Here is a 72,089-nt window from a genome sequence, read left to right on the forward strand (position 1 = left end):
TAAGTCCTGGTTTCATCATTACTTTTCTTAGTTTGATCAAAACTCTTCCTTTTTCCAGATCTTAATATACATTTTTTTATATGATGAGATTGAGGATTATATTAGTCAGGACTCTTTTAGAAGCAAATGTTAGAAATTCAAGTCAAAGTACACTGAGAAAATAAATTTATTGGTGCTTTGAACTGAAAAGTCCAAAGTTACAACTAGCTCCAGCTATGGCTGGATGTTGGGGCTGGAATTATGTTGTCAGGCTCTGTTCCTCTACATCCTGTGAAGCCCTACTTTCCTCATAGGGTTGGTTTTATTTATTTATTTTTACTTTAGACTTTTCTCTTTTCCTCTAACAATTTCTAGAGGAAGATAGTTTTCTTTACTACTAATAATTACAATAAAAGAATGGAATCTCTTTGGTCTGACTTGGTTCATATATTCTGCCTTAAATTAGTCACAATTTATTAGTTTATTTAGCATATTTACTAATTATTTTTTGAGCTTTACAATTGGATCGATACTATGGTCCTAGACATCTGTGATTCATCATGGAAAAAATATAAAAATATATAAATCCTTGCCTCCACTGAGCGGGACAGTTAGGCGATACTGATAAATGATACACTAATAAATGAACAAATACATAATTTTCTTCTACTCATGGTGTTTTAAAGAAAAATAAAGCAGGACAAAGGAATAGCACGTGATAAGGGCTTTTTTTTAATCTTAATAAATTTATTGGAGTATAGTTGACTTACAATGTTGTGCTAATCTCAGGTATATAACTAAGTGAATCTGTTATACATATTTCTATTCTTTTTCAGATGCTTTTCCCATATAAGTTATTACAGAATATTGAAGTAGTTTTCTCTGTGATGTATAGTAGATCCTTGTTAGTTATCTATTTTATATATAGTAGTGTATAGTAGGATGACTTTTTTTTATGTTACATATTTGTGGCAACATGGTTGGAACTAGGGCCTATTTTCTGTGTGGTGACCAGATAAGTCTTCTCTGATACAGTGATATTTGTGATTCTTCTGGGAGAAAAGTGATGCTGGGAGAAAACAATAAATTCTTAAAGTTTACTTATAGTGTCACAGGAATAGAGAAGAGACCAGAGTGGTTGGAGCAGCATGATTTAGGAGGAAAGTGATAAGGTGTGAGGGTAGGAGGGTAGTGTCAGGTTTAGAAGTAAGTTGGGAATTCTAGAAAATTGTGAACAGCAGAGAGACAGAAAATTATCTAACGTATGTCTTCACAGACTGCTCCTGTTACTATTTGGAGAAGAGATTGTGGGATATAGGACTGGAAGCAGCAGGGGATCATCTAGGAGTTTTTTCCATTGGTCTTGATAGGAGATGACTGTTATCTGGACTGCAGTAGCTGGTGGAGAGAAATGCTCAGATTCAGGATGACTTTTTTTTTTTTTTTTTTTTTTGTCTTTTTAGGGCAGCACCCATGGCATATGGAAGTTCCCAGGCTAGGGGTCGAATAGGAGCAGTAGCTGCCAGCCTACACCACAGCCTCAGCAACATGGGTTCCTAGCAGAGTTTGCAACCTACACCGCAGCTCATGGCAGCAGTGGATCCTTAACTCACTGAGCATGGCCAGAGATCGAATCTGAGTCCTCATGGATACTGGTTGGGAATTTGGTACCACTGAGCCACATGGGACATCCCAGGATGACTTTTGAAAGTAGCGTTGACACGGTTCACTAACAGATTAAAAATCTTCCTTCAAGAGAAAGACTAAGAATCATAAGAAAGGAAGAATTAATCAGACTCTCCAGTCTTCCTAGAAGATGTAGTGTAGATATAAAATTGGATATGCATGTCTAAGGCATTCTTGACTATATTCCCTATATTCTATAATATTCATAATGATATTTACAGCTCTGTCATGAATATGGAATATATTGATGTTCCTATCCAGTTGGAAATGGGTGGTAGGGTAGGCCATGTGAACCACACATACTGTAGGATGTTTCTCTGAGATGAAACATCATGTTGTTACTGGAAGGGAGAGTGAATGCTGGACCAAAAAAAAAAAAAAATCACAGAATATGTCTAGTATAAAAAGATGTTTACTATAAAATTTTCTTAAACTCTAGAGTTTGTATCTTATCTTCCTGCTGATTTTCAGTTGTTTTAATCTTTTTTATTTTTTTGTCTTTTTTTAGGGCTGCTTCCAAGGCATATGAAGGTTCCCAGGTTAAGGATCTAATCGGAGCTGTAGCCACCAGCCTAGCCACAGCCACAGCCACGCAGGATCCAAGCCGAGTCTGCAAACCACACCACAGCTCACAGCAATGCTGGATCCTTAACCCACTGAGAGGGGCCAGGGATTGAACCCACAACCTCAAGGTTCCTAGTAGGATTTGTTTCTGCTGTGCCACAATGGGAACTCCAGTTGTTTTAATCTTTACAGATAGTGAAGCACCTACCCAAATTCCTTAATTTGAAATTCAACTCTTTGCATGTGCCTCATCTTCATTATACCTTTTTTTTCCATCTTTGTTTCAAGTATGCTGGAAACATAAATTACACACTCCTAAATTACACATTTTGTCCCTTGCACTGCTCAACCCCCAGACCTTTGCCCACTCTACTGGAAATGCCTTTCTTTCTTTTCTCCACCTGGTAGATTCTTGACAATCCCTTAATGTGTCCCTTTCTATCAGCTTTCTCCAACTCTCTAAGGCTCCTGCCTCTGGGCTCCCCTTGCACTTTAATATCCATAGTTTCACTTTTTATCTTTTTAAATTACTTAATGAGTTTTATTAATTTATAGGTGTACAACAATCATCACAACCAGATTTTATAGCACTTCCATCCCAAACCCTCAGTGCATCCCCCCAGCCCCCATCAATTGTTTCCCTTTTATTACAACACCATCACAATATGCACATACATTAGTTTCTGAAGAATATATATTTCAAACTGACATTCCTGAATTACTGTGAAAGGACCAACTTTTACTAGAATTTCAAATATAATTATTTACCAATTTACACTTGTAAATGAGGGTGAGAACCTCTTTTTTCTCATCCAAGCCAAATCTTGTTGTATTTAGATTTTAAGGTTTTTACCAGTCTGAAGAATATGAAATTAATCATTTTTCCTGATTATTAGTGGTCATTCAAGGTTCTTCTCAAAAACCTGATTGGCATCCTATTTGATTTATTTTTATTTTTATTTTTTATTTTTTTCACTTCTGTTTTTGAGGCCCCTATGTGTAGCCTTCTGGCCTATACACTGCACAGCCTCGAGGGGGCATCATTCATGTAAACTGAGGTGAGGATGGTACCAGTCTGGGTTTTTTCAAATGTGGCCCTGAGGCAAAGACTGTGTTCTACACACCTCTCTATACCAGTTCTGTTTGGATTGGGATTTGGCACAAAGTAACCAAAGTAACAAAATAACCATTAAATAAGTGCTGAATTGATTAATGATAGTTTCATTGAACATGTCAGGAAAATTGCTTTGCTTCCAACATCTTATGAAGTAAAATATGTAGTGATGTGGCTACATCTAGACATTACTTTTATTGTAACTACATTTTCTGTTTCACTCCTTTTTTTAAAGGCACATTATCAGAAAATATTCTTGTCTATATGAAGTATTATGATAACCTGGTTCCTTAATTCCGTAACATGGGACTCTGAATGCTGAGTCTTATCTATTATTCTGGAAGGCAGACACTGAGGTAGGTTAATACAGGAAATCAGAGAAAGATTCTACCCAGTCCTCTGTGCACTTGAAATTGTTCAGATAAAGGCTTTCATCTTCCCAAAATAATTATGCATGAAAACCATCATCCTTTACATTTGTTCAGTGCGTCTCATTTAAAGACATTCATGTATATCATGTCATTTGACTTCCACTAAAATCCAACAAGTTAAGTTGGACACATTTTATTACTGAGATTAAGAGACATTTGGAAGTTGGTCGAGATGATGCAACTAAAGAGGCAGGCAAAATCTGATTTTCATAGGCAGCAGTGTGTCCATCTGTGAAACTAAATGTCCCAACCTTACTTGTTGCTGTACGCGACCGTGGAATCATCATTTTATCTAATAAGACTTAAAAATAGAAATCAGCTAAGGATTGTTTTGTTTTATAACTTTTTATGGTATTTTAAAATACACTATTTGCTACAAATGAAAGAATATGAATGTAATCTCTGTAACGTTTAAAGAATAATAATTATAGAACAAATACCTGTGAACCCACTCACTACCAAATCCAACAACATCCATATGAATGTAAGTTCTTTACCCAGCCTACCACGTTCTTCTTCAAGAATTAACATTTACTGAATTTTGTGCTTATCATTTCTGGTTTTCTTTTCCCATACTTTTATTGCTTATGTACAATGCCTTAATACATTATTTAGTTTTATTGGTTTTGAGTCTTACAAAAAATGACATGCTCAGTGTGTTCCTCTGGGACTTTCTTTTTTCATTCAAATTCTGTTTCTGAAAAAGATACTTCATTTTATGTATAGCCATAATCTATCCATTTTTACTGCCATAAGATATTACGTTGTGTGAATACAACCACAATTTAGTTACCATCCCCCACCAATGGGCATTAGAAAAGAGTCCAATTTTTTGACTATTATAATTACTACAGTTGTTATTCTTATACATGTCTCCTTGTACATATATAAAAGTTTCTGCAGTAGTCCATTTGTGTATGAATTTGGATGTTTAAATTTACAGCGTAGTGCAATATTTCAAAGTTTGCTGGGCCAGTTGAGAGACCCATCACCACTGATCCACATTCTCTTCAACACTTGTATTATCCGACTTCTTAAATGTTGACAATCTAGGGTATATGATTTGCATTGACATTAATTTTATTAATAATCTTTTATTATTAAGATTTTACTTCTGTGAAATGCCTGCAAATGATTTTTGCTTTTTTTTATGTTGGGTTGTATTTTTTAGTTGATTTATTGAGATTATTTTTATTTTCTGGATATTAAATCTTTATTACACACCTAATGGTTATCTCTTCCCAATCACAGATTGTCTTTTTATGTTCCTATCATGTTTTTCATTTTCATGTAGTTATATATATATGTATATATATATATATACCCTTTTTAATAAATATGATTTGCTTTTTTGTCTTATTTAATAATAAAAAATTCTGTGATTCATGGTAAAGAATCCATTCTTCCTATTTTTTCCTTCTGAAATGTTTTAAGTTTTGGTTTTCGTCTTCAAGTTCTTGACCCATATGGAATTGACATTCATATATGGTAGGAGTTTAAGGTTATTCCTCCCCCCCACATGGATAACTGATTTCCCCACAACATGTATTGAAGCATCCTTCATTTCTTCACTGATCTACAATACTGTCATATCTTATATCATAGTTTTATATATGCTCAGGCTGTTTTGGACAGTTCATTCCACTGTTCCCATCCCACTGTTTAGTTAGTTTTTCCTTCCACTGGGGGTTTCAGAGAAAGTTGTGATTTTACTTTATGAGCTATTACTTTCTCCTTTTTCATCTTTGTATATTGAAAAACATAATAAGGATGAAGGTAGAGTAGCATTCCTTTTTTTTTTTTTTGTCTTTTTGCCTTTTTTCTAGGGCTGCTCCTGTGGCATATGGAGGTTCCCAGGCTAGGGGTCGAATTGGAGCTGTAGCTGCCAGCCTTTGGCACAGCCACAGCAACACCAGACCTGAGCCGCACCTGCGACCTACACCACAGCTCATGGCGACGCCGGATCCTTAACCCCCTGAGCAAGGGCAGGGATCGAACCCACAACCTCATGGTTCCTAGTTGGATTCGTTAACCACTGCGCCACGACGGGAACTCCTACAGTAGCATTCTTGAAGCCATAAAGTAGCTATGAGAATGGGAGCCACACACTAAGAATGATAAAGTACTAAGATAGAATATACCTGGTTATTGACTATATTATAGTTTCCTCATGCCGTCTTTAGATTACCTACCTTTGAATGGCTTGTTATATGGGACAAACAAAATTCTATTTGGTTAATTCTTTGATACTTTTACTTTATGAGCTATTACGAAATTCATGAGGTATACTATTTACATCCCTCTTCAAATAAGAATCTGCCATAGTAGGTACATCCTGCCTACAGATTTCAGCTGCAATGCCATTGGGATCTATTTGAGCCCTCTAGTTGAAGCCATACTCTTGCTGGACAGCTCCAGATACCAAGTGCAGCCAGGGTTCTAGAGCCTGGCTATTTCTGCCCAGTGCAGGACTCTTTATGGACATCCTTTAAACCTCAGATCCCCATGGGCTGACTCTAAGGTTTTCTAAGAGCTGTGCAGCAGTTTGATGCTTTTCCTATAGGATTTTCCTCCCTTTCCTCTCTCCTTTCACTAGTGTTAGTCAAGGTTGTGTTGACTGCCTATAACTAATGGATCAAATCTGGAACACCTCCCGCTTTTTTGGTATAGTCTATAAACAATGAATAGTTTTTGCATTTTAGAGAGTTGTAAAAAAAAAAAAAAAAAGAATATGTGACAGAGACTATATGAATCCCATGAAACCTAAAATATTTCCTACCTGGCCCTTTACAAAAAAGTTTGCAAACCCCTAGTAAAGCCTTTCCTGTCTACTTCTGCTTTCTTTACCATTTCTCCTCCAGAAGAATTAGCATTCCACCTCTAACTCTTGACATCCTGCTTCCCAGAATACTTAAATTGATGCATTCGATCTCTGTTATTTCTTTAAATTACTAAAATATAATCATTAAAAAGTAGATCTAGAAAAAGGCAGAATCAGGACCAAAACTCAGAGCACGCCTCTAACTCTAACACGCCAGACTTCTTTGAGGATGCACATGAAAATACTGGATGAACAATTTGGAAGAAAATAAAAAAATCAATAATGGGTAAAATATATTTTGTTTCTACTTTTACTGACTTTTAACTTAGTGATTACAGTTATCAACTTAAATATCCAAAGACTGGGGTATATTTTCAACTTGATAAGCCATAAGAAACTAATGTTTGTTTGTTTTCTTCTTTTGAAAATCCTTTGTTCATTCTGGATTTCCACATTCTGCCTTTTCCTGCTGCCTAATGGTCATCTATACTTGGATGTGCAATAGGCATTGTAAACTTAACATGTCCAAAATAAAACTTCTGACTTTCTCTTCCAAACCTACCCTCCTGCAGTCTTTCCTCTCTGGTTTTTGGCAGCTCCATCCTATCAGTTGCTCAGGCCAAAAATCTGAGCATCATCTTTGACCCTTCTTTTAATCTGACATCTCACATCCAATCAGCAAAACTGGCTGGTTCCACTTTAAAACGTTACCCAGATTATAGCCACTTCTTGCAACCCACTGCTGTCACCAAGTCATCTCTTTCCAGGCTTATTGGTAGTAAACTTCTACCTGAACTCACTACTTTTCTGCTTGACTTCTTATATCCTATTCATTTGTAACACAACATTAAAAAAAAAATTTTAGATCCTGTGTCTTCTCCGGTAAAAACCTAATACTACCCTTTCCCTTTACTGAAATCATACATGAAGTCCTTGCAATGGTCCATTATGCCCTATACAGTTCAGATTCCCCTTCCCTTCATGCTTCATCTCCTATTGCTCTCCTCCTAGCTTTTAGCATTCCAGCTACACCTGCCTCCTCACTCTTTCTTGAACATTTTATACATATTCTACTTTAGAGCATTTAGACCTGCTTTTTCTGGATTGACCTTTCCCCTAGATAATTTGATTTACTTCTTCATCTCTTCATATTTTTTCCTAAAATATCAACTTTCATTGGGAATTTCCATGACCTTATTTTAAACCATTACCTTCCCCTAACTTTCCCAGTCTTTACCTACTTTAGTCTTTATCTATATGGCTTATCACCATTTAATATACTATATATTTAGGAGTTCCTGCTGTGGCACAGCGGGCTAAGAATCTGAGTGCAGTGGCTTAGGTCACTGCAGAGGTGCAGGTTTGATCCGAGCCTGGCTCCATGGGTTAAATTATCAAGCATTGCCACAGCTGCAGCTGCGGTATAGGTTGCAACTGCATCTCTGATTCAGTCCCTAGCCGTGGAATCTCCATGTGCCATGGGTATGGCCATAAAATATGTATATATGTATATATAATTTTATTTTGTTGTCTATATTCCCCATGTAGAATGTAAGTTCTTGGAGTGAAGGATTTTGTCTATTTTATTGTTGCTACATTGCACAAATCCAGAGGCAGCATTTCCTTTGTGGCAGAAAATACTTGGCAAATATTAGCTTCTAAAAATATTATCTGAATGAATGAATGAATATTACTAAGCCTGCATGGTAACAGTATATTGCTATGTACTTGAGTAGAAATCAAAATTATTTTTATTATGTGATAACACATAAAAAGCATAAAATAACAATTCCAAAACTTATCTTTGGGAAAGAAAAGATGGCTAGAGAAGGTCACATAAAATCATTAATAGTTTTGTTTTTGAGTAATATGGCTATTACAGTCCTTATTATATATTATCAATCAATACTGTAGTAAAAAATAATCATCAAAATAAAGTCCTTTGTCCTTGCTGTGTTAGAGGTCATTTTTCCTTCTTGTATTCCACTCTCATCTCCAAGGAAATATTCTCTGCTACCCCTGACTCTTGTTTCAAATGTTTGCTTGTTTCAGATCTCTTAAAGGTTGTTAGATTTTTTATGGTTAAGCAGCAGCAATGGACAGCCGGGGAAAGTATGCCATTAGTGGAAACAGGAAACATATTGGAAAAAGTGAATACAAAGAAAAAAGTCTCCTTTGGGAGAATAAAGTGTTCTAGTCCAGGTCATCTCAGTTAAGAAATACTTGTCCAATTTTCAAAATTTAGTTTTCTGTAATTGGTTAGTGTATTTGTGTGTGTGTATGTGTGTGTGTGTGTGTATGTGTGTGGTGGGTGTGCATTTTATCTTTTTTCTTTTTTGGGAGAAGAGAGAATCAAAGTGATAAATCACAGAAATTATGAAATAAATAAAATCACAGAAATGTTATTCAATTAAAAAAATGTAGCAAGATTATACTTTGGCTAAGGACTTTCCTGAAATTTTCATATCACAAAGGAAAATGATTCAGTGATTATAACACTATAATCACTTATCCTCTTGAGCTAATGCTATTTGTTAAACAGAAGGCAGTTCTTTAAAATAGAATTTGCTTTGTAATAATGACTATTATTGGGGGTTATTTAAAAATATTAGAAAATGACAAGAAAAAATGTTATTTACCAAGTAAATATGACAGTAGCTTCTGAAGACCACCTTTCTTTAACTCCTTCCCCTCTTCTCATCAAAACAAACAAACAAAAACCCTAGAACCATAGCATTAGAGAAAGAGTAAAAAACAACACTGAGGCTGTGTCATAGGCCGGAGGCTATAGCTCTGATTAGACCCCTAGCCTGAGAATCTCCATATGCCGCAGGTGCGGCCCTAGAAAAAGACAACACCACCAACAACACAACAATATTGTGTGAGTAGTTCCCATGGTGGCTCAACTGAAATGAATCTGAATAATATCCATAGGATGTGGGTTCGATCCCTGGCTTCTCTCAGTGGGTTAAGGATCCAGCATTGCTGTGAGCTGTGGTGTAGGTCACAGATGGGGCTCGGATCTGGTGTTGCTGCGGCTGTGGCGTAGGCTGACATCTATAGTTCCGATTAGACCCTTGGCCTGGGAACCTCCATATGCCACGGTGTGGCTCTAAAAAGACAACAAACAAACAAACAAACAAAAGACAACCCTACACATTGTGGAGTTTCTATCATGGCTCAGTGGTAATGAACCCAACTATTACCATGAGGATGCTACTTCAATCCCTGGTCTTGCTCAGTGGTTTAAAGGATCTGGCATTGCTGTGGCTGTGTAGACCTGTAGCTGCAGCTCCAATTCAACACTTATCCTGGCAAACCCCATATGCCCTGGGGGTGGCCTTAAAAAGACAAAAAAAGAAAAAAAATTCTGCTCTATGAAGTGCTCTAATGTGTGTTTATTCAGAAGAATTTTTGAGCAGCTTGATCCTGAGTGTTCCATAGCTTAGTGGTTTGCAAGTCAGAAAGTGCCTTGTAAGCCCCTGGGAAACTTATATCTGACACCCTCCTCTCAGATATTCTGATTCCCCTAATGTGGGTTTAAGTCCTAGGAACTGGGAAATTTCAAAATCCTCCAGTGTTTATACCTTCCATGTAGTTATGGATAAGAACTACCGCATGGGGCCAAGTTCTTTCTTTTACAAATGAAAAAACAGTGGGTGGAGATCTCCATAGCTCACCTTGGCTGATCAGTGGCAGAGCTAGTGCCAGATTTCAAGTTCACTTTTCTTCCCACTTAACACTCTTCACCCTGCTAGGGCCCAGTATAGGTCTTATAAATTCTTTACATCCTTTAGCCTTGTCTGCATTTAATGGTACTAGGCCTAAAGCAAGTGGTCCATAAATATTAACTTAATAAATTTGTATCTCCTAATTGCTGATCCTGGCCACATGTAGAAAAATCTGTCAATGGAAGATAAGCATACAACATACCAAGAGGTCTTTTTTATATGTTGTTTGGGATTCGGTTGGCTAAAATTTTGTTGAGAATTTTTGTGTCTATATTCATCAAAGATATTGGCCCATAGTTTTCTTTTTTGGTGGTATCTTTGTCTGGTTTTGGAATTAGGGTGATGGTGGTGTCATGGAATGTCTTTGGGAGTGTTCCTTCTTCTTCAATTTTTGGAAACATTTAAGGAGAATGGGTATAAGTTCCTTTTCGTATGTTTGGTAGAATTCGCCTGTGAAGCCATCCGGTCCTGGACTTTTATTTGTAGGGAGTGTTTTGTTTTTGTTTTGTTTTTTTTGCCTTTTTTGTCTTTTCTAGGGCCACACTCATGGCGTATGGAGGTTCCCAGGCTAGGGGTCCAATCGGAGCTGTAGTCTCTGGCCTACGCCAGAGCCACAGCAACGCAGGATCTGAGCCGCATATGCAACCTACACCACAGCTCACGGCAATGCCAGATCCTTAACCCACTGAGTGAGGCCAGGGATCAAACCCACAACCTCATGGTTCTGAGTCAGATTCATTAACCACTGAGCCACAACGGAAACTCCCAGGAGTGTTTTTATGACATATTCATTTTCATTTCTAGTGATTGGTCTGCTCAGTTGATCTATTTCTTCTTGATTCAGTTTTGGTAGGCTGTAAGTCTCTAGAAAGTTGTCTATTTCTTTTAGCTTGCCAAATTTGTTAGCATACAATTGTTCATGGTATTCTCTTATGGTTTTTTGTATTTGCGCAGTATCCATTGTGATTTCTCCTTTTTCATTTCTTATTTTGTTTATTTTGGTTTTTTCTCTCCTTTTCTTGGTTTGCCTGGCCAGAGGTGTGTCAATTTTGTTTACCTTTCCAAAGAACCAGAACTTGGAGTTCCCGTCGTGGCGCAGTGGTTAACGAATCCAACTAGGAACCATGAGGTTGCATGTTCGATTCCTGGCCTTGCTCAGTGGGTTAAGGATCTGGCATTGCCATAAGCTGTGGTGTAGGTTGCAGACACGGCTTGGATCCTGCATTGCTGTGGCTCTGGTGTAGGCTGGCGGCTACAGCTCTGATTGGACCCCTAGCCTGGGAACCTCCATATGCTGCAGGAGTGGCCCAAGAAATGGCAAAAAGAAACAAAACAAAACAAAACAAAAAACAAAAACAACTTGGTTTTATTGATTTTTTCATCTCTATTTTATTGATTTTTCTCTCTGATCTTTATGATTTCCTCCTTTCTGCTGACTTTTGGTTTTGTTTGTTCTACTTTTTCTAATTCATTTAGATGGTGAGTTAAGTTGTCGATTTGAGATTTTTCTTCTTTGTTGAGGAAGGCCTTAATCACTATCTAGTACACGGCGCAAATGAAACTTTCCACAGAAAAGAAAATCATGGATGTGGAGACTGTGGTTGCCAAGGGGAAGGGGGAGGGAGTAGGATGGACTGGGAATTTGGGGTTAATAGATGCAAACTATTGCCTTTGCAATGGATAAGCAATGAATCCTGCTGTATAGCACTGGGAACTATATCTAGTCACATGATGTAGCTTGATAATGTGAGAAAAAAGAATGTATATATGTATGTGTGACTGGGTCACCTTGCTGTACAGTAGAAAATTGACAGAACACTGTAAACCAGCTATAATGGAAAAAAAATAAAAATCATTAGAAAAAAAATACCATGAGGTCTGCAGAGTTTCAGAGCACTGAGAACATTTCTCATTGTGTTTTAAAACTCAGCAAATTGTCCCCACATAGCCTAGAACCTGTAGTCACTTCTGTCAGTTTCCATGGTACCAGCGAATTGTAGAGATTTTAGGGCTGGCTGGGGGGTTCCTGGATTACGTCTGGGGTCAGGAAGGAGGAGACTGCAGAAATCTTACACCTCAGCCACACAGAAGAAGGGAAAAAATCCACTCCCAGATTTTACTGGAATTAACAACAGGCTTAAAACATGGGGATATGGGAATGGTATGGAGATTTCCCTGGAGCTGGGCAAAGGTCCACATTGAAAGTACTAATCTATGAGGAGGAGAAAGGACTTGGTTTGCAGGACAATGGCATCTAGGTAGGAGGAGTTCACATGGAGGGGGGTGTCTACCTGGTATAATTGACAATCCAGGTTTTCTCTTTGTTCTTGTCAGAAACATCTAGGAATTTTATTTCCTCTCAAACTTCATGGAGCTGGATCCCTTTCCAGAGATTTAAATTCTATAGAGTGTGGGCGATTCTGATACATCTACTTAAAGAGCACTCAAATCAAACTGACAATAATCTTAGTCTCTTACCCTTAAGGCTCATGTCTGGGACTCTGCTGTAGGCCTGCAATTCTTTGTTTACAAAGCAAGCCTGTCTCTTTAATATGGAAATTGCATGGGGAGAGATGTTTTCCAGATAACGAACAAATGCATTTCTTCACTTGCTTTCCTAGGAAGTAGTTTCGATCATAATCATTTCAAAATCAATAATGGATTCCTAGGTCTCCTTCTCTCTTCCGGCTTGTGAGGAGCACAACCACCTCAGCTTTTGCAATGATTTACAGTTGGCTGTTTTATCATTTGGTCATTTGTTGTAGCATGTCCTCTTTCTGGGGATGAGGAAAAGGAAGTCACTTCTCCTGACCTTCTCTCCTGTCACCACCCTTGGAGAGAAAAGAGGGCATTCCAGTGGGTGGCGTCACTCAAGTATTTGACAGATGGCCCAGAGGCACCACAGCTCTTTCCCAGGGACACTTAGTGAGTCAGATCCTATCCCAATCTTGAAATAAATGATTAACAAAACAAAAGATTTATTTTATATTAAAAAAACACAATTTATTGAAAAAGAGTAATGCTTTATACAAATTCCTATTACAAAACCCCCAAAACATCTATTTGTTTGTTTCCAGGTAAGGTAGCAGAGTACAAAAATATCAAAATCGGATAAATTCTGTTAACAATTTTGTTGGCCACCTTGGATGGTAGATTTCTTTTTTGAGTCTAGCCACTAGTAACCACATGTATTTTTGCCCATCATTAGGATCTATGTAGGTAGCAGAGACTCTTTAAATTATACATTCCAGGGGCATAGACTTCAGGTTTGGAAGATACACTGAAATTGACTGGGTTCAAATCCTAAAATGCATCCCTTTGGATGACTTCCTCTACATGCTTTCACTGTGAATTCCATCCCCAAACTACCTAGTCTAGCAGTGACAGCTGCCAGCTAATAGCAACACCTCTGATGACACCACTTAACAGATATTCATTCACCTTGTCTACCCTCACAAGGTAATACAATTCAACAAATCTTCCATTCTTTGCTTTACCAACACTTACACTTCTATTTAACCCATTACATCTGCAAGCTTGTCCTAGGTCAAGTCTGCATTCCTGAAAGGAGAAAAGCTTAGCCACAAAAAGCATCAGACCATACTGACTGAAGAAGACTAAGACTGCTCTAGAAACATTTTCAGTTAGTTAGCTGAATCTCACTTGAGTGTCTCTTCACTTGAGAGGCTGGTTAAGGCAAGAAAGCCATTTCTTAAGTGTTCTCTCTTTTCAGTCGTTTGAAAAATAATCCACAACCTAGGCACTTAAATTCCTTAATTCTTTCCCCTCGTACAATATTTTTCACCTTACAAAACCGTATTAACCTGTATCCCTTCTCATTGGATCCCCACAACAGCCCTGTGAGGTAGGCAGGTCAGGAATTACAATCCTCTTTTTATAAATGAAGCAATCTAGGGCAACCACGTGCCTTGCCCAAACTGACACAGTAATTGATAGCACCAAGGCTCAAATCAGACCCTGAAGTCAACACCCTTTCTGTGACATCATCTTGCTCAAGTGAAGGAGCGTTTTCCACAGAATGGAAAGCTCTGAGCAATTGTTAAAATGGAACAGAGCACCAACAACGTGGTGGCCACAGCTGTAAGGAAGGAAGTGGGCCTGTGGAGAAAGGAAGGTGCTGAATGATGTGAAGGCCTGTGTGTAGTTTGGTTCAACGACTTCTTAATAGACAATTTAGCAAATAAAAACACGACTTAGGCATATTTCATGTTCAAAGAATGAGCATAATATCAACTAATTAATACTTACACCACTCTACCAGCTGGTTAAGTATCATTATCTCAATTTGACAGATGGGAGAAGAGGAGAAAAATGAAGTGACTTGCTTACGGCTACAGAGAGAATATTTGTCATCAGATTATCTGCAGAAAGCCTAGCACTTCATTCAGACAAACAGGCCACCCCTTTCTGGGAAGAGGTAAACTATATGACAAAACAACACAGTTGAGGAAGGGAGGAAGAAAACAGGTTATTTGGGAGGATATACAACTGTGAAAAGTAGCTCAAAAAAATCTAATCAATAGAATTGTGTTACAACACCTGAAAGCAGCACACAGCTCCTCAATGGGACAAATATTTTCAAAGCAAACAAGCACATTAGAGGTCAGAGTACAGGGAGCATGTGGGGGGAAGGTCAACAGGAATGTATCATCTGCTCACACAGAAAGATCTGCTGCCCAAACTCTAATTTGTTAAGTCTTACTGACTTTAGGAATTAACCTGTATGCATATAAAATGTGTTATCAGACTCAAGAGTTAAGCCTAACCTCACAAAAAAACAAATAAATGCATGAAGAAGGACTGACTGATGACAAAGCAAGTGCTGTAAGAGCATAGTAACAAAAAAATAATATGACATAAGCATATGTGAAGAACTGAAATAATTCATATTTGGTAACGTAGGTCAGGTCTTCTGTGAAAGACACTAAAAGCTGACGAAGGAGGTAAATGATATTTGACCCATTATATATGTGTAGATAAAAATGAAGAGAAAAATACCAAATAAACTACTTATTTAATCAACAGAATTAAATATATTTTTTTTTCTTTTTTAGGTATATTTTAAGTATGCTTATGCCAACATAAAGAGAATAAGAGCTTTTACTAATTTTTTATAGAAAAAACATGTATATGTACATATCTATATATATTTAAGGACCGCCCTCTCCCCACATTCGAGATGATTACTCAGTGGGAAGCAGTAATACACATGAAAATGGCTTCCCTCCTGTATTGAGGAAAGGAGATAAAATAAGACCATGTCATTTTTAGCAATGGGTATTTTAAAAAATAATGTTTTTTTTGGTTATACCACAGTTCAGACTCTAACAGTCAAAAGTCGAAGATCTCAGTGTCAATGACAGTATTTCAATGTCCATTTTCTGGTTGTTCCCACACGGTTTTGTCCTTTTGATTCTGTGTCACACGTAGTCTTTCCCACTGGAAGGCGAAGGTTTTGGATAGGGCCTTGGTGTTGGGTAAGATGTTGTTTTTCGGGGACAGGAGCAGCAAAGTAGGGCACCTCCCAGAAGGCAGAGAGAAGCAGCAGCCCAGCCAGTGAAGAGAGCCTGACCAAATTCATATCTAAAGAGACAAGACAATGCATTTGCTTAATCAATGAACCATGGGAAACTTTTTAAATAAAATTAAGGAACAAAATCACTATCATACTCACTATATTTTTTCCCCCACAATCCCCTTAAATTTTGTCAAGTACTTTAAAGCTTGTGAACATGTACACATGAGAATGTTTACACTGCAGTTGTTGAGAATTTGCAATAGTAGTTCAGGCAATGTGGTCCTCAGAACCGGGTTAGTTACACAAATGTTTCCAAAGAATTTTCCATGTGTAGGAAACTTGTAAAGCATGTTTGCCTACTTTTAGAAGTTGGGTTTGGGCCCTGGTTTGTTCCTGGGCTAGAACTTAATGTGTCAGGCTATCATCAAGTAGCAACCACAGTCCATAAACTGCTAGAGTGTGATGGAGACTATTTGAATTTTCAATAGTTAATCCCTGGTACCTATAAACACTGAAATCTGAAATGTATGGTTTTGTGACAAAGACTCCTAAAAAGCCCAGAAATCATTCTAGATTAAGTTGACCCAGGTGGATGTATTAAGTTATACTCCTGGGACAAGATCTGTGGCTGAGGGTGGGCAGTAAGGATGGAGAGGAGTGGATTTAGTTATAAGGCCTGGGTTTGCATCATCTCAACTCTCAACTGCTGAATGGTGGGCTAGTAACTGCACCTCTCAACCTCAGCTTTTCTTAAAGTAGGACAATACCATCTGCCTCACCTTCAGGATCCTGTAAGACAATATAAATGAGTGTACAGAGCCTAGCCATTCATAAAGCGCTTTCATATCTACTACTGGTAACATTTTAGCCTACTGCCCTTCAGCAGCTTGTCTCTACATGGTAGATCTTACTGGGTGGGTTCCAACACAATCATTGCACTATGTGTCCTCCTATACGTGGGTGATTATATAAAAAGCAGCACACCTTATCTCTCCACCACTGGGATTTTTCCTCCATTCATCTTAGAACTCAACAAACAATAATTACATCTTAACAGCCTGGCTCTGAAGGTAGTTATTAGGCTTTAAAGATGTGAACACAGTGAGACAAAGAGCCTTGTCTTTGATCAAAGAGTGTCATTACCTGAGAGCCAAGTGTCAGCCCTTTAACTTGCACAACTGGCAACATTAAGAAGGACAGCCTTTGTAAAGTTGTTTTTATGGTTGTGATGAAACACAAAATTTCAAAATGGTAACTTTTTTTTTTTATAAATAAACTGTTTTTTTCCTAAATAAGATTAAACTGTTAGGATGAAATATTATTTATTTATTTATTTATTAACTTTTTTAGGGCTGCACCTGTGGCATATGGAAGTTCCCGGGCTAGGGGTCAAATTGGAGCTACAACTGCTGGGCTACACCACAGCCACAGCAACATGGGATCCTAGTGGAGTCTGCAACCCACACCACAGCTCATCAATGCTGGGTCCTTAACCCACCGAGTGGGGCCAGGGATCAAACCTGCATCCTCATGGATACTAGTTGGGTTCATTACTGCTGAGCCACAATGGGAACTTCTATTTATTTATTTATTTTTGGCCATGCTCATGGCATGGGGAAGTTCCCAGGCCAGGGGTCAAATCCATGCAATAGCAATGACTTGAACCAAGGTAGTGACAATGTTGGATCCTTAACCCACTAGGTCACCACGGAATAGCAGGAATGAAGTATTATTTGTTAACCTTTAAATTAGTACTATTTTTTTGATCAGCCATAAACTGTGTAATAATAGTAATTACACAAGTTTCAGATAATCACGATTAAGTGTAAATATCAGCATATACTGCAAAAATGAAATTTCAAATATATTAGTATCTATATTAATATCTTAAGAAGTTAAAATACAAAAAAAGGTCTTGCATACATTTGGAAAGTACACAGTTTGGAACCTTTCTACTTTGAGGTTTGTTTTGTCATCTATATAGGCTGTTTTTTTTTTTTCTTTTTTTGCCATTTCTTGGGCTGCTCCCCTGGCATATGGAGGTTCCCAGGCTAGGGGTTGAATCGGAGCTGTAGCTGCTGGCTTACGCCAGAGCCACAGCAACGCGGGATCAGAGCTGCATCTGCAACCTACACCACAGCTCACGGCAACGCTAGATCCTTAACCCACTGAGCAAGGCCAGGGATCGAACCCGCAACCTCATGGTTCCTAGTTGGATTCGTTAACCACTGAGCCATGACAGGAACTCCTATATAGGCTGTTATATTTTCAAGTTTGACAGAAAGTTCCATAAAATTCTGCATAGCAAATCAGGGAAGCTGTAGCACTAACTGGACTTTGCAGAACACAAAAAAAGGGTATTTTCTCAGAGAAAAAACTATTTAACACATGGATAGGATTACCTGGCATTGACTGGGGTCATGGGGTCATAGAATTCTTGAACAATTCTGTTACCATACCATGCTGTGGCAACTAAGATAGCCAGACCTACAGAAATTCGAAACAAAACACTGTTAATCACTATGGAACACTGAGCATAAATATAGTTCATTTATAAGTATTTTACAAGAATGAAATCTCACCAGTAATGCTAGACTTTTTTTTTTTTTAAGGCTGCGCCTGCGCCATATGAAGATTCCCAGGCCAGGGGTCAAATCAGACATGTAGTCGCCGGTCTACACCACAGCCACAATGCCAGATCCGAGCCGATTCTGCAACCTATACCACAGCTTACAGTGACACCAGATTCTTAACCCACTGATCAAGGCCAGGGATTTGAACCTGCAACCTCCTGGTTACCAGTATGATTCATTTCACTGTATCACAGTGGGAACTCCTAGACTTTTTTAATTTAGTCCATTTTAATTCAGATGACTTTAGGGAGATTAGAGGTTCAGATATAATTTATTCTAAGTATTCTCTAAAGGCAGACAAAAATATTAGGTTGGAGTTAGGCATAATTTATACTGTTCATGTTGTCATTCACTTATAGTTCAAGGTCATGGGCATAAATGACACTCCTGGAAACAGTTCAGCAGATTCATGTCATTTAAGATCTCTTTCAAATTTATGATTTTACATCAGTGTACTAAACTACTTTTGATAAAGCCAAAGTTGTTAGCATTATGTCTAGTTGCTTACACAAGGGAAGATGAACACCCTTCTACATTCCTCTTGACCAAAACTCAAAATTTACATTTCTGAATGATCAAAATGAAAGGAAAGAGCTGGATAGCAGGGACGAGCAGGACCTGTCTCAGAATGGACCATCCTATTGCCCCACTGGCCGGATATATCAGGCATTGCCTTGAGATTGCTGAGATGCCACATCAGATCAACACATGCAGCACACTCTCTCAATTTCTCATGCCTTTTGCATTTCAGTAATGCCAGAGAAACTTCTTAGCAAAACAATCCACTCTGTCTTTTACAATATCTCAAAAATTCTCTTATCCAAAGAAATTCAATGACTTCTTTTTATAGTCATTCTAAAAATTCATCAATTTAGACTCATTAAACATTTCTATGCTATCTCTCTTACCCCTTCCTCCCATTAAAAAAAAAAAAAAAAGTGGTCCCATTTAATTGCCCCTGATACTTGAGAGAAAACACTACTGCTTTTGGCTGCTCAAGGAGAACATGAGAATGCTCTGGAACTTGCAACTCACACTCCCTAGGAAGTCCCTGAAACTATGGATGGATGGAGTGATGGATGGGAGTTACCAGAAGGCAAAAGAGTTCTACGCAATAAGTTGATTCATAGCCTTTGATGTAAAATAAAACTATTGGGAATAAAATGCTATCTGTGCTTTTTCTGACAGGAGTAATTTGAATAAACTTTAATCAAATCTTTAGCAAAGGCACAGGCACTCTTCCTTCATTATTGATGAAATTTGCATACTTTTATTGAAGAGAAAATGAGAAAAAATATCTAATTCTAGTTTTTTCTAGTGGTAGATTATAATCATTGTTGTCATTTTCAAATACAATAGACTACTATACACAGTATATAGAGTGGTCTATTTCAAAACGATAGACAACTACTTACATAATCTATAATAGTCTATTGTTTTATATACACACAATTTTATACACACACACTATCTTATTTAAGATAAATCATACTTTAAGGCTTTATAAATGAATTGTCCATGTCTTCTTCTTGCTCTCATTTTCTCAAAACTCACACATCTAATTCCTTAATCAACATTTAAATAAAGCAATAAATACATATTTCTTTTTTTTTAGGACCACACTTGTGGCATGTGGAAGTTCCAAGGCTAGGGGGTCAAATTGGATCTGCAGGTGCCAGCCCACACCACAGCCTCTCCGCTGTGAGCATAGATCTCAAATTTTCATGTAAAAGCCAGCTGGACTTAAGGTTTCTATGTCTTCAGATTTTAAAGGAAATAAATTCAAACAATGCAAGGGCAACAAGTCCAACATAACCTAAGGAAACCAAAAACTAGATCTTGTTTGTTTGTTTTGTTTTTTTCATTTTGTTTTGTTTTTTAGAGAGGTACCCGTGGCATATGGAAGTTCCCAGGCTAGGGACTGAATTGGAACTTCAGCTGCCAGTTAGGCACCACAGCCACAGCAACACCAGATCCAAGACACATCTTCAACCTAAAGTGCAGGATCCCCAACCCACTGAACAAGGCCAGGGATCGAACCCACATCCACATGGATACTAGTCAGATTCATTTCTGCCTGTGCCACAATGGGAATCCCCAGAAACTAGGTGTTAATCCATGCCATCTGGAGTTTAATAAGATCTAAAGGAGACAGAGCCTCTCTTACCTGAAATAAGAAAGATCACTCCCCCAATGACAGCCATCCGCATCTTCTGCACCTCATCATCTTCCATGCACTTCATACACTTCATGCCAACAGTGGCCACAAAGATGGCTATTAGTCCCAGCAGGATGCCAATTACCATCAAGGCACGGGTTGCTTGCAAAGTGCCTGGAGGAAAACATGTTAGAACATGTAAAAATCATGCCTAGATCAAAAGAGAAAAGTGATAGAAGACCAAGTATATTTCAACACCACATGGAAGAAAGAAAATATAATTAGGAGTCAGGAGGCCCCAGCGCTAGTAATGTTTCTGCAGATAAACAATACAGTTTCTCCCCTAGAAAAACAAACACCTAGTGACTGATGAGTAAGAATCCCTCCAGCTCTAACATTTTATATTTTCAACATTAAATTCGAAATCCTCTGAAAAAATAATTAATGATCTGGTTGAATAAGCTTAGCATAACTAATACATTTTCAGTCCTTACTAGTGGAGCATTTAGAGTATTTTATTTCTGAAATAACAGTCATGTGTTATCCCTAATGTTAAACCATTTATAATTAAAATGGTTTACAATATATTCTGGTAATAGTCAATAACTTTATGCTCTAGTCTTCAAGCTGCAGAAAATCTGGGTGAGTGGATTTGGAAGATAAGAAATGAATTTCTCAGGAGTTCCCATTGTGGCTCAGCAGAAACAAATCTGACTAGCATCCATGAAGACAATCCCTGGCCTTGCTCAGTGGGTTAAGGATCCAGCATTACCATGAGCTGTGGTGTAGGTTGCAGATGCAGCTCTGATCTGGCGTTGCTGTGGCTGTGGTGTGGGCCAGCAGCTATAGCTCTGATCTGACCCCTAGCCTGGAAAACTCCATGTGCTACAGGTGTGGCCCTAAAAAGGCAAAAAAGAAAGAAATGAATTTCTCATAGATTATCATGGCTGGATAAGCAGCATTTTTGTATTTCCAGTGAAAGGTGTAGGGTGGGGGTTAGGAATACCATTTTCTTAGAACAAAACAAAATAACCTTTGAGATGCTATTTTGAAATACAACAGGTTTGTATTCATTTTTAAAACTATTTAAACTGCCATGCAGTAAAGTAGCAGACAATAATTCAATGTAGTATTTCTCAGAATTCCATTAATCTCCTAAGGTCCTGTTGTTGTCATTAGTGCACCAAGTCATACTCAGTTACATACAGTGAGATATAAGAGATTTATGCCCATACATTTCTTAAAGAATAAAAACCAGATACTATCACTCTGGCATGAAAGGGACGTTCAAAGAAAAAATTAGCTGAAACCATGCTAGCTGGATGAGTTTGATTAATTCTAGATTTATTTCCTCCTTCAAATAAAGATCATCATCTTTTTGATGGTGTTAACATGAGACAAATATTTTTGCAAATATAAGTGTAATTTACATGTAACAAACCCTGCTATCTTGGGTAAGCTACTTATTATTCTTAGGGTCCATGTTTCTATTATGCAAAGTATAAATGATGGTATCTCTTATCAGGAAGTTGGAACAATTGACTTCTTGCTGACCTTCAAAAGTGGCTGACAGGATGGAAAGATTTTGTATCTCACTATCTAATTTAGACCTGGACTCAGTGTCAATATTTTTCGTGGTTGAGAACTTAGGCTACAAATCACAGTTAACACTAAAGATTTCTAAAACATCATTCTATTTTAACTTATTAATATTTACACCTTTGCCATTACCAGGCAATCTAGGATAAAAATCATAAAACTCTTTCTGAGAAGTATCGAAGGTATTTTTTTTTAATTGTATTTGAGAGATATTTGGGAATGCAAAATAAATTTTACTTAATTTAATGAAGAAATAAACCCCAGGCCCTCCCATGCTCCCCTATGAGGTCCACTTCCCCACAAACGTGTGTGGGCAAGGGGGCACCTTACCCACAGATTTATTGTGAGATTCCAGGGCGGTATAAGAACTCCTGCATCAAAACACATGTTTCATGGACCATGGGTTTACCAGGAACTAGAGCTGCTTATGAGAGTATTGTGAAACTTCTTCCTTGGAATCACAAACCACACTGTAGCATGAAGCAGAAAGTACCAAGGACTCCACAGTTATGGCACGTCCTTCCTCCTGATTTACCAACAGTTTTTACCAAGACGATCACTGCTTAGAAGGAAAATGAAAAATAAAGTAACTAAGCTCTTGTACATAACAAAGATTTCAGATAGGATCCTAACTTCTTTCTACTCCAAAAGAAAGCATTTCAGGCAAAGGAACCCTGGAAGAGGAGATGGTGAAAGTCATAAAGATGATCCACATGCCTGGAGGACAGGGTGACCGCCTGTTCATTTGCCTGAGACTCTCTTGGCTTAAAACTACAAGACCTGGAGTTCCCGTTGTGGCTCAGAAGTTAACGAACCCTACTAGTATCCATGAGGTTGCGGGTTCGATCTCTGGCCTTGCTCAGTGGGTTAAGGATCTGGCACTGCAGTGAGCTGTCGTGAGGGTCTGGCATTACTGTGGCTGTGGTGTAGGCCAGCAGCTACAGCTCCGATTCAGCCCTTATCCTGGGAACCTCCATATGCCATGAGTGTGGCCCTAAAAAGACAAAAAAAAAAAAAAAAGAAAAAACCCACACAAAAAACTACAAGACCTGCCTTCTGAGAAGGTCCTCAATCCTGGACAAACTGGGATAGCTGGTCACTACCAGGCAGGAGGCATTTACCATACAGGACTTCGCAAGCTAGGTTAAGGGGTTTGGAGTTTATGCTAAGTGTAATCAGAAGTCACTGAAGAGTTTAAGGACAGGTGACAGGATTTTTACCCTCTGCTTTCCAATGATAGTGCTTCAAGTACGTACAGCCTCTTACATCTCTCAACCACTTTCTACTTTCCATAAAGCCCAGTTTTCCAACCTTTTATTCACCCCTTTGGCTGCATTTTCTGATATTTAAGTCTTCCACTTTGTTTGAATTGTAGGGCCCCAAACCAGGCCCAGCTTCTGTAATAATCATTCTGATATGTACTTCATGTAAAAACAGCAGGCCACAAGCCCAGCAGGTTTGAGCACTTGGATCACAAAGTATGCTTTAGGAAGAGTCGGCTGGGCCCCCATCTCCTGTGTCAGGCTTGTGTAAAACCACCCAGGCAAGCGAGCACACGGAACAGCCCCTCCAGGGCTCCACCTGCACTTGCCTGGAATGATCTCATCTTTACTTTCTTCATCCCGAGGTTTGCCCCCCTTTCAGTTCTCAAAGAAAAGGCATTTAATCCATGCCCCATCTTACTCTTTCCACTACTTTTCCAAAATTTCTAAGGGAGAGGGAACAGATATTTCTTTTTGTTTGCTGCAAACCCTAGTATGCATTATTTCTTTATAGAATAATGTAGCTCTTGCATAATGTGCAAACAATGGAGAAAATGGAAAAAAAAAAAGCTATACTTAGGAATCATGTAAATCACATAGAGCAAGGGGATCATGTTTCATTCTTAAAAATCTGATAAAGCAGTAGTGTTATTTTGTAAAGCAATATGCTTTTCACTTATGTCCTGACATCCACTGGTTTATGAAATGTCTTTGGATTTTACAATGCTAGATGGGCATCAAACACAAAATTACATCTTGCATTATTGGAGACATTTGGATGGATTTTAACTATTATGATATGTGGTAGCGGAGGAGAATGAAAAAATACAAAAAAAGGGGTGAGAATCATAACAACATGAAAAGTCAGTTGGGTATACATAATGGTGGATTGCAAATCAAAATAAGCAAGTGTTGTGTTACAGGTTATGAGGGTTTTCTATGTGGATAAAATCTAAAGTGTCATGTTACAAGTTATGAGGGTTTTCTGTGTGGATAAAATCTAAAGTGTTGTGTTACAAGTTATGAGGGGTTTCTATGTGGTTTTAAGCTGGAACCAGATCCTTCAAGTTAACGTCTTACGGAAGCCTTTTAAGTCAAAGATCTAAATTATGGAATTGTGAGGCCCTTGAGGACTTGGGCCAAATATTTGTTCGTATTACTATATAAAGCATTAAGAACAGTATCTCTATTTAACATATCTTCATCCTTTAAAATTTAAGTTTGAACACATCTTTATCCTTTAAAAATTCTTTTATGATAGGTAAAAATACTCATTTGCTAAGCTTCATCTTTGAAATAATTCTGAGAAACACCTTCCTGGAAAGCCTATGAATACCAAAACCTTGGTACAGAGAGCCAGATCTAGTTTAGCTCATTAAAACTACAAACTCATTTAGGGAGAAAAAAATTAATACTTTTTGTTTAACCCCATATACTTTTTAAATGTTCTAAAATTTAAAATTATGCATCTAATGAGCTTCCAAGATGAAGCTTTTCTTGGTTGGAACACTTTGACTGGCAGAGCAGAGAAGGTGCAAAATGTTTGAAAACTATAAAATGTTTGAGACCAGAATGTGTAAACAACAAGGTCCTACTGTACAGCACAGGGAACTATATCCAACTGCCTGGGAGAGACCATGATGGAAAATAATATTTAAAAAAAAAAAAAGTATATGGAGTTCCCGTCGTGGCTCAGTGATTAACGAATCCGACTAGGAACCATGAGGTTGTGGGTTCGATTCCTGGCCTCACTAAGTGGATTAAGGATCTGGCATTGCCGCGAGCTGTGGTGTAGGTTGCAGACGTGGCTCAGATCCCACGTTTCTGTGGCTGTGGTGTAGGCTGGTGGCTGCAGCTCCTATTTGACCCCTCGCCCGGGAATCTCCATATGCCGCGGGAGTGGTCCAAGAAATGGCAAAAAGACAAAAAAAAAAAAAAAAAAAAGTATATACATGTATGACTAAGTCACTTTGCTATAGAGCAGAAATTGGCACAACATTGGAAATCAACTATGCTTTAATTTTAAAAAAGTATATTTTAGACCAGAGAGATATGTTATGCCTTGAACTATTAACTCTGAGTTGGTCTGCTTGGATTAAATCCAGAAGCAAATATGTTCCTTTCTGGTCCATTAAATTAGCAGATACCTCTGCAATATTATTATCACTGACTAGAGTTGTCTGTGGAGAAAATGGTTAGCAAACATTCAAAAAGTTACACTATTGTTTCTCATCATTATTCAGCAGTATGTGGAGAAGGCAGTCTTTTAATTATACTTAGCTAGACTGATAATCTTGAGATTAAAGACTCCCTAAGGAGTTCTTACCACTTGCAACCTGAAAGTATAATTTGAAAACACACTTACAAAGATCTCTACTTATGAGACAAAAATGAATTAGAAGTTACTGATCTACTACAGTGAAGTTAATCACCATAAGCGCCGAAAGACAAGCAGAGGCAAGTCAGTGGAATTTTTTTTTTTCCTGAGGCATTTCTAAAGTCTTACTACACAAGCAGCAGAATCTCCTTTAAATACCTGGCATTGTTCATGCCACTTACTAGCCATATTACTTACTATATTATTACCCCATGTACTATATATCATAAGTAAAGTCGATCTTAATTATTATATCTGTATCCTCACATGGTCCCTCTTTGCATCAGTAGTTGCTTAGTAAGTATTGGGCAGATAAAGAAACTGACCACTAGGAAAAAAAACCCTCTCTTCTCCTCTGCAATTAAATGAGCTCATCAGAGAAGGTCACAGAACTATATTCCCATGACTTCTTCACTTATTAAATCTTCCACTTTTTACTCAAGTTCAAAGTTTCTCAAAAGTTCTCCTTGGTAGCATTTCCATTTTATTGCTGGATAAACTGGGGGCCACTGGGTGTGACCTCAGGACTCCAGCACAGTCAATATCTGTGGTCTGGGATAAGGCAAGACTCACTACTTTTCAGGATACCCTGAGCAGTCTTGCTCTCTTCTTTTGTTTCTTAGATTGTCTCATGATTAAATGTATATTTTTATGTCACCTCTGTGCCATTGACTCATCACCTCAATCAAGGAAAACCTGAACTCTATCACTTGCTTGTCTCCTTTCCATTACTGAAATTAGTAACAAAGAATGTTGGTGATAGAAGGAATCAATGGCACTTTATCAATCATCTTGGCTGCATCCCTAGCATACAAGATAGGGCCTGGCTCATGTTTGGTGAATGAATGAATGAGTCACGAGTTCATCTGCCCATACCTCCCACTCTGCCCTATTTTACATGTGGGGAAACCACAGCCCAGAGAGATTGAGTGGCTCACTATCATAGCCATGGCGAGTTTGCGCAAAACCAGAATAAGAATTGGGAACTCAATGGGAGTTCCCATTGTGGCACGGTGGAAATGGATCCGACTAGTTAACCATGAGGTTGCGGGTTCCATCCCTGACTTTGCTCAGTGGGTTAAGGATCCGGCATTGCCGTGAACTGTGGTGTAGGTGGCAGACACGGCTCAGATCCAGTGTTGCTGTGGCTGTGGTGTAGGCCAGCAGCTGTAGCTCTGATTTGACCCCTAGCCTGGGAACTTCCATATGCCAGGGGTGTGGCCCTAAAAAGCAAAAAAAAAAAAAAAAAAAAAAAAAAGCAGAAACAAAACCCCAAAGATTTGGGAACTCAAGCCCAGGTATGGGTTTTGACTTTCATTATTCAAGAATCAGAATTAATTCCTGAAACAGATTTGAACACCCATGGCCCCTTGAACACCCTTGGTTCAGCAGGCATAATGCAGTCTAGGAAAGTATAAGCAGGTGCCCTCCTCTCTGCCTATGCTTCAAAGACTGTCCAAGTCAGTGATTTCGTTCTTTGATTGAGCCTGACATCATGGTGAGAGTGCTGGGAAACTTCACCAACGACCAATACTCATTAAAGCACACCTACACACATGTGGATTCATGCAAAGCAAGTTGAACAGGCTAGAGGAGGTTATAAACAAATTACAAAATCCCAAGGCTAGATGAGACTTAGAGAGAGTCTAGCCTAACCTCCCATTTGTCTGAGGCTTGGATTTTCCCTATAACATTCCTTCAAAATGCTTATTTATTCCTCCACTTACACACCTCCCACTACGCAACCTCCTGGGGCAACCCAGTCTTTGGAAAGCTCTAGCTATTAAAGTCAAGCCAGAAGAAGCAATTAACTAAGCACATGAAATAGGCACTAGCTTGCCAAAAGTTTGAGAATTGGATCAAAACAAGGCAGGACGTACAGTTTAATCAAGAAAAGTCTACTGCAATTTGATCTGGCACTCTTTTTCTTTTTCTTTTTTTTGTATATTACAGCTATCAGTCATCAGTGTCAATAAACATCACATACTTGGATGGAAGTGAGATCATCTCAGCCATAGTAAAACCACAGTCCGCAGTGTAAGATTTGTTTCTCCAGGAAGTTCCTCACTTACATTTTCATATACTGCTTTGCAAGATCCACCTCAGAAAGTCCTGCTGTATCTTATTTCCAACACTGGCTGAAGCACACTGTATCCCTTTAGACACTGTCATGTGCTTTTTATAGCTGACTCTGGTTAGAGCAGGGGAGCAAGAGCTTTTAACACATCCAGTGCTATAATCTTGATAAATCCTCAATCTGGGCCCTCAGTTGCCAAGTGGGCTCACTAGCAAAGAGAACATGAAACAATTTCAAGAAATGTCTAGCGAAGCTTTTCACCTAAAAGCACGTCGTGGAATGCAACTTTTACAAGGAACGCTACTTATATGTACAGATAATCCTGTTCAACTAACTCTAGATGTCACGGGACTGTACCAAAACCAGCCAATGAGTCACCTCCTCAGGTCTCTACACCAGGTGGGCGTGAGCTCTACCGTCCAGGTGTAGAAACAGAGATAGGTCGGTTCTCTGGGCTCCAACCAAAGGCATCTAGTGAATCACTGGCAGGTAGGGGAGGGTACCTGTGAGTCAAGACTCCCTCTTCTGGGAGTCAGTTTTGAGAAAAAGGTCTTGGCCCCACCTTGGATAAACTCTGGCTTTAACCAAAACAAAAAGAGGAATTTGATCTGGAGTTTAAAGATATTCATGTGGAAGAAATCTCCAAAATGTATATGGGGGGTGATATTGTTTAGTTCCACAGCTTTAAAAATTGTAACAGCTACATTAACTAGAAATAAATGACAATAAAAAGTGTCAATAAATGACAATAAAACAATACTTTATCACGTGTAGGGATGACCTGTTTTGAATATTTACAACATGGATTAATTGGATTTTTTCTGATAATTTACAGAAGTTAAAAGGAAACCTATTTCAACATGTGACAATGAACTATTTTGATTAGAGGAACCAGAGACTGAAATTGCCCTTAGAAACATCTCCACCTGTCAGTTTCTCAAAATGCCACCCCCAAATGCCTGACACAATTCCTTACATGTATTTATCTCTCCATGGGGGAGAGTCAATGACTATACAAAGGAGTACACCTAATATACTCCTTATATTTGGCCTAAAGAAATCCTAATATGGGAAATTTGAAAAGCCGAAATAACAACACTAAAAAGCTCCATGTGTACACTGACTAACCAAATTCCACAGGTACTCAAGGGGCTTAAACGGATTTGGAACAGATTTAACACCTCTGAAGTACATAGCTTTTCACAAAACCATATTCAGGAGATAGACAAAGCAACTGAAGTAAACCTGGGCCATGATAACAGCGCTTCCAGGTATCACACAAAGGGGACAGGCTTGCTTATCTAGGCAAAGGCTAAGGAAGCTTTTCTTCCAGTTAGTTTCAAGGCATGGAAGACACCAGGTTCAGGAAAACTAATGTTATATCTCAAGGAAGACACTCCAGCCATGAATTGTTACTATCAAAGTTAAGTAGGGATTTCATGAGTTTCTGACAGGGCTCTCAAAAACTTTTGTTTGAAAAAAATAATAAAAGGAAAAAAAAGCCATCTTGTCACCCATCTCTCTCACATCCTTAGGACTATTTTTCTCTACATAATGCATTTCAACTTGATAGAAGTAAGAAGTCAACATCTGCTACACAGCAACTCCTTTGTGGAAGACAGAAACTTAAAGAGGACCTGGCCTCTGTCTCCTGACACCTGCACTCATCAGCTGGGTCTCCTTTGAGGCATTTGTCTTTAGCGCCTCAATTTTTTATTTTTATTTTTTGCCTTTTAGGGCCACACCTGCAGCACATGGAAGTTCCCAGGCTGAGAGTCAAATCTAAGCTGCAGCTGCTGGCCTACACCACAGCCACAGGCAATGCCGGATCCTTAACCCACTGAGCAAGGTCAGGGATCCAACTCGAATCCTCATGGATAACAACTGGGTTCAGTATCGAAGAGCCACGATGGGAACGCCTAGTGCCTCGTTCTTGCCTTCATATTAGTAGAAGGGAGGTTGTTTAGAACTTTTCTTTCTCATCCTCCTTTTTCCATAGGCCACCAATCTTCACTTCCTAAATTAACACTACACCTCTGCCTCCTCTGAAGACCCCTGGCTTGAAAGCTAAACCCTTCTGGAGAATCTTAAAAGACTTCTTCAAAGATTCATGGGAGGGGATGCCTAGGGGCCTCCTTCCTTTACTAGATCTTAAAAATCAAAAGAATCAAAAGATTCAAACTAAACTCTGAGCAGAAGACGCTAGGTTGAGACAATATATATCGGAATGCGATTTTTCCCAGGAAAACTCAAACTAAAGATAGATTTAAAAATGTATTCAATAACTTTGGGATTATCTATTTAATTTTATAAACTTGAGAAGCTACCAGGCTCCAAACTTTTCACGGCTTACCATTTTCCTGTCCCAACCATAGTTTTTCAACTCTTTATACAGAATTTTAGCATGTCCAGGGGAGGCCTAAGAGCTCAAGTTCAAGTTTGGCTTCACTTGCTCAATTGCCACCCCACTGTCAGGGGCATATAAGATGAAATCACACCTGGAAGAGGAGTAAAGTATCACCCAGAGAGCTAGAGAAAAATCTAGAGCTTGGTTGTGGGCCTCTTTTTCTCCAAACCACAGATCTCTCCACTTCCAGCACAGGATAAGAAGACTCGATCCATCGAACGTTGACAGACATGTAATTACGCAACAGAATCCTATGGAGTAGCCACTACTCCAAAACGGAGTCACTAGGGGGTTGGGATCCCTGGGTCCTGGCTGCGGGAGTGGGGAATGCACTCACTGTTCAGATTCAGCAAGGAGTCGAAGACTTTGCACTGGATCTGCCCGGTGCTCTGCGACACGCAGGACATCCACAGCCCCTCGTAGATGGCCTGGGCCGTCACAATGTTGTCACCAGCGTAGGAGTAAATCTTCCACTGAGGCAGTGCGGTGCTGACGATGGAGCCGATCCAGCCCAGGAAGGCCAGGATGAAGCCCAGCAGCTGCAGCCCCGCGTTGGCCATAGCTCTGGCTCAAGGGCCGCAGGTGCACAAGGCGGAGTTTGCAGGTGCGCACCCGGGACTCCCGGGGGTGGAGGAGCCGCGCGGAGGAAGTTACTGCGCGGAGCTCGGCTCCCTGCGCCGCAGCTGGAGATGCGAGGGGTGCAGGTCTAAGGCCGGGTGGGCGCTGAAGTTGAGAAGCAAGAAGCTGCTGCTGCTGCTCCCGGGTCGGGACTGAGACGCGGAGCCACTGGGCGCCGCAATTTAAAGCAGCTCCGCCCAGGACCCGGCCCGGCCAAGGCGCAGCGCCCCCTGACGGTTTCAGGGCGGCTCGCTGGGAAGCGAGAGAGAGAGCCAGAGCTGGGGATGGCCCACGCGCTGGTGGCTGGAAGGTCCCGCCCACGATGTGGGGACACCCCGAGAAGGGTAAGATACGCAGGGTCCAGCGCTCACTTCCTTTCACTTCTCTCCTCGCTCTTTCCCTCTGTGAGCCTTCCCAGACGTTCGTTCCATTCATTCAATCTACATTTATCCATAAATTACTATGTATGTCTAAACACTAAAAATGCATCAAGATAAAAAATAGAGACTTCAAGAGACGCAGTTTCATTTTAAACTTTTTTTTTTTCACTTTCTGATTCAAAAGCGTTTCCTATCTTTCTCCACCCCTTTTCCCTCCCTCACAAACACTTCCCTACCTTTTCTTCAGCCTCCTCCCCTTTCTCTTTTCCTCCCTCTGCCCCCTTCTTCCCTTCATGTTCTCTCCTAGAATCATACACTTCTGCAAGGGTTGTAAGAAATCTTTATACTTTATGGATTAGGAAACTGAGACCCAGAGAGGGCATGCAATTTTCATATGCTCACACAGCCATTGAGTAGCATATCCAGAACTTGGTTTTCAGCCCACTTTGCTTCCTAAGACATCCCACCTTGACCAAAATATATATCCTTTTATCAATTAGCATCTTTATGAAAATGAAGCCTACCCTCTCCATCTTCCCCGCTCCTCACAACACACACGCACGCACGCACTCACGCACACACACACACCCAGCCTCTTCCCCACAGCAGTGTGTTTCAGAGCAATGATTCATTTCATTCTCAGATCAGAAGGACCTGGACAGTGCCCCCTCCCCCCAACCCAAAGAGTGTTTCATTAATGAATTATCATATGCTATTCATCAAAGGGGACAGCATCTAAAAACACCCTCTCCCCCAATAGGAAAAGGACTGCGATTTAGGAAGTCCAGGTTCTGGCTCCAGTTGTAGTGACTGGCTATGGCCAACGCCTTAGGTTTGACTCTAGTTCAGCCTTTAGTTTCCCTTTATGGGTCTCCAAGGCTTCCTTCTTTGTAGTTACTTAGAAATGTACCTTAGGTGCTGTGGTTTGGAATAATTAAAATGTTTTCCCAACAGCTTTGTGTCTGTGGTGTGAATGTGGTGGAAGGAGAAGTTTCTATGGTTTTCATTAAAAACAGAAGCACCTCAGAAAGACAAGCTCAGGAGAAAACAAGATGTGCTCCAATACTTCCTATGGCGGCTGCCAGTTTGTAATGAGGAGGGAATGTGTACAAAAAAGCTGATAATGTGAATGAGAGGAGTGAAAAAAATCTCTTCCACTTGTGGGATATTGGTAATGGGGGAGGCTGTGCACATGTAGGTTGAGGGGAATATGGGAGTCTTTGCACGTTCTGCTTAATTTGTGAACCTAAAATTACACTAAAAAAAAAAAAAAACTATAAAAAAGCAAAAAAGGAAAAATAAAAACCTTACCACCCTGACTTCCACCTGGCTATCTCCATATGCCTTTTGAAAATTTAAAGCCAAAGAACAGGTCTGCCTGGCAATTTGAGAACTAGCAATGAAAAGGGTAAAACATGAGCTGAAAGAAGAGATTTAATTTCTAGTAAGCAAGATTATAACAAGTAGGTGCCATCCCTTATCTGAAAGCCTCCCTAGACAACCCCCCCCACCTCGAAGGGTCACAGGCAGCTCTGTAGGGCAGGACCACATCCAGGTTGAGTCCTCAGGGCCCAGGCTTAGTTAGTAATTCTTTCTAGGTCCACATGGATGTTCTGTGGATGAGGATACTTCCTCCTCCACACCTGAAAATTAATGAAGATGAAGAGGTATGGATGAAAAGGTCTCATTCACATTTGATTTATTTATTCCCTGGGATTTTTTAGCTCAGAGGAGATTCTCAGAAATAGACCATCACCATGGGACTCAAATAGTCTTATCTGTTTTGTTCCAGTCAATTCAGAATGAAAAACATTTAAAATGTTTTTCTTTGTTGTTCAGATTAGATAAATGAAGATAAGATTTGAGCTCAATGAATGTACTTGTACCCAGGCCCCTTTAATCTGCATTAGGATCTGTTTTTATCAACCTACAATTGTCAGGGAATTAGAGGACTGAACTCTGTGGTCAGTAGGCTCCTTGTTTTTGTTTTGTTTTTATTCCAGGTCTGTGTGAGGCTGATTATTTCATTGCCCACAGCCACTTTTGTGAGGCTGCGGTGGAGGCTGTTTACTCCGCTGTGATCCCTGCCCATCTCTGGCATCCCTAATCCTGTCTAGTTTTCTGTCCTTCTCTCAGAGCAGATAGGTGAGATAATGGCTCAGCATAAATCCATCAACCCAAGAGGAAAAACAACTTCAGACATTGGCCTTTAATATATATAAAGTATAAACAATAGAGACTGCACTGTGACCAAGACCTTTCTAGAAAGGCCAGTGATAGTGTGGCAACATCCTGCCTGCTGAGTAGGAAAACCTGCTATGTACTGTCAGACAAATGACTTCCTTTCTCTTTCTCAGTTTCCCTATCAGTAAGAGTTAGGAATTGGCTTCTAAAATTTACCCAAGTCTAACGCTTTATGACTCTGAGTAATAATAGCTGATACTATAGGGTAACACACAGTCCTCACCAAATATTGTGCTCAAGGTTTATAGGCACCATCTCTTCTGTGAAGGTGACAGAGACACAGAGATGTCAGGTCACTTTCCCAGGATTAGATTTGGTAAATGGCCATACTGAGATTCTGGACTCTACACTTTCACCCTGGAGTATATGCCTTTAAGCACTGTCCTAGGAGACTTCCCATGTGAACCAGATCAACTGAGATCTTTTAGGGATTAGAAGTCCTTATCATGTGTTTCTCCCTCCAGTGAGATATTCCACACTGTGACTGACCTCCTGTTCTTTGCTGTCTCTTCCCAACTTCTGCTGCTACACTAAGATTCTACATCTGGGGGATCCAGAATCAGGTGGGGAAGGTCTTGCTGCTGAGAAGAGGAGTGTGGGTGAAATCAGCATGTAGCCTGCTGATTTGCTCCATAAGTGACTGATGCTTGAGCTCAGCCATGATCCTGAGAAACAGGAATAAGTACAAGACATACACAGAGAGATGAAAGTAAAGGGGAGACAAAGGGTGACAGGAGAGAGTATAGATAAAGAAATAATCCTGAGAGGCAGAATGGTAAATTCTCAGAAATGGTGACTGATGAGATTACAAAAGACTTTGGGAGGCAAATATTTCATTCAGTGACAAGGTGTGTTGCTATCAACTTTTCAGGCCTTCTCTAGTTGTAAAAGCAGAATGGATGAATACATTTGTAAGTAAGCAATTATGCATAATTATTTAGGGCTCAAGAGAGGATTGGAGTACAAACGTGAAAGTTTAACATGAATTCTAGCGTGAGAATATAAAGATTATTAAGACAAAAAACCCTGGGTGCTTGCCTGACTTTTATTAAGACTAAAACCCCTGGGTGCTTAACTATTACTTAAAACAGGTCTTTCAATACCTTTGGAGTTTTTGAGAAAGTAAAGGGGTATAAGTGGCTTAAAGCATAACATTTTGAATCCTAGTTCAATCATTTCCTAGTGGAATAACTCTGGAAATTTTATGTAATATATTTGAGCCTTAGACTTCTCCTCTTTTAAGTAAGTAAAACCCTACTTCATCATGCTGTGATGATTAAGCAATTTAATAAGTACTCATTACTTAGAACAGTAGTTAGTACGTGGTAAGCACATGATATGGTGCTTATTATTATTTCAAACAGAACAGATATATTTAATTCGCTAACTCTACCATTTACAGATGATTCTCACATTTGCTCAGAAAGACTCTTTTCTTGTCTTTTTTTTTCCTACCAGAATCCCAGTTAATATCATGTTTAAATCATGGTGATGGGATAGGAACTGTATCTAACAGGAAGATAAAATTTTGTGTTCAAAAATCCAAAAGGCAGTAATGAGAAGGATGAGGGCTTTATAGGAGATTTCTAAGCCTCTTCTTCTGGTCCTGGCCAGTTTTCCCCTCCAAGTCCTGTGTCCTGCCTGCAGCTAAGGCTAAAGACCAAGAACCTCTTTGTGAGAAGGGATGGGACAAGAACAGAGGGAGGGTGGAGCTGTGGTGCCAAGTGACTCTGCAGATCAGCATGGTTTTCAGAGGGCTAGGTGGGAAAATTCTGGCTTAAGATTTGTATTAAGTTTCTGTCTTCCTATCATGTGGGCATAAATTTCCCCCTTAGATTCTCCTCTCAGCTTCCAGCTAGCAGATCTATCTACTTAGGAAAGAGGGAAAACAAATGGAGTTTTACCATACAAATCTAATCTTTGAATCATAAAAAATTACTTTGAAGCAAGGTGGCGAAGAGCTAGCTGTTCACTTACTTTATCCCTTTGCTTGTGTTCTCTTTAGGGGAAGGTTTCCTTTTAAACATTTGAGATGTTAGAAACACACCACTAATTTGGTCATTAAGAATCAAAAGGTCAGGGGTTCCTGTCATGGTGCCGTAGTTAACTAATCTGACTGTGAACCATGAGGTTGCAGGTTCGATCCCTGGCCTTGCTCAGTGGGTTAAGGACCCGGGGTTGCCTTGAGCTGTGGTGTAGGTCACAGATGCGGCTCGGATCCCGTGTTGCTGTGGCTGTGGTGTAGGCCAGCGGCTACAGGCTACAGCTCTGATTCGACCCCTAGCCTGGGAACCTCCATATGCTGCGAGAGTGGCCCTAGAAAAGGCAAAAAGACCAAAAAAAAAAAAAAAAAAAAAAAAAAAGAGAGAGAAAGAAAGAAAAAGAAAAAAGAATCAAAAGGTCAAATTATGACATTTTATTTGCATTTACATTAATGCATTAGTAACACTAACTGTATTAAGCAGGGTTCTCCAGAGAAACAGAACCAATAGGAAGATAGGTAGATAGATAGATCCCTGTATTAAACATGATGTTAGACAAGTTATATACATATATATATTAATAAAACTATATATAAAAAACTAGTTTATGTTATAATATATATTACATATACTTATATAATATATATATTTATATAATGTATATATTTATTTATAATATATAAAAACTACTATATATGTTATATTATTATATACATAGAAAGAGGTAAATATTTATTTTAAATAATTACTTATTCTTTTTTTTGAAGAATGGCTCATGAAATTGTGAAAGCCACTAGGTCTGAAATTTGTGGAGCAGACCAGCAGGCTGGAGACTCAGGTAAGAAAGCATTTGGATCTTGAGCCCCAAATCTTGCATTCTGGAGGAGAATTCTTTTGTTTTCCCCCTTGAAACTTCACTCTTTGGTCTTAAGGTCTTCAACTGATTAGATGAGGCCCACCACATTATATACAATTATGTTTTACTCAAAGTCCAGTGATTTAAATGTTATTCACACCTAAAAAATACCTTAACATCAACATCTATACTAGTGCTTGACCAAACAATTGTCCACTGTAGCCTAGACATGTGGAGACATAAAAGTAACCATCATACTAACTAAGGCTTACTGTTCATTTACATCCTAAGAGCTTTATTTGTATGAAGTCAGTACTCAAAAGCAAGCCAGTGAGTTAGGAATTGGTCACAGCAGTCGAAGAAACTGAGGCCCAGATAGGTAAAGTAGTTTGTCCCATCGCACAGCTGGTAAAGAGCAAGGTCAGCATCCAAACTCAGTACATGAGGTCCTGAGGCAGAGAGCTTACATGGTGGCTTGAACTAACCTGAAGCACATACTTACGTTCCACTACCTTTGTGAACCTCCAAGCCGCCCATACTGACTGACCCCTCAATAAGTCCCCAAACCAGAGTCCTACCAGAGTGAATAATAGGTGCCCAGTAAGTGTTGGGTAATTAAGCAAATGAGTGAACAGATGGATGGACTGATGAAGGAAGAATCTCTAATCATTAGGAGGGATCCGAAGCACGGCCACACAGTGTGAGTAAAATCAGTTTGTTTGTTTGTTTGTCTTTTTAGGGCCACACTGGAGGCTTATGGAGGTTCCCAGGCTAGGGTTTGAATCAGAGCTGTAGCCACCAGCCTACACCACTGCCACAGCAATGTGGGATCTGAGTTATGTCTGCAACCTACACCACAGCTCATGATACCATGGATCCTTAACCCCCCGAGCAATGCCAGGGATGGAACCCGAGTCCTCATGGATACTTTTTGGGTTCGATAACCATTGAGCCATGTTGGAAACTCCCATAAAATCAGTTTTGATTCTCACAGAAATCATGGTTTTTGTGGTGGTGGTGGTGGGGAGAGCCAACCAAAAATAAATAGCAGTGTGATAAAGATGATAATTTGTAATACCTTAGTCTTTGGAATAAGACAGAATTGAGGTATGGTATTGCTTTCTCCATGCAGAAGACATGATACTGGATAAGTTGGTTAATTTCTTCACACCTCTCTTTCCCCATCTATAAAATAAAATAAATATATGCAATTCACAGTATTGGGAGAAGCAAGCGAAATGAATTGAGATTGTATCTGTGGAATGCTGAGCTCTGTACCCAGAATGTGGATAGTGTTTGATCAATGATAGTGGTACTGTAAGAATCTGGGTGAGTGTCCCAAAGCCAGAGAATAGAGGATGGTAAGCAGCCTATGATTTCATCAGGTTGAACTAAGTATTTGAACTAAACGCCCAGCTACATAAAGGAGAGAACATTTTAGACAAAGGGAAGCATTTATACCAAAATGTAGAGCTGGAAACTGATGAGCTGCATCTCATATTTGGCTTGAAGATGCATTTTGTTTGAACTTCCCAGTAATTTTCCAAAAATTAACTTTGAAAAGTTAGAAGATCCCTGTTAAAATCTAGAGTCTGATCAAAACGAGATGGCCATACTCCGCAGCGCTAGGTGGGTTCTCTGTTTTCCCATTTCTCCATGGTGTCTATTTATTCTTTGTTCACTTATGTTACTGCTCTAGATCCTGTAGGCTAGTGATGTTACTGTACACATAGAAAGTACATGTAGTAAATAGTTAACAGGACTTTCATTCTGAGCTAAGGAGTGTGAGCTTTATCATGTCCTAAGCAATAAGGATTCGTCACAGGAATATACTACTACCATGTAATCAAGCAATCCCACTCCTGGGCATATATCCAGACAGAACTACAATTCAAAATGATACATGCACCCATAAGTTCATAGCAGCACTATTCACAATAGCCAAGACATGGAAACAACCTAAATGTCCATCTACAGATGAATAGATTAAAAAGATGTGGAACATATATGCAATGGAATACTACTCAGCCATAAAAAAGAATGAAATGATACCATTTGCAGCAACATGGATGCAACTAAGTGAAGTAAGTAATGAAGACAAATATATGATACCACTTATACGTGGACTCTAAAATATGGTACAGGAGTTCCTCTCGTGGCTCAGTGGAAATGAATCTGACTAGCATCCATGAGAATGCAGGTTTGGTCCCTGGCCTCTCTCAATTGGTTAAGGATCTGGTGTTGCCATGAGCTGTGTTGTAGGTTGAAGATGTGGCTCGGATCTCAAGTTGCTGTGCAGTGGTGTAGGCCAGTGGCTACAGATCTGATTTGACCCCTAGCCTGGGTATCTCCATATGCCATGAGTGCTGCCCTGAAAAAAGACAGAAAAATAAAATAAATAAAATATGGTACAAATCAACATATCTACAGAACAGAAACAGACTCACAGACACAAAGAACCGTCTTGTGGTTGCCAAGGGGGAGGAGGAAGGGAGTGAGATGGACTGGGAATTTGGGGTTAATAAATGCAAACTATTATGTTTAAAATGGATAAGCAATGAGGTCTTTCTGTACAGCACAGAGGGCTATATCCAATCTCTTGTGATAGAACATGGTGGAAGATAATATAAGAAAGATAATAAGTATATATCTATGACTGTCACTTTTCTGTACAGAAGAAATTGGCACAACATGGTAAATCAACTCTATTTTAATTAAAAAAAAAAGCAGTTACAGAATTTCAAGCAGGGTTTTGAACAGATTTGTGTTTCAGAAAGATTTTTCTGGGTTGCAGAAGGCAGAGATATAAGTCAGTTAATGAAAGGCTGTGGAAATAGTCTAGGAAAGGGTTGGTGAGAGGATTTGATTAATGTCAAAAGCAGCAACATGGGAGGCAGAAAGAAGTGTGCACCTGCTAGTGATGAGTGGAGATGTATGTTGTATGCCTTTATGTGATTTAAAATATTTATGCTGAGCCAAGTGTGATGACAATTTTTGAAAATGCTGGGTGGTTTCGTCCATTGGCACAGGACAGAGACATTATGTGTGTCCCTAAAGGAGAGTATTTTGATGGGAAAAGGTCTCTGATTCCCTCTCTCAGTTTTAACCATTTCAAAGATGAGAAAAAACTGGACCTTTTGGATTTACAAGGTGTCAGTCTGTACTATGGCTCCTTCCTAAGAGATTTTCAAGGACAATTATATTTTGCATGATTATAAACTGTAAAATGCAAATGTAAAACTCTGCTTGTTTTGGAGCAATAGTAGGATCTGGGAAAGGGAGGAAGATTTGGGTGAGGAAGAATGGATATTAAAGGTTATTTCCAGTTAATGTGTAGATGTGGATGATTAACTCTACCTGAGGTTTCCTGGATTTTTTTTTTTTCTTGAGGGAAACAGAAAGACATGAAAAAGTTTTAATTAAGTGCAGACCTAGTCAGGTTTGTTTGATAATGATTTTAACAGCATTCCTATGAAGGGTGAAGAATCGATGATGAGGGGAATTGTGGATGGAGTACCACAGTGCATTCCAGTTAGGATTAGACTGTGAGCTGGGTAAATGCTGAAGCCCAGGAAGAATGGGTCCAAACTGAGAGAAAAATAGGAATAACCAGTTGAAGAAGTAGGATGGCATTAGCTCATTGGTATGCTGGAGACCAGTAAACTGTCAAATTAAGGGACTGTTGAAAGGTCGTAGGACAGAGATCTCAACTTTCCTACCCCCACTTAATCATATACATGGAAGGATGCAAGCCCAGTGCACTAACCACAGAAATTTCCCAATTCAAGAATACAATACCCAACATTTAGTGAGTCCTAAGTGGATGCTCACTATTCCAGGTCCTCTCTGCCTGAGACTTTTAGGAACATCAATTTTGAATTACCTCTATTCTATTGAAAAAGTATTATCTCATTGGGAACTGTTTGCTCTAAGGAGTAAACCGACTAGCTATTACATTATTAGATTAACTACACTATTTTATAATGCTGACACATTCATTATGCTTTGTCTTCTAATGCTGTTCACAGATGCTGTGTCCTGGGAAGCTGTTGAAGCCCAGTGGAGCAAAAATGGCTCAGAGCAGGGGTCATAACTCCAGATTTCTTGCATTCCAATTCTGGCTTTGCTGGCTGCTAGCTGTATAACATAGGCCAGTTAATTATTTTTCTTTGGATGCCTCATTTCTTCATCTGCAAAGTACAGATACTAGTATTACCATCAGCATCAGGGGGTGGTAGAGAGAAGATTATTAGAAAAGGGCCTGGAACATACTGACTGCTCAGTAAATCTTTTCTCTTATAGGAAGAGGAAGACTAGGATCTGAACCAGTACTTATCAGTGAGGATGGAGAGTGGGTGTAGGTGAGAAATTGTGCAATGGGATAAGCTTCTTTATCATGCCATAAAATGAACTATAAGAACATAATTAAAATTCCATAACTCTCACTCCTGGGCATCTATCTGGATGAAACCATAATTTGAAAAGATACATACACCGCAATGTTCATCACAGCTCTATTTACAATAGCCAAGATATGAAAGCAACCCAAATGTCCGTTGACAGAGGAATGGGTAAAGAAGATGTGGTGCACATATACAATGGAATAAAAAATGCACATATAAAAAAGAATGTCATACTGCCATTTGCAGCAGCATGGTGAGAGCTAGAGATTATCATACTAAGTTATCAGACAGGAAAAGACAAACATCATATGATATCACTTATATGTGGAATCTAAAAACATGATAGAGACAAATGATTTGGGTTTTTTCTCTCCTCTTCTTGGCAAGTCTGGCCAGAGGCTTGTCAATTTTGTTTACCTTTTCAAAGAACTAGCTCTTGGTTTTATTTATTTTTTTTGAATCTGTATTTTAATAAAAAACTATGTTGTACTATCCTAAAAAATAAAAAAATAAATTAAAATTATGCAAATAAACTTATTTGCAGAACAGAAAGCGACTCACAGACTTTGAAAACGAACTTATGGTTACTAAAGGAGATAGGTGTTGGGGGAGGGATGGACTGAGATTTTGGGATTGGTATATAAAGTGTGGTATATAGAATGCCTGGCCAAAGGGGACCTGCTGTATAGCACAAGGAACTCTACCCAATATTCTGTGATAATCTCTATGGGAAAAGAATCTGAAAAAGAATGGATGTGTGTACAAGTATAACTGAATCCCTTTATTGTAGAGCAGAAATTATCACAATGTTACAAATCAACTATACTTCAATAAAACTTTTTTAAAAATTATGTAACTGATAGAAAATAATCAAAACTGAAATTAATTTTCCAAAAACCTGTGTGTATGAACTTCTTACTTTCAAATTAAAAATTTAGCTCTCCAGTAAAATCTGCCACTGTTTCAGCCCTCTGCCCCATCGCATTTTTTTCCCCCTCCTGAGAAAACCTTAGAAAAGACTACTTACTCTATGAAAGTTGTGTAAGTTAGAGGTTAGACCATGTGGAATCAGAATTGGTGAGTAAACAGGAGAAATACAAAAAGGACAAAGAATTCAACATTGCAAAATCCCACAGTTAGGAGTGAATTTGAAGCTGATGTTCTGTTACTCTGCCCTGTAGTATCAGACACGTGTGGGGTCAGGGCCACTGGATGTGTGCAGTTTACTGGGTGGAAACCAGCCTTTTTGCAGTAGAGGCCAAACCTGCTGGAATTTGGCTGCAAAAAGTTGTTGTCTTCTGCCTAGAACTGTCTTCCTCCACCTTCTTGATATTAATGGTGGCTGCCACCACATTCCCACGAACTTCATTAAATATTTACCGAGTACATAATCTACCAAACACGGCTCCAGTACTTAGGGCAGGCACAGGCTTGTTTCTGACTTGCTACATTATCATTTTGTAAGAATTGTCTTTCCATCCCTTGGCAGGATAGGGGAGAAAAAGTTAACTATTATTCAGTCACTAACTGTGCTGTCCAATTTGTTAGCCACTAATTACATGTGGCTATTTAAATTTTAATTAAAATTGAAATTAAAAATTCCATTTATCGGATGTACTTGCCACATCTCAAGAGCTCTGTATAGTGAATGGCTATACTGGATAATATGTAGGCAGGACATTCTATTATTTCAGATTCCTCTGCTGTTTAGCACTGTACTAGAGTGTTCTGGTCACGGTTTGACAATCGATTTGACCAAAGGCACAGGTTCTACATTTAAAAGCTTTCATTTTCTATTCCTCTGAAAATGAGTGTATTTATATCCTATGGATAACGTCACAAATTGCAGCTAATGTAGTGGCTTAAAATCACACGTTTATTATCCTACAGTTCAGTAGTTCAGAAGATTGAAATAGATCTCACTGGGCTAAAAGTAAGTTTTTATAGGGCTTCCTAACTGTCTGGAGGCTCCATTCCCTTTCCTTGCAGATGCTAGATGCTGCCTGCCTTCCTCGGCTTTTGGCTTTCTTCTTCCATCTTCAAAGTCAGGCACTTTGAGCTAAGTCCTTTTCTTACTGCCAACTCTCTTCTCTCTTTTATGCTTCTTCTCTTGTGCTTATAAGGACTTTTATGATCACATTGTTCTCTTTGGGATAATCCAAAATAATCTCCACAACTCAAGGTCAGTTGACTAACAACTTTAATTCCATCCACAACCTTAATTCTCCCTTTGCCATTAAATGTGACATATTCCAGGTTTGGGGAATTCAGTTTCAGACATCTTTGGGAGGGACTGTTATTCTACCTATGAGTAGATGAGTAAATGATTTATAAATTACAGTGATTTTCCTTGAAGAGAGAGGCAATGTAAATATATTACAGAGAATTATTCATGTTTCACATTTAACAAAATTCTAATTATATAATTAGAAGTAATTTAATTAAATAATAGACAATTATAAGAATAATATGATACTAATAAGTATTATATGCATCAAATACTAATTCTAAGATTCTAAGAGCTTACTCATTTGAACTCCATGAATGAATGAGTGAATGGAGACATTAATAGCACCGAAATAGGCTTGTGGGATAAATGAGACTTGGGAGATACTAATCAGGAAGGTAGGGTTCTCTTCCTAGCATAGCCTCCTGCTCACCTATGAGTAGAATGAAATCTCTGGATTTCAGTTGTTCACATAGCTCAAAGAAGATCAGATAAAACAATCTCTCCCAATTCTTACAATTTTCCTTTATATATTAAGGTAGAAGAAGTGATGAGACTGAAAAAAAGCACAGTATTAAGCAGCAGAATTGTTCCATATCACTTCTAAATAAAACAGTAGGCACAGGAAAACTAAACATGAATGATTTATGATGAGATAATAGAGCATGTTTTTAGTTTTTTTTACTGATAGGATGTACTATGACTGAAGAAGTAAAGAAATTAGGCAAAAAATAGTCAGACTGAGCCTGGGAACTGTATTTGCATGCACTTTGCTTTGCTAAGGACCAAGATTAGAAGGAGAAATGCCAAGAGAACACTTGTATTTCCAGTTGGTTTAGACTGACATTATGAGTCTGAAACATGTTTAAACATATTTTTATCTCCTTGCTTTATTTAAATCAGGTGTTTAGGAAAACATATGACTGTTATTGCCATTAGAAGAGCTACAATCCTGTCAAAAACTATCCGACTTTATGCAAATAAACCTTTGCACTCAGGAAAGTTCATAAACAACTAAGACCCTGTGCTGTAGCATTAACATGTGTGGTATGTAGCAGCTCACTGAAAGATCACCCCAAAGGATAAGATAAAGGCGTTTTCTCCATAAAATTCTGCAAGAGAAGCTTTTTGAGTTAAATTGAGCTTGGGTTTTAGAACCCTGAAGAGCTACAACTTTCAGATCAAGGTGTTTTAAAACTATTTTGTCTAAAGAACAAAAATAGCTTAGTTATTGTCTATTATTCTAGAGGTCAATAAGACTCTTAGAAATCTTTGGGCAAATGATATTCTAAATATATTAATAAATTAGCAGTGTTGAGTGAATTAAAAAACATATTAACTTAAATGTACCTTTTCTTAAAAATTATAGATAAAATTACATACACCATAAATTGAAAATGTTCCCTTATTGGAATTGAAAACAATCAGATAAAACTACTCTAAGTCTATCTCTATCTCTTCATTTCTTTCTATATATCATCTATTTATCTATGATAGTCTATCAAATATTGTGCAGCCCATTGAACATGCTAGATTTATTAAAATCCCATTGTAATTTACAGTTCTTCCTCTGATTCTAAAAAAGAAAAATATGCTCCGTCTCCTGGAAAATATATAGTTTGTCACTGTCTATTACACCCATTTACTCATTCAATCATTTATCTATATTTCATATTCTTCAAGGACCTATTATTTGCCAGGCATCAGAAAGATAATGATGAAAGACTCATATTCCAGTGCAGGTGACAGGCACCTGGCCAAACCCTTGTAATGCCCTATGGTAAATTCTATGAAAAATGTAGGTAAAGGGTTATGGAAACAGAGTAGATGAGCATCTAAAATCTGAGACAGGAAGGAGAGGCCAGATTTGGCATTAAAAAGATGTTATTTAAAACTGAATCTTGGGAGTTCCCGTCGTGTTTCAGTGGTTAAGGAATCCGACTAAAAACCATGAGGTTGGAGGTTCAATCCCTGGCCTTGCTCAATGGGTTGAGGATCCCGTGTTGCTGTGGCTCTGGCGTGGGCCAGCAGCTACAGCTCCGATTAGACTCCTAGCCTGGGAACCTCCATGTGCCGCGGGAAGTGGCACAAACCAAAAAAAAAAAAAAAAAAACAAACAAACAAACAAAAAAAAACCAAAACCAAAACCAAAAACCAAAACCAAAACCAAAAACAAACAAAAAAATCACTGAATCTTGAAGGATATGAATGAATCATTCATTATTTCTTCCATTCATTCACTTGTTGCTACTCTGTGTCAAAGCAATGCAAAAACAAAGCCATCCCTCTTCTCAAGTAATTCAATATCTCCTTGGGATATGGACTTGTAATGAACTAGAGTAGAGTGATTGTTGCTAGGATAAAGCTGTGTGTGTTTGTGTGTGTGTGTGTGTGTGTGTGTGTGCCCGTGTTGCACAGTAGGGTGGCAGAAGATGTGATGAGACAAGAGAGAACCAGGCAAGCGGTAAAGTGTAGTTCAGGAATAAAAGTCTGCGAAATCTTGGACAGAACATATTTATATCAGGTAAATAGCCATTAAGTATAAAACTTCAAGGCAGGCAAGAAAGAGAGACCATAGACAGCTGGCCATGCTAAGGACTTTGGCTTTATCTTTTAGGTTATGAGGGAGCTGAAAATGATTTTATGTAAAAGCAGAAGACCTTTTCTGTGTGCACCTCTACATACTTTCTGCAACCAACTCTACTCTGCTCTGTGTCCTAGGAGATGAATCTTTACAGTTGCATCCCTGGTCTTCTTACCCTCTGATTTTGATCAAAGAGAAGCACTGGTGTGTCGTGTCTTATTGTGCCCTCCTCATTGTTTGTCAGAATGATACACTCATCCCCCAGATGCTGCCCTTGTCGGCTGCAAACAGCTCATATTTTAGCAGCGATGGGGATAGCCCTTAGCTGGTGAGCACGATCTTACCATGAGATGCCTGCAAAATCATGCAACTATCCACTTTAGCAGTGGTTGGTGGTTGACTAATACAAGGATGTAACAGCCCAGCACCCTTGGATATAAGTAGTACAACCTCTGTAAACAGTTGAGACTCCAGAGCTCTTCATGGATTCAGGTTGAGGATGAATTTTTCCTGAAATTACATCTTTACCTAGCTTCTTCTCTTGACCTATCCTGTTTTCTTCACTCTTTCAAAGGTTTGTCCTGAAAGCGTTCCCTGAATATACCACTTGCTTAAGATTCTCTGCTTCAGACTCGGCTTCTAAGGAACGTGGTTTAAGATATTGTTAACAGAAATGGTCCTACAAAGCAAATTCTAAAGATGTAATTCTGGAGTTAGATAATATACCAGCTGGATGGCAGTGAAGACTTTGTCCCTAATGATAAGTGGTGTGTTGATAGTTCCTTGGATGTTGTGGCAGTACCATTGCTAAGATGATGGAAATGAACTAGTTTTTACAATTTTTCTGGCATTTGAGAGATATAGGGAAAACAGTAAAATTAAAGTATATGGAATTTGGTGGCTACAAGTGAGTGCTTGCTGGTGCATTCAAGAGAGAAAATAATCATCTACTTAAAGCTAAGTGTGAAAGTTCTTTACAGTCTTTAAGGAGATCCTTATCACCTGTAGCTGGAGGGCATTCTGAGCTGGTGAACAGGCACAGGACTTAATAGCAAGAATAGCGTAACTTCAGAAAGCTGAATCTACAATCTAGGTGACTCTGGATGCCACGATAAGACACATGCTTTAGAGAGAGAGAAAGATATGCCATACGAAGATCTAGTGGCTTTCATATTTCTGACCCTTTTAGGGAGCCAATAGTTTGGGGCACTGTTCCAAGGTAAAGGGGAAAAAAAAATCATTGTGCCTTGTGTATCCTACCGTTAAATAAGAAGCAACGTGCAGCAAACATCACACTACACTGAATGATTTAGCAAGTGATGTGGAAAGCTGCCAGGTTTCAGTAGGAGTCCTGAGCAAGAAAGGGCATGTAGCAGCTATAGTCAAAGTTGTTCTACCACTTGGGTCAAGTGGTCCAGAAGATTCTACAATGGTGCATGAGTTATTTGTAGGAGATAAAGATATGTGTGGAGACCCTGTGGGCCCAACAGATGAGTTTCAAATAGGCAACTAAGATTTTGGAGCAAGAGCACACCATCTGCAGCAGAGAACATCATTCAGAATGTAGCTGCTGGAATGCTACTCCACATGGTGATTAGTTAGGGTTCTTTGGAGAAACAGAACCAATAATATACAGAATATATTTATATTTTATAAATATAAATACAATTATATATGAATATTTATGATAGGATTTGGCCCACATAATTATGGAGGAAAAGAAATCCTACAATCTCCATCTGCAATCTGGAGACCAGAAAAGCTGGTAGTATAATTCAGTCCAAATCCAAGGGCAGAAGAAGATGGATGTCCTGGCTCAGGCAGAGAGCAGATTTACCCTTCCTTTGCCTTTCTGTGTTATTTATTTTTTTATTTTTTATTTTTTTTTGTCTTTTTGCCATTTCTTGGGCTGCTCCCACAGCATATGGAGGTTCCCAGGCTAGGGTCAAATCAGAGCTGTAGCCACTGGCCTATGCCAGAGCCACAGCAATGTGGGATCCGAGCCGTGGCTGCGACCTACACCACAGCCCACGGCAATGCCGGATCCTTAACCCATTGAGCAAGGGCAGGGATCGAACCCACAACCTCATGGTTCCTAGTCGGATTGTTAACCACTGCGGGCCAACCTTTCTGTGTTATTTAGGCCCTGAATGTATTGGGTGATGCCAACCTGCATTGGTGAGGGAGATCTTTACTTAATCTACTGATTCAAATGCTAATTTCTTCAGAGACACCTCATAGACACACACATAAATAATGTTTTGCAGATATCTGGGCATCTCTTAACCCAGTCAAGTTGACACATAAAATTAACCATCACAAGTCCATCTCTTGTCAACTTGGCATCGATATTTATATATGTTTAATTTTAATTATATTTTTTATTGAAGTATAGTCTATATAATATATTATATTTTTTAGGTGTACAACATGATGATCCAGTATTTTTACAGATTATATTATAGATTATAGATTATACTCCATTATTCTCTATTTAAAGTTATAAAAATATTGGCTATGTTCTCTGTCTTGTCCCTCCCTCCCCATTGATAAATGCCAGATTGTTCTCTATATCTGTCTGTTTATATTTTATTATATTCATTCATTTTACTTTTTTAGATTTCACTTATTTTTGTCTTTGACTTATTTCATCAGCATAATACCCTCCAGGTCCATTCATGTTGTTGACAACGGCAAAATTTCATTCTTTTATATGGCTGAGTAATAGTTGTATATAATATATGCATATATATAAACTATATTACTATAATACTATATACTATATATATGGTGTATGGTATAAGGCACTGATTTATTTGCGGATATTGAACTCTCCCTGTATCCCTGGAATAAATCCCTCTTAATCATTGTGTATGATCCTCTTTGTATATAAGGGAATTCTAGTTGCTAACTTTCTTGTTGAGAAGTTTTGAGTCTATATTCATTGGAGATCTTGCTCTGAAGTTCTCTCTCTCTTTTTTTTTTTTTTTTTTTTTTTTGTAGTGTCTTTGTCTGGTCTTAGTATCAGGGTAATGGTGACCTCATAAAATAAATTTGAGTGTTCCATCCTCTTCAATTGTTTGGAAGAGTTTGAGGCATTAGCTCTTCCTTAGATTTTTGGTAGACTTCACCTGTAAAATCATCTGGTTCTGGACTCTGGTTTTTTGTAATTTTCTATTACAGATTCAGTTTCAGTACTAGTGATTAATGTGTTCTGGTTGTCTATTTCTTTCTGGTTCAGTTTTGGAAGATTGTATGTCTTTAGAAATTTATCCATTTCTTCTAGATTGTCCAATTTGTTAGCATGTAACTGTTTGTAGCATTCTCTTATGACTGTTTGTATCTCTTTGATGTTAATTGATATTTCTATTCTTTAATTTCTTATTCTGTTTATTTGTATCCTCTCTCTTTATTTCTTGATAAGCCTGGATAAAAGATTATCAATCTTGTTTGTCTTTTCAAAACACCAGCTCTTTTCTATTATTTTTCTTGGTCTCTATTTTATTTATTTTCTCTTTAATCTTTATAATTTACATCTTTCTGCTGACTTTCAGTCATGTTTCTTTTTTCATTTTATAATTCTTGAGCTAGTAGGTTAGGTTGTTTACTTGAGATTTTTCATATTTCTTAAGGTAGGCCTATTTTGCTATAAACTTCCCTTTAAGATTTGCTTCTGCTGTGTCCCATAGATTTTGGAAAGTTGTGTTTTTGTTTGCATTTGTCTTGAGATATTTTCTGATTTTCTTTTTTTTTTCCATTGACCTATTTGTTTTTTAGCAGTGTCTTGTTTAGTCTCCATTTATGTGGGGTTTTTTTCCCCATTAAAAAAAATTATTTCTAATTTCATATCGTTGTAATCAGAAAACACACTTAATGTAATTCCTAAATTCTAAATTTGTTGAAACATTTTGTGGTCTAGCAAGTGATCTGTCCTGGAGGAAGTTCATTGTGCATTTTAAAAGAATTTGTATTTGCTGTTTTTGGATGAAATGTACAATTATGCACAACTGCATCATTTAATACTGTTGTTTCATAACTGAAAATGTACTTCTCCAGGGGAAGTAAAGTGCTTGAGTTATGTTTACTCTTCTGATATCCCATCACTTAAATACTATGATGTAAAATTAACAGTACTTAAATAGTGATAGAAAGTCAATAATCTTATGTTATATGACAAGAAAATATGTGAGGGAAGGAAACAAGGCTATTTGCTTAGTATAATAAATACACACCAATTTAATTTCGCGAAATTTGCTGCTGACATGCTGAGTTCATTCTTTCAAAATGTCTCAATATCTGTCTTTTCTTCTGTCTTAGACAAACAGACCTAACTAGTGAATGTATTAATGAAAATACATCTATTTCAGAGCTGACTTTAAAAGTTTAGTTTTTTTACTTCATAAACTGTGAATATGAGTATGCCAGCAGCATACAATGTAACTGTTGTAGTATTTAAATGTTTCACTTTCTCTGTAAAAAAATAAAATAAAAAATAAATACATGCAAAACTTATTCATAACAGAATTAAGAGGAAATATTCATGACAGTTATAGTACTTGTTTCTGATGCTAGTCAAATGTTCATAACTAGTATTTATAACTATTTTTAAGTTTTTTTAATTATTTTTAAATTATTTTTAATTATTGTTGATTTACATTGTTCTGTCAACTTCTGCTGCACAGCATATGTATATATGAATGACTATACAGCAGGATCTCGGTCCTGGTTCTTTATGACCTAAACCCTTATTTCCAAAGGGTATGTGCTATTGGTAGTCCTTCCTGGATTAGGTTGTGCTTTCTACTGACCTTAATCATAGGGCATAGTAACACCAAGAGATGCTCTAAGGATCTCTAATATTCCAGACATACTCTTCCTTACTTCCATTGTGGAATGGTAGTCCAATTTCCCCTTGGTATTCAGGATTACCAGGAGAGTAAGTATCTGGCCAAAGGACATCAAGTAAGATGTCCAGAGCTATTTATTTGAGTTGGTGCTATCAGACCCAAGCAACAATTATTTATAAAAATGAAAGGTTTACATCTTATATCAGCCTCAAGAAGATCCAAAGGGCATAAGTAAGCTGGACCAAGTATCTCAGACTTCAGTGTCACCTAGCATGATCTCAAAACATACCACTCACACAGCTCATAATTGTGGCCTCATGGGTGATTCTTTATTATCAGCTTAGGAGAAGAAGACTTAGTCCATGGATGGCTCAACTGTTCTTTTAGTTTGGGTCCCAAACAGGCTGCTGTTGTAATACAACCCTACTCAGGGCAGCCTTAAAGGAGAGTAGTGATGAAAAAATTTGAACAGTAGAGAGAGCTTTAGTTAGTATTACTCATCATCCAGTTTTATTAAGAGCTGTGTTGCTCAAAATAAAGATATGCAGCAGTGTATGGACTGTGGTGAATGGCTTGACTAATTGACTTGAGGCATGTAAGGAGCAAAATTAACAGTTTAGAGGCAAGGATGTCCAAGAAAGCATAATATGGATAGATTATGGGAAGGGACACAAAATAAAATTAATTTACTATCATATCTTAACCAGAAGTGGAGGATAACTGGTCCAATAGATTATAAACCAACTTCTGTTCTTGCTGAATAGATTCATTAATGGAGCAACCATGGTGGCAGATATGGTGACTATCTCTGAACCAAATAGCAGAGGCTTCTTTCTCACTGAAGATGATCTAGCTAATGCCTCAACTAAATGTACAACCTATCCAGAAACAAATTCTAATGCTGAGCCCCTGATATGATACCATACTTTGAGGAAATCAACCAGACACTTGATGGTAAATTGATAACACTGGATTTTCTTTTCCTAGGAAGGGCAATAATTTGTCCTGATCAGAGCGACACATATATTCCAAGTATGTGTTTACCTTTGTATTTTTCTTTTTTATCAGTAACATCTCAGTCAACATCACATTCAAGTGCTCACGTAGAATGAGATCCTACATAATACCTCCTCAGACCGAGATCTTTTTTATGGCAAAAGAAGCATGATGCTGGGAACATGGCAAATAAATCCTCTGGTATTACCATATATTGAATTATCTGGAGGCTGCTGACCTGATAGAACATGGAAATTCCCATTTAAGGCACATCTGCAATACCAGTTTGGAGATGGCACCCTGTAATGGGAACATTGTCCTTCAGAAATTAGTACTTTTATCCTAAACAAAAGGCCATATATGGTGCTGTGTCATGAGTAGGTAGAATATATGGGTTCAGAAACTGAGATGGAGGAAGGAATGGCTCTATCTCACAATCACCCCTGGGCCTGACTAGGAGAATTTGTGTTTCCTGTTTCCTCAGCTTTGATTCCTGTGGGACAAGAGGTCCTATTTCCCAGAGGAGGAATGCTTCTTCTCAGAGCAACTGCAAAAGTCCCAAGCCATGGCTGACAGCTGATCATTTAGAATCCTTCAGATAGACCATCAAGCAAAGAAAGGAATTACCACACTGGTATAAATGTTTTTTATATCCTCAGGTATTTTTAACCTGATGAGCCTAAGGAGGTAGGGTTGTTGTCCCTTAAGGGGCATGGAAGAATATGTTTGATACTTAGATGAACTGCAGGATATTTCTTGGTAGTTTCATTCCTAATTTAATATAAATGAATGAGTACACAATTATTATCTGGTAAGCGCATGGTGATGAGGATTGAAAGTCTCTCAGCAATGAAGGTCTGAAATCATCCCACCAAACAAGCTGCCACCGAGGCCATTGAAAGTTCTAGGTGAGAGTAAGAGGGATTTAGAAGAGTAGGAAAAGGAGATGATAAGTATCACTTGCAAATTTAAAACCAATTGTAGTGAAGAAGGCTGTAATTCATCCTCTAATGCTCCTCTTATACATTTTGTCTAGAAGATTAGACCAACCCAAATTCTGAAGAATGTGAAAACAAATGGGAAGAGCTTAGGCTGAGCTTGTGCACCCATCCCCTAGTAGCTGCAGGTCTTGGCTGAAAACTGCTCAGGTTGGCATATTTCTCCAGAGGATTGCCCTAGGCTGACTGACGCTGTCACACCCAGAGATTACTGAGAGGTTTAACTGTTTCCTCTCCCAGGGGTCAGGCTGTTCCAAAGACTGGCTAATGCAGATAAGACAGTGTAGTCTTTCTTTCTCTATGCAGAAAACCTCTAGCTACAATCTATGTTCTAGAGTGTCCAATGTGATTAAACTGAGCCAAAACCTTTCCTGAAATCACATTTTTGCCTAACTTCCTTCACCCTTTGCCTTTCCTCCCTCTCCTTACTCCCTTACAGATTTTAGCTGACTACTTCCTCAAAGATCATTTGCACAGGAGTACCTCTCTTATGTTCTACTTCTGGGTTATCTGATCGACATCAGTTGGGTATGGCAATGGCTGTGTTCCTCTACCCTGGATCACAATCTCAACTGGTTGTCATTTCCTGTTGCTGCAGCTCTCTTGCCTGTTTTTTTGTAAAGGCTTCTCCCCTTTTCCTTTTAGGATGCCTTGTGGTAGTAGCTTTCTCTTATTGAAAGTCCTGAGGTCTTAACCATCCTTTGCTCACATCTTTGAAGATAGTCCTTCTATTTAACGCTTCTCCATTGCCCCATTTGTGAGACACTGATTTTCTGTCACAGTCCTGACGGATAAAGTAGGGCCAAGCAAGGAGTGATCCGATCAGATTAACATTTAGAAGAGCAATTTGGCAGCAGTGCAGAAGAGAGATTAAAAGAAAGGCAAGTCTGATGGAGGATAATGTGAGAAAAAAGAATATATATATATATATACATATATATGTATGACTGAGTCACTTTGGGGTGTACAGCAGAAATTGATAGAACATTGTAAATCAACTATAATAGAAAAAAATTTAAAAAATAAAATGATCTAATAAATGAAAGGCAAGTCTAGTTTTAGAGAGATTATTTAATGGATTATTGTAATAATCCAGAAAATGGGTGAGAAAGTTTAAACTTCAGTATCTATGGGGATAGCATTTTGGGGGTAAATTTGAGAGATAGGCAGTGGAATTTGGTTTAAGGATTAAAATAACCTAATGGCCTGAGAGAACTAAAAGCACATATGATGTCTTATGAATTTACTACCTCAAATGCATTTACTCTCACCCTGACCCTAACCCTAACCCTAACCCTTACCCTGTAGAAGCTTGTGGTCTTAATGGAGAATCATTCCTCTTTTGATAGTTATTATAAAAGGCAAAACAAAGTAAATGTTATACTAGAGTTATCAGCAAAAGACTGTGAAAGCACATAATAAGGAATAGCCACCACTCTAAGGTTATAAAGCACAGAATTGCCCAGTTTCTTTAACTAAACATATGTCTTCAGAGAAATTACTACATTACTCAAATATCTCTGATTAATTTCTTAAATTCTTCAAAAAGCCATAGGTGGATTTTTAGGCATTCATTTCCCAGGGGCAATGTTTAATTGCCTTAATCATATTCCCCTTCTACTACTAAAAGATTTACAAAGAAATGACTATTAAATATTATTTAAACCATCTTTAACATTTGATGAGTTTAACACGCATATAAATTTCTAACTCTAAATTCACACATAAGTATAGTAGAGTAATGAATAGTGTGTATAATGTATATGTATATATTTATAATTAAACATGCTGGGTACTTTACTATATATTATAAAAATATATATGTGAAACTATATTTGTTATATAATATATTAAAATTATGTGTAAGTGTATAAAAGTATAATTTTAGCCCCACTTTTTTGTCAAAACATTCAGAATTACATGTTTAAGTTATCTTTGGCCTTCCAGAAATGAATAACAAGCAACAGTATGAAAATGTAAAAATATGTAAAGATTTAAGAGTAGAGTATGGCCAGAGCATGAAGTATCCAAATGTCTAGAGAAACAGTTATAAAAGGTAGCTGAGCCAAGCTATAAAAAGTCTTCTTTTCTATGCTAGAGATTTGGTTGGGATTTAATAACTGGTTGGACATTGGCAGAGGAGGGTCAGGTAAGGGATGCGTTCTTCCAAACTGATTGATTGAGTAAATATAATTCTTTTTACCCAGAAGTACAGATAGAGTGAATAGGAAGACTGGGCTTTTACTCAGAGAGAAGTATAGGAAAAATGGGTGGAATTCTGGGCCAGAGAAAGAGTTGGCCTAACACTGGTGTTCACACTGGAATTTGTGGATTTGGGGTGTAAAGGAATCTGATTAAGACACCCCTCCCTGCCCTGACATACACCATGCTGCTGTTTATTTTCGCTCAACTGTATTGTTACTTCCTAGTTCTTATTGTCCTATCTACACTGATGGCATGTTGGGAGATAGAGAGTTGGCAGAGCTATTAGGGGCAGGTAGGCAGGCAGGGTTTTGGCTTGGGTGGATACTGTAAGATAATGGGTCTTTCATAAATTCTGTGTTCTTCTGTGGTATATCTCAATTTAGGGAATTTCTCTTGTCCTCCGCGCCAGATCACACACTTGTTGCACTTCAGGAATTTAATTTATCCTCCCTTAGTTACACATTCTCTGACTGCACTTAAGGAATTTGAGTTACTTCCTATCAGTTTTGAGTCACCCTATTTGGAAATTCTGGAGTCATTTGAACATATTCTCATCTCATTGCTATTATTCCCATCCTCCATAAACAAGTCTGGTGTTTTGCCCAGATTCATTTCTTCAGTTGCATTGTCTCTTATTCATTTATATTTTAAAGGTCCATGCTCCATCTCCCTTTAATGTAAGCAGCATAAGAACTCTTTGGAGTGGAAAACGAATTCCAGTTCTAGTTGTGCCATTTGTTCAGCTTTAGGCAAATGCTTTACTTCCCTTGGCTTCTGGTTACTCAGTCATAAAATACATGAAGGGGATAAAATAAATGCCATTTAGAAACTTCCTATCCATAAAATTCTATGACTCATAGTTTGTCCTAGGTGGCCTGATACCCTACCCATCTGTTCTCCCTTTATGGGCCATAATTGTATATTTATTATTGTATTTATGGCATTGTACTTGAATAATCTTATTCATTTATTTATGTAATATATATTTATTGAGTTGTTGCTGACTATATGCCAGGTACTGGCTAAGCCCAAAGAACAGGACAATTATAGCCAGTCTTTTTAGAGCTTACAGGGTAACTAGGAATGTGATGTGATGATATTATGATGATAAAAATAGAAGATGATAAAAGTAGAGAGGATAAATTAAATTCTGTCTGCAATCCTTCTGCATAGCACTGGGAACTATATCTAGTCACTTATGATGGAGCATGATAATGTGAGAAAAATAATGTATATATGTATGTGTGACTGGGTCACCTTGCTGTACAGCAGAAAATTGACAGAACAGTGTAAACCAGCTATGATGAAAAAAAATAAAATCATTAAAAAAATTTCTGTCTGCAAGACAGAAAGATCTCTCCCAGTCAGGAAAGCCTCCCTTGAGGTACTCTATACAGCGACCTAAAGGAGAAGAAAGGGGAGTTCCCGTCATGGCTCAGTGGTTAACGAATCCGACTAGGAACCATGAGGTTGCCAGTTCGATCCCTGACCTTGCTCGGTGGGTTAAGGATCTGGCGTTGCTGTGAGCTGTGGTGTAGGTCACAGATGGGGCTCGGATCTGGCATTGCTGTGGCTGTGACATAGGTCAGCAGCTATCGCTCCGATTATACCCCTACCTGGAAATCTCCATACGCAGTGGGAGCGGCCCTAGAAAAGGTGAAAAGACAAACAAACAAACAAAAAAAAAAAAAAAGAGGAGAAAGGGAAGGGAAGAATGCTCTAGACAGAGGGAATAGCATGTTAGAATGCCTGGAGATGGGAGAGCACAAGGATTTGAAAGAGGTCTGTATAGTTGGAGAAGACAGAATAAAGGAGAGAGAAATATACAGAGGTGGTTGTTCAGTCAGATTTTGTTCAGACATTTTGAACCATCTTAAGCTTTTGGATTCTATTCTAAGAACAATAGGAAGTCTCTGAAAACTTTAAAGTAGGAATGTGCCCTGATCATAGTTACATTTTGAGTTGAATCTGCGTTCATAATGATAATGAAAATAAAATAACTGGAGTTCCCACTGCAGTGCAGTGGGTTAAAGATACAGCAACATTACTGCAGCTGTGACATAGGTTGCAACAGTGGCTTGGATTTGATCCCTGGACCAGGAACTTCCATATGCCACAGGTGTAGCCAAAAGGAAAAGAAAAGAACTAACCCTTATTGCATGTTTACTGTAGGCACAGCTATACATTCATTATATAAGTCGTCCTACTTAATCCTCATGATAACTGTATTTAACAGTTTCCTAGGACTGCTGTAACAAATGGCAGCAAACTGAATGATTTAGAGTAACAGAATTTTTTTTTCACAGTTCTGGAGGCCAGAATCCGAGCTGATGTGAAGAACTAACTTCATGGTACTCAGTGCACAGAAGCCCAGAGACAGGAATGTCCTTATACTTGATGAGGAACAGAAAAAAAAAAAAATGCCAGTGTAGCTGGAGCATAGGGAACCTAGCAGGTGGAGGATGAGGCCAGGAGGTCAAGATCAGGAGGAAGCCTTGAGTGTGTGTGTGTGTGTGTATGTATGCGTGTATGTGTGTGTGTATTCTCATGTACATGGGAATATTTGGAAATAATATGACTTTTGTTTTATTTAAAGCCATGGGAATGGAAGTTATCACCCATGATGGAAAAGAAGAAAGAGGAAAAACAAAGGCCTCTAATTATTTAAGTCTCATGGAGAAGAGGTGGTCATAGCAGAAGGAAGAAAATAATATGTTTTCATGTCTGCTTCCCCATTACATTGAAAGCTGTCTCCCAATAGCCAAGAAAAGTGTTTTATACAAAATTATGCCAAAAATTTCATAAATTAATTTCAAACAGATGAAAAGAAAATAGTAATGTATGACTCCCAATTATGGTATTTTTCATCAGTGATGCCCAAGGCTTTATTTTTTCTAAGTCCACATCCTTGGCTGTGTGACTTGGCTTTTTTTTTTTTTTTCCTCCCCACTAACAAATGTATGTATGGCTTAGTTCCTCAACCCTTAACTTTCATCATGTTTTACATAGGGTTGGTTTTACATGACTTGCTTTGGCCAGTGACATACAGTGAAGTGACTGTCATTTCTGGATGCAGACCTTGAGGGCCTTTCTTCATGTGTCTCTTACACACATGTCTGTTCTTATACTCTTGTACTTCTACCATGGCCATGAGAAAGACATGGCTAAATCACACCCAGGAAGAGGGATGAGAAATGTGTAGAATGCAGCTGCCCCATGTGTGCTGGGTAAAGCCCAGCCTAGAGCAGAGGCCCTGGGCTATTCTGTAGGAGTTTGAGTCCACCCTAGATTAGCCTCAACCAGCCCAGACAACTAAACCATAGAAGTTAGAAAAATGAAGGTTTGGTGTTAAAACCACTGAGTTTTGGAGTGGTTTGATACACAGCAGTAATTAACTGATTTACCAGTCTTTTAAGGGGGTGACCAAGCTGTAGGATAATGAGGTATTGGTGGGTACGTCAAGGAAAGGCATGGAAAAAAGCAGTTAGTCAACTCCCACCTCTAACCTCATCCTAATATTTCATGAAGATCCTAAGAGTCCAGTAGAAATACGTGCAGATCTGGTTTAGAAAGGAACATGTTTTTTGAGATATAATTGATTTTATTTCCTGTATAAAGCCTTCTAAACTGACCCAAACTCCAGGGTAAAATGATAAAGCTTTTCTACACAAGGGTAATGCTTAGAGTTTCAGAATAATAATTTATGACAACATATAAACTTCATTATAGATGCTGTATTGCATTATTCAATTATTTACCATCTTAAAGGCATTGAAAATGATTTACTCAATGTTAAGAAACAAAAATGGCAAAACCTGTTTTTATTTTATTTTAAAAATTCTCTTCAGGGCCACACCATGGCCTATGGAAGTTCCCAGGCTAGGGGTCGAATTGAAGCTGCAGCTGCTGATTTACCCCACAGCCACAGCAATACAGGATCCAAGCCACATCTGCGACCTACACTACAGCTCACGGCAATGCCTGATCCTTAACCCACTGAATGAGACCAGGGATCGAACCTACATCCTCATGGATACTAGTCAGATTCATTCTTGCTGAGCCAAGATGGGAACTCCTAAAACCTGTTTTTAAAAGCAACTAAGAATTTCTAATTCTAAATTTAAATACTGCAAAAAGTATTACCAAAATTGAGAGAACATTCAAAGGTTTTGAAAAATATAGGAAGCTTATGGGAGTTCCCATCATGGCTCAGTGGTTAATGAATCCGACTAGGAACCATGAGGTTGAGGGTTCGATCCCTGGCCTTGCTCAGTGGGTTAAGGATCCGGTGTTGCCATGAGCTGTGGTGTAGGTTATAGACGCGGCTTGGATCCCACATTGCTGTGGCTCTGGCATAGGCCAGCAGCTACAGTTCTGATTCGACCCCTAGCCTCCATATGCCGTGGGAGTGGCCCAAGAAAATGGTGAAAAGACAAAAAAAAAAAAAAAAAAAAAAAAAAAAAAAAAAAAGAAGAAAGAAAGAAAGAAAGAAAAAGAAAAATATAGGAAGCTTAACATTAAAGGTCATCATGTCTGGTATCAGGGATACACAGGGTTGAGTTTCAGCTTTACCACTTAACTAGCTGTGACAGCCCTGAGAACACACCTCCCAGAACCACAGGGAGAGTGAGTGATGGCTCTGGCTGCTGGCTTTGAAATCTTTTACTGTGTTAGGGTTGAGACCGTGCCTTCCATGGGCTGCTCAAGCCAGTGAATGAGAGTGATGAGCTACTAGGCTGACCCATTCTCTGCTGTGACTTTAAACAAGGAGTCCCAACAGTGTGCCACTTAGACTGCAGGCAATCCAGCCTCTTCGCCCTCTGTCCTGCATTCTGGTTCAGGCTTGTACTGTAGACCTGTTTCTTTCCCCACCTTCTCTAGTTCCCTCCATAGCTTTTTCCACACACATTTTCTCTAGTAAAATTTTTGTGCAGTTAATCCCACTGTGGCAACTGCTTCTTAAGGAGCCAAATTATCACACTAAGCTCTATGAGTCTCAATTTCCTCATGCATAAAAAATAACCTATTCTGTAGTTTTCGAATAAGGTTTTTTTTCAGTCTCTTTTTAGGACTACACCTGCGGCATATGGAGGTTCCTAGGCTAAGAGTCTAAGGAGCTGTTGCTGATGGCCCTCGCCAGAGCCATAGCAACGCCAGATCCAAGCCCCATCTTCAACCTATACCAAAGCTCATGGCAATGCCGGACCCTTAACTCACTGAGCAAGGCCAGGGATCGAACCCACAACCTCATGGTTCCTAGTCGGATTCGTTTATGCTGCACCATGACAGGGAACTCCGTAAATAAGCTTTAAATCAACCTTTGAATTTAGATGCAAACCATTACAAATAGGATGGATAAGAAATGAGGTCCTACTGTATAGCACAGGGAACTATATCCAGTCTCTTGGGAGAGACTATAATGGAAGATGATATGAGAAAAAGCATTTGTATATATATATATATATATACGACTGGGTCACAATGCTGTACAGCAGTTACTGACTCAACACTGTTAACTATAGCCTAATTAAAAATATATTTGAAAAGTAAAATAAAGCTATATCATACAGTGACTGGCATTTATAAGGGTTAGTTTAATTAATGGAAACTTTTCATTATTGTTTTTGTTGCTACTATTACTTATCAGTTTTTTTTTTAAGTAAACAAAAACATGTAGTGTATTAGCAGATCCTGGCCTGAGGACTGTCTGTTTCCAGGGAGAAATAGGTGCAAAATAAATGGAAGATGAAATAATAATCAGTAAATACAATAGATACACAATTAATGCAGTTATAAATCAAAGAAATCACACAAAGATCTAAGGTTATTAGCCATCTAAACTGAATGGTGATATTTGATCCTCGGGTGAACTAAACTGGCCTTGGTGTAATAGAAACATCAGGGACTAAGTTTTCTTTTGATTGTGGAAAAAATTCAAGAGCATTCAAGTTAAACCAGGCCATCATCTCCCAAATATAAATCAGAATGTCAGAGAGAGTTATAGCAAGTGCAGCAAGATGTTTTTTCTGGCTTGAATTATCCCAGTAATTACATGCATTCTACATTTTGCTTAGGTTGAGGACACACAGATAATTAATGGTCTTAATTTGATAGTGATTACAGTTTGGATAATGCTTTACTCAACAGTATTTGACTGAAACTGAAACTGAAGAGCAGCTGAAGTGAGTTTGTTTACCAAAAAAGGAAAATAAATTAATAAAACTTAAAAGGGAAAGGGAGTTCAGGATTGTTTCTTTCTAATGTCAAACATAATTAAGAATTTTTAAAGAATAAGGAAGGATTACCAAGGGAATTTAGTTTTCTTTTTCTAAACATTATGCCTAGCACATAAATTTTCAATAAATATACTGAATTTAAGTATGCTGGAATATTTCAGATATAGGATATAGGATTGGAATCATCTTTCTATAGATCTACCCTACTGATCTAAATAGAAGGATGGAAGCAGAAGGATGAAGAAAATGATCATTCAAGGTCATTTCCAGCTTAAGATATATTCATGAGGCTATTTTAGAATGTATAATCCTACTCTAAATTCTACTTTCTGTAGCAAAGTGCTGTTTGAATTACTTATTCCAAACAGAGCTTTTCAGGTTAGCTTCTATTCATGTAATTAAAAGTCAAATTAGCTATGGTTGGGAAAAGTTGCACAGAAAATGCCTATATCCTGAGTTCCAGTCGTGGCTCAGTGGTCAACAAATCCAACTAGGAACCATGAGGTTGCAGGTTCCATCCCTGACCTTGCTCAGTGGGTTAAGGATCTGGCATTGCTGTGAGCTGTGGTGTAGGTTGCAGACATGGGTGGGATCCTGCGTTGTTGTGGCTGTGGTGTAGGCCAGCGGCTACACCTCTGATTAGACCTCTAGCCTGAGAACCTCCATATGCTGCAGGAGTGGCCCTAGAAAAGGCAAAAAGACAAAAAACAAACAAACAAATAAAAAGGCTATATCTGAATGTGATTGTTTGGTGTGTGTGTGTGTGTGTGTGTGTGTGTGCGCGCGCGCATGTGTCTGGCTCATTAATAGAAGCCAAAGCTACAATTCTAGGACATCAAAAGGACCTTGAAATATCATCATTGCTTTCAGCAGAGTTTGTGACCCCTCCCAGCGAGCATCTCTTAAAGTTTATCAGGGCTCTACTCATTTTCTCATATTAACTCCTCCAGGCAATGAGTAGACCATCCATTTTAAGCATTATACTAGTGCTAATTATTTCATATTTCACTCTCCTTTCTTTTTCTGTCCTTAATTCAGCCTGTCAGAAATAGCTGTGAGACAGACCTGAATATGATACCAGCTCAGTATGTAGAAGTTGTGTGTCCTTGGGAAAGGACCTTGACCCCAACTTAATTTCTTCCTCAATTCCTAATAAACTATTCAGCCTGTAGTAAATGCACAATAATATTTGTTGTATAAATGATTTTGTGAAATGGAATCAACATAGTGTTTACACCAAACAGTTATTATGAAGAGTAATACAACGTCACTGAGATTGCCATACACTGGGCAGTTCTTCATGTTGTTAATCATTATATTAACTACATTAATGAGCTATCTTCATTCATAATTCAGTCTGAGTGACCTCGTGTGAGTAATCTACTCCAATAACCTCTTAACAGGTTTTCCTCTTTTCGATCTCTTCTCTTGGACCCTTACTTTCCACACTAATACCAAAAGTTACTTCTTAAAATATAAATTTCATTATGACAGTCCCACAACCTGAAGCCTCTAATAGATTCCCATTTTTATGGAAATGGCCTTCAAACTCTTAGAAGTAAACAAACAAAAAACTAAAGCTCATTCCCCAGATATGTATTTTTAATTATTTATTTATTATATCCATGGACTGCTAAGTTGTCATACTATTTATGTTATCAAACCTAAAATTAAACATTGAAAAGTTGCAATCGTGATTAAATAAACACTAGTTTAAAAGATTTTGCTAATCTTGATGGCGCCATTTTAATATTTTAATAGTATTTTAATATTCAAGCCACTGTGTGCACTTAGGATAATGTCTATTTTAATAATTAAGATATCAAATTTGTCCTCTAGATATATATATCTGTTTTTAAATTTGCTGACAGGAATTCCCTATATGGCTCATCAGTAATGAACCTGAGTATTATCCATGAGGATGTGGGTCCAATCTGGGCCCTGCTCAGTGAGTTAAAGATTTGGCATTGTCTTTGCCTGTGGTTTAGGCCAGCAGCTGCAACTCCGTTTAGATCCTCAGCCTGGGAAATTCCATATGCCGCAGTGGGGCCCTAAAATTTTACACACACACACACACACACACACACAAATCTAAATTTGTTGACAAAGAGAACAGGTTCTAGTATTAAAAGTGACAACCTTGCTTTTCTCATGGAGTTGACCTCTTTTAAAATTATTAGTCTTATCTTCAATTCCTGGTTTCTGTGTTCATTTCTTAGGGCTGCTGTAACAAATTACCATAAATTCGATGGCTTAAAAGAACAAAAATGTGTTCTCTTACAACTCTGGAGACCAGATGTTTGAAATCAGTTTCCCTGGGCTGAATCCAAGGTGTTGGCTGGGCTGCACTCCCCCTGCAGGCGTCCTCTGGGAGGACCAGCCTTCCTTGACCTCTTCTAGCTTCTGGTGCTTGCAGGGAATACTTCTTGACTGCATCACTCCAGTTTCTGCCTACATAATTCCGTTGCCTTCTCTTCTGTCTGTATCAAATTTCCCTCCATCTCCCTTTTATTAACATACATGTGATTGCATTGAGAGCGAATACTGATAATCTTGAATTAACCTACCCATCTCGAGTCTTTTTTTTTTGTCTTTTTGCCTTTTCTAGGGCTGCTCCTGCAGCATATGGAGGTTCCCAGGCTAGGGGTCTAATCAGAGCTGTAGCTGCTGGCCTATGCCAAAGCCACAGCAACACAGGATCTGAGCTGCATTTGCAACCTACACCACAGCTCACAGCAGTGCCGGATCCTTAAGCCACTGAGGGAGACCAGGGATTGAACCTGAAACCTCATGGTTCCTAGTGTGATTCTTTTAACTAATGAGCCACGACAAGAACTCCTCAGGAGTCTTAATTTAGTCATTACTGCAGAGTCCCTTTTTTTTTGCCATACAAGATATCATTCATGGGTTTCAGGGGTTGGGACGTGGATATCTTGAGGATAAGAGAGCACTATTTGGAGTTCCCATTGTGATATGGCAGAAACCAATCTGACTAGGAACCATGAGATTGCGGATTCAATCCCTGACCTCGCTCAGTGGGCTAAGGATCCTGCATTGCCGTGAGCTGTGATGTAGGTCACATGCGAAGCTTAGATCCTGCATTGCTGTGGCTCTGGTGTAGGCCAGCAGCTAAAGCAGCGATTTGACCCGTGGCCTGGGAACCTCCATATGGCGTGGGTGAGGCCCTAAAAAGCAAAAAAAAAAAAAAAAAAGAGAGAGCATTATTTAATCTACCAGAGTTTCTCTGCAGAAACATTTATTAAACCTGGGTAGGCAGGATTCTGAAATGGTGTCCCAATTCCCACTCCCTGGTGTGCATACCTTGTATGAATCCCTCCTCTTGCATGCCAGTGGAACTCTGCTATGATGAATTTCATTTCTATCAGTATGTTATGTCATATGGTAAAACAGATTTTGAAAATGCAATTAAAGTTCCAAATAGAAGTTCATTTGAGTTAATAAGATTAAGACTACCTGGGTGGCTCCAACTTAATCAGGCAGAACCCCCCAAAAAGGAAGAGATTTGAAGTATATTTTCCTTTTGCTGGTCTTGGAGAGAATGGAAGCCACTGTGAGTTCTATAGCCAAAAGGAAGTGATTTCTGCCAACACCTTGAATCAGTTTGGGAGAGGATGACAAGTCTCGGATAGGACAGAAGCTCCAGTCAGTACTTCGCAGCCATATGACATCTGAGCACAGGATCTAGCTGACCTATGCTGGACTCCCGATCTGTGAAAAGTGAGATAATAAGTGAGTGTCATTTTAAGCCACTAAGTTTGTGGTACATGGTTAGTTAGAAAGAGAAACAGTAATAGAACAGAAGTACAAAGCCACTTAGCCTTTTGTGAGAATGAGCTTAGCTACACCTAGACAAAACTGTCCATTGATATGAACCCATGTAAACTGTCATATGTAGCTGTACCCTCAGTGATGATAAAAATGAGCAGTGCCTTTGTCAACCCCTCAGCCCTGTGGGTCTCTCAATTTATGCATCTTAGGATACTTTGCTTAACACATATTTGACAATTTGAGTATCTGGCTGGTCTAACAATGTCTGTAATCATACCATGATGTTTAAGGATCTCTACAACATTGATGTCAACCTATTTTTTTTTTTTTTTGGCTTTTGGCTTTTGTCTCTTTTTAGGGCTGCACCTGCAGCATATGGAGGTTCCCAGGCTAGGTTTAATCAGAGCTGTAGCTGCCAGCCTAACGGCATAGCAACACGGGATCCAAGCCACATCTGCATCCCACACCATAGCTCATGGCAACGCTGGATCCCTAACCCACTGAGAGAGGCCAGGGATCAAACCCTCATGGTTACCACTCAGGTTTGTTACCAGTTGAACTCCGTGTCAACCTATTGTTTGATTCCTCTCTCTTAATGTACCTGTCATCCTTTTTGGCCACTTGTTAAACTTGCTAGACCACTCACTGATCTCCAAATGCACAGTTCTGTTTTCCACGTTTAAAAAAAAAAAAACCTCTACTTCAGTTACTTCAGTGAATGCCTTCGTTTACCTAACTTTCTAAATTCCCTTTCATTATTCAAAATCCAGCTCAAATATGACCTCTTCCAGAATCCTTTTCAGCCAGTTATCATATTTGGTACAGCTAAAATTTGTCATTGTCTCCTAGGCCTTTGCGCATAACTTCAGTAGAGTAGTCATGTCACATTTTTTTTTTTTTTCCAGAGGCACCAATTGTTTATTGCACAGCAGATCTTACACAAAGGGTCCTGGAGCAATGCTCCACTGTGTGTGGCAGATGACCGGAAGGACATAGCAGCAGTCTTGGCTACTGGGAGAGAAAGAAGCTGCCTTTTATAGACGGCATTGATATCATATCACAATATTGTAATTCATTTTTATTGCATCTATTGCTAAAACGTGAGTGTTTTGCAGTCAAAAACTGCATTTTACCAAGGTCTCATTTCCCCATTGTGGTGGGCATCTTCCCTTCTGATAATAACACATCCTTTTCCTTAAGAAACTGTTCTTTCTCCATGTGTTTTGTGCTGACCATCATAGCTTTCTTGTCCCCATGATGGCAAAACATGTGGACCAATATACCCTGATGTCTTTGCCACAGACCAGGATGGCACGTGACTTAAACTGGGCCAATATAAGCATTTTCTACACTCTAAATATGGTACTAGTTGGGAAGAATTCTATCCTCTTTGTTCGTAAGAGTGTGGAGAATGAGGAATGTAAGCCTAGAACCACCTGAAATCATGAGTCAGGTCTGGTGGAGCTCCTGTCATTGAAGAATGAGGCCAATTGAGAAGGAGAAGCAGAAAGAAGAGATGGGAATCCTAAGGGGCTTAGTTCCCCAGATATGGATCCCTGAGACTAGATCCATCCCAGCATTTTTTAGTATCCCTACCTTTTCATGTCAGCTCATAAAACCTTCTCTTTTTGCTCAGGGCAAATGGGTATATATACACTTTACAGAATTCTGCCTAACATTTGTAGAGTACCTAACAAGTAGCCTGGCTCACAGACTGTGTTCACAGTAGTTGTTCAATAACCACCATTCTAAAGATTTTTTTTTTTTTTTTGGTAGTGGCTCCTATTATATTTACTTGAAGAAAATGAACAAGAATCTCAAACATATAGGGACACTAGAAAGTTGTTAGAACTCCCTTGTGTTGGCCTTATTCTCACACACAACAAATCCTCCTAGTAATCTGGCCTCTGTTTCTTACACCGTCATTACACACTTTCAGAGGTAATTAAATGTCTATGATGAGTAGGGATTACCATGGCTAGACTTAGACTCATTTGCTTTTGACTTGTTGACACCTTTAACTTTGTCATTTTCATATTTTCATTTCTACCAATATACTGATTTCTGTGATCTTTCTTTACCCCAGTGCAGTCAAATACCTAAACAATTACTGACTTGTGAAAAAATCCCCAGGTGCTAATCCTTTCCTTTAAACTTTTGATTTGGGAATGTGCCACATACTTCTGTTTATTCATTGCTTTTTGAAAACTTTCTAATAAAAACTACCTGAGGAGTTCCTGTCGTGGCTCAGCAGTAGTCAACCAGACTAGTATCCTTGAGGACACGGGTTCTTCCCTGCTCTCATTCAGTGGGTTAAGGATCTGGCATTGCCATGAGCTTCAGTGTAGGTCACAGATGTGGCTCAGACCTGGCGTTGATGTGACTGTGGTGTAGGCCGGCAGCTGTAGCTCCCATTTGACCCCTAGCCTGGGAACTTCCCTATGCAGTGGGTACAGCCCTAGGGGGAAAAAAATAAATAAATAAAATAAAAAGCTACTTGAGAAGTAATTTTGGAGAAATCTTCACCTTTTCTCTAGGATGATTTATTTATTTATTTATTTATTTATTTTTGTCGTTTTGTCTTTTTAGGGCCACACTCATGGCATATGGAGGTTCCCAGGCTAGAGGTCTAATCAGAGTTACAGCTGCTGGCCTACAGCCACAACAACATGGGATCCAAGCCGTGTCTGTGCCGATCCTTAACCCTCTGAGCAAGGCCAAGGATCGAACCCGGAATCTCATGGTTCCTAGTCAGATTCGTTTCCACTGCGCCACAACGGGAATTCCTGGGATGATTTAAAAGTAACAGAAATTTAAAAGAAAACATCAGGTCTCAGATTATTAGAAAAATGTGTAATTTATGGGCTTTAAGTATCCTGTGGTAATTCTAGTAATAAACACTTAGGTTATGATTTTTTAAAAGAAAAGTTCCCTTAAAATCTTGTGAGAACCAATGGAGTGTTCTCATTCACTTAACTGCCCAGTGGCATGCTCATAGTCCATGCCAGGAGAAGGTCCATATAAAAGGAAATTGCAACATAATTGATGATTACTGGAGCTTAGGTATGCAAACAAAAAAAGAATGGAGCAGTATCCAGGTCCTTAATTAAAATTTTAATTTGTGGATTTTTTTTCTTTTTTTTTTTTTTTTTTTACTTTTCTATTTGACAGACATCTCAAGTGCTCAATTTTTTGCCTTGTAGGATCTTTCCTCTGAAGATCTTCAGTCATTAAAACTGAACTGAGCCTAAAAGAAATCAGTAGGGAAACCATCAACTTGGTGGATTGAGCATGGGAAATCTCTTTTCTTTTTATGTTCATACATCAAACAAGTGCAAACAATTATTAATAATTACATCTTTAGATTATTTTTATAACTTTACTTTATGAGACTAATAAACAAGCTTAAATATATCTCTCTTTTTCAGATTGTTCTGCTTTATTTGCTGATAAAATACTGCTATACTAAGCATAATATGATTGTAGAGCTGTAATAACTTTCAAATTTAGATGGTTCTTTTTTTGTAATACAACATTTGTCTACACAGAGCATAGAAACATCATGTCTGGATGAATCTATAGATTTTGAGACTAATGGAAAGTTTTTGAACTGCCAAGCACAAATAATACTGTAGTAAATTACCTCTCTGTGGTGAACCAAAGGCATGTTTATCCAGAATGATTATATATCCCTTCCCAGTCTCATCTAAAACCCAATGTTATTCATATTCAAATATGTAAGATTATTTATTTTGTAACAAAGCTGGCATTTAAAAGCAGTAGGGATATAATAGTCAATAAATGGTATTGAGATTGCTCTCTATTTTGAAGAAAATAAAGCTGTGTCTTTTCTTTACACCATAAAGCCTTGCTGAAATAAATATTCAGTGTTATAAAAGAAAGCGAGAATTACCATTATGACTATAAATTCGAATTTCTTTTTTTGTCTTTTTTTAGGGCTTCACCTGCGGCATTTGGAAGTTCCCAGGCTAAAGGTCTAATCAGAGCTGTTGCTGCCAGCCTACACCAGAGCCACTACAACACCAGATCCGAAGCACGTCTGCAGCCTACACCACAGCTCACAGCAATGCCGGATCCTCAACCCACTAAGCGACGCCAGGGATCGAACTCACAACCTGATGGTTCCTAGTCAGATTTGTTTCCGCTCGCCACGACAGGAACTCCTAAATTTGAATTTTAATGATTGCATTCATCATTTAGGATAAATGCATTATTTAGGATAAATGTTATTTAGGATAAATAACATTCATCATTTATGATAAAAATATTTATTCAGTTATTAAGTGTGTTATTCAATAGTATATTCAAATTTTGAATGTATCCTCTGTGAATTAATAAATAAGGTTTATGATTCTTTATACTAGATTATGCACAGTGTGGCATTTTATATTTTCAAAAGATATTTTTTCAAAATTAACACCTCATAGTATGGAAATACCTTTGATTATTATCTAATACATGCAAAATCCTTTTTGGTATGTCCCACTTGAAAAGAATTCAACTTAAATCATAATCTTCATTTTTTTTTAACTTAAGAAGTTGCCTCCGTTTTTATAGAGGGTGTTCCTCTGGCATGATATCCTCCTACAGAGTGTGTCCTATTACTAAATTTTGGTGGAATTCTGGAGATGTACTTCTAACACATGAAACTTCTCCAAGACTATGTATCTGTTAAAGAGCAGAGCTAGGATTAGAACCAAGATAATCATGATTATACTTGAACCTTAAGTCATACTCTTCCCAACTCAGAATTCTGAATTTTGTCTCTGAAAAATTTCTCACATTCATTTCTTCCTCTTTATCCTCACAGCCAGCATTTTGGTTGAAATGCCTTTCATCTTAAAAAAAAAAAAAAAGTGATCAAATACATGAAATAAAATTTGCCACCCTAACCATTTTTCTTTCTTTCTTTCTTTTTTTCTTTCTTTTTATTTATTTTCTTTTTATGGCCACATCTGTGGTATATGTAAGTTCTCAGGCTAGGGGTCAAATTGGAGCTACACCTGAGGTCACACCAGTCACAGCCAAACCAGATCTGAGCTGCATCTGTGACCTACACCACAGCTTGCAGCAACACCAGATCCTTAACCTACTGAGCTAGGACAGGGATCGAATTGCATCTTCACAGAGATTAGTCGGGTTATTAACCCACTGAGCCACAATAGGAACTCCAGATTTCTAAGTATTTCATTCTTTTTCATGCTATTGTAAATAGAATTTTTTTGTAATTTCATTTTAAGATTGTTCATTGTTAGTATATAGAAGTGCAGTTGAGTTTTGGGTGTTGATTTTGTGCCTCACTAGTTTAATGAGATCATTTTAGTTCTAACAGATTTTCTGTGTGTATATGTGTGTGGAATAGTTATGGTTTTTTACATGTACAATCATATCATCTGCAAGTAGAGATGATTTTGCTTCTTCCTTTCCAATTTGGTTGCCCTTTATTTCTTTTTCTTGCCTAATTTCTCTAGCTAGAACTTCCATTACTATGCAAGTACTCTTTATCTTTGCCTGGACTAAAACAATAAGCCCTATTGTCCTTACTTTTGCTTTTTTTTTTTTTTTCTTTCCTCATGCCAGTTATTCTTCCACTTTTTTTCTGTTTTAGAGAAATCTTTCTAAATTCCAAACATAATCTTTAAAGTCCTTCTAATTCCCAAAAACTGAAGTCCAATTTCTTAGTACTATATTCAGAGTTCTTCACAAATTTGATCTGAACTGAAACTTTCTGACTCCTACCCTACACCCTGGACTCTGTACATGGATTACATTTTTCATTTTCCTACTTTGGTGCTGTACTCACAGTTTTCTGTCAACCTAGATTGTAGGTCTTCCTCTGTCTTGGCATTCATAAATTTTCTCTTCCTTTAAAACATCTCAACTTGGCTAAAGCTATCTTCGAGTCTCCCTATAACTTATATTTCCTTCGAAATTATCCCATGGCATTTTATACTAAATTTTATGGCCCTTTGGAATGGATTAGCAATGAGATCCTGCTGTGTAGCACTGGGAACTATGTCCTGTCACTTATGATGGAGATGATAATGTGAAAAAAAAGAATCTATACATGTATGTGTAACTGGGTCCCCCTTGCTGTACAGTAGAAAATTGACAGAACACTGTAAACCAGCTATAATGGAAAAAATAAAAATCATTATATTGAAAAAATTTTCATGGCCCTTATTATACTTTCATTCATAATTAACATTAGTTTATCTCTCTGCTATAATTTTTAAATTCCTTGAGGGGAGGGAGTATTTATTCTCTCTTGTGTTTGCCTCTCCTCCAGGTCATAGGGAATAGCACAGAGGCCTGTTAGCAGTAAATGTTTAATACAAGGTTGTAGATTGGGATTCTAAACATGAGGCTGATACATGTTGAGGAATAAGAAGTATCATAAATAGTAGCGATCTGAGATTTTGATTTCTGCTCCCTGTGTTCTCTCATCTTTACATTTCTTCCACAAATGAGATTGATTATCATTTTCTTTGTGATACAAAAGAAAGTATTTTCTTCTTGCCTCAAATTCCTGTTTTGTAAGGCCAGAGTGATTCTGAGAATTTTACATCATAATAAGGGCCACTGAGGGATGCCATGAAGATAAGCCAGAAATAAAGTGTGATTTATAAAGCATGTTTTTTTCTCACAATGTAAGAAGAATATCTAACCAGTAATGCATTCATTTCTCCAGTTCAGCAGTTTTCAAAGGAGAAGTGCCACCTAGGACTGAGTATGTAAAGCAGAATAAAAATCTGGCAAATCCCCCCTGAGTACAAAAAATTGAATCAGTCAGATAGAGAAACTCAGTCTATAAATTCTCTACCACACACAAAATGTGGACTGGAAACTAAGAACATCTTCAGAGACAGCACTGCTTGCAAGATGATTGTAAATTGTGTGGAATTTTGAGATGACAGCTAGATGCTTATTCCCAAGGTGTTATCATTAGTATCTGCAGTGAATTTTTCCTAGAAAATTCAAAAATGAGTTCATGAGACTTCAATAAGCCAGGATTGTATTAGAAAATAGATACTGGCCTGACCTATTGTATGGGCCTGTCTGAATTGAAACTAAAAAAAAATTAAATTTCAATGAACATAATCTTTTAATTAAATCAAATCCTGCTGCAGATCAAGTTTCTTTTTCCCAGTTGTCATTCTTGGAAGGACTTCAGTAGTTATTGAAGTTTATAAGTCAATATGATTGGTAAGTTTACCTAAACAAGAGATATTATGGCCCTTTCTTCGGAAAAGATTAAAGATCCAGGACACTACTGAAACCTAATTTATTATTATTTTTAAAGAATGTAGTTTTACAAATTGCAG

The 72,089-nt window shown here is 38.4% G+C and overlaps 1 protein-coding gene across 1 annotated transcript; it reads right to left on the reverse strand.

Annotated features, from left to right (window-relative positions):
• CLDN1 (claudin 1) lies at positions 15,394–31,165 on the reverse strand. Its single transcript, NM_001244539.1, is given in 4 exon segments — positions 15,394–15,930; positions 18,268–18,352; positions 20,666–20,830; positions 30,716–31,165. Coding segments are annotated over 4 exon segments (636 nt in total). The 5' UTR covers positions 30,939–31,165; the 3' UTR covers positions 15,394–15,767.

The sequence above is a fragment of the Sus scrofa genome, chromosome 13 (genome assembly GCF_000003025.6).
Source record: "Sus scrofa isolate TJ Tabasco breed Duroc chromosome 13, Sscrofa11.1, whole genome shotgun sequence".
Lineage (NCBI taxonomy): Eukaryota > Metazoa > Chordata > Mammalia > Artiodactyla > Suidae > Sus > Sus scrofa.